Raw genomic sequence first — 72,089 nt, forward strand, 5'->3', positions numbered from 1 at the left:
AAAATAGGAACCTTGAAAAAAGATTGGACGAACTGCTGACGAGAATGGACAGCATAGAGAGGAGTATAAGTGAATTGATGGAGCTGAAAAACGCAACACGAGAACTTCGTGAAGCATGCAGAAGCTTCAACAGCCGAATTGACCAAGCAGAAGAAAGGATATCAGAGGTCGAAGATCAACTCAATGAAATAAAAAGAGAAGGCAAGAACAGAGAAAAAAGCGCAAAAAGGAATGAACAAAATCTTCAAGAAATGTGGGACTATGTGAAAAGACCTAATCTACGTCTGATAGGTGTACCTGAATGTGATGAAGAGAATGAATCCAAGCTGGAAAATACTCTTCAGGATATTATCCAGGAAAACTTCCCCAACCTAGCAAGACAGACCAATATTCAAATCCAGGAAATACAGAGAACACCACAAAGATATTCCTCAAGAAGAGCAACCCCAAGGCACATAATTGTCAGATTCACCAGGGTTGAAATGAAAGAGAAAATGCTAAGGGCAGCCAGAGAGAAAGGTCGGGTTACCCACAAAGGGAAGCCCATTAGACTCACAGCAGATCTCTCAGCAGAAACCCTACAAGCCAGAAGAGACTGGGGGCCAATATTCAGCATCCTTAAAGAAAAGAACTTTCAACCCAGAATCTCCTATCCAGCCAAACTAAGCTTCATAAGTGAAGGAAAAATAAAATCCTTTGTGAACAAGCAAGCACTCAGAGATTTCATCACCACCAAACCTGCTCTACAAGAACTCCTGAAAGAGGCTCTACACATATAAAGGAACAACCAGTACCAGCCACTCCAAAAACACACCAAATGGTAAAAGAGCATCAACACAATCAAGAATCTGCATCAACTAACCAACAAAACAGCCAGGTAGCATCAAAATGACAGTATCAAAATCACACATAACAATACTATCCCTAAATGTCAATGGACTAAATGCCCCAATCAAAAGACACAGACTGGCAAATTGGATAAAAAGCCAAAACCCATCAGTGTGCTGTATCCAGGAAACCCATCTTACATGCAAGGATACACAAAGGCTCAAAATAAAGGGATGGAGGAAGATCTACCAAGCAAATGGAGAGCAAAAAAAGGCAGGAGTTGCAATTCGCATCTCTGATAAAATAGACTTTAAAGCAACAAAGATCAAAAGAGACAAAGAAGGACATTACATAATGGTAAAAGGATCACTGCAACAAGAAGAGCTAACGATCCTAAATATATACGCACCCAATACAGGAGCACCCAGATACATAAGGCAAGTTCTTAATGACTTACAAAGAGACTTAGACTCCCACACAATAATAGTGGGAGACTTTAACACCCCATTGTCAATATTAGACAGATCATCCAGACAGAAAATCAACAAGGATATCCAGGACCTGAATACAGACCTGGAACAAGCAAACCTAATAGACATTTACAGAACTTTCCACCCCAAATCCACAGAATATACATTCTTCTCAGCACCACATCACACCTACTCTAAAATTGACCACATAATTGGCAATAAATCACTCCTCAGCAAATGCAAAAGAACAGAAATCATAACAAACAGTCTCTCAGACCACAGTGCAATCGAGTTAGAACTCAGAATGCAGAAACTAACTCAGAACCGCACAGCTTCATGGAAACTGAACAACTTGCTCTTGAATGTTGACTGGATAAACAATGAAATGAAGGCAGAAATAAAGATGTTCTTCGAAACCAATGAGAACGAAGACACAACATACCAGAATCTCTGGGACACATTTAAAGCAGTCTCTAGAGGAAAATATAGAGCAATGAGTGCCCACATGAGAAGAAAGGAGAGATCGAAAATTGACACCCTATCATCAAAATTGAAAGAGCTAGAGGAGCAAGATCAAAAAAACTCAAAACCTAGCAGAAGACAGGAAATAACTAAGATCAGAGCAGAACTGAAGGAAATAGAGACACAAAAAACTCTTCAAAAAAATCAATAAATCCAGGAGCTGGTTCTTTGAAAAGATCAACAAAATAGACAGACCACTAGCCAGATTAATAAAAAAGAAAAGAGAGAATAACCAAATTGATGCAATAAAAAACGATAAAGGGGATATCACCACAGATTCCACAGAAATCCAAACCATCATCAGAGATTATTACAAACAACTCTATGCACATAAACTAGTAAACCTGCAAGAAATGGATAAATTCCTGGACACCTGCATCCTCCCAAGCCTAAACCTGGAAGAACCCGAAACCCTGAATAGACCAATAACATGGTCTGAAGTCGAGGCAGCAATAAAGAGCCTACCACCCAAAAAAAGCCCAGGTCCAGATGGGTTCACAGCTGAATTCTACCAGACATACAAGGAGGAGCTGATACCATTCCTTCTGAAACTATTCCAGACAATCCAAAAAGAGGGAATCCTTCCCAAATCATTTTACGAGACCAACATCATCCTGATACCAAAACCCGGCAGAGACTCAACAAGAAAAGGAGATAGCATGGGGAGAGGTGACAGATACGGGTGAGGGGACGGAGGACAGCAAACCACACTGCCATGTATGTACCTATGCAACAATCTTGCATGTTCATCACATGTACCCCAAAACCTAAAATGCAATTAAAAAAAAATTAATTAATTTAAAAAAAAAAAAGAAAGCTGAGATTCGTGAAAATCTGTATCAACTTTATGATGAAAAATTTCTGGTCATCAGAAGACTGAAAACACTTGAAAAATAATGGACCAACACATGGGTTGTTTACTTTTGGAACTATTTTACTAGCATTACTCAAAAATTAAAAATGAAAACATTACAGATGACATGAGCAACAAGCATAACAATGCCAGTGCAAATTTCATAAAGATACTGCACCATTGCATTGGGATCAAAAGTTATGTTAGGAAACTGCTTAGGAGCCACTTCTCTTCCAACTGTTTACAAGTAATAAATGTGTTTGGTAAATAAAATACGTTATTAAATTTTCAAATAAATATTTGCTGCCAACATTATGCACTGGCTTCACGCAATATGTTCAACAGCATTTGAGGCAAAGTCCTACAGCAGGTGACTCTGGCAACTGTTTCACTCCATCTAAAATCATCCTGTAACAGAGAACCTTTCACTTTAGAAAGGAATGTACGACATATTATAAATTGTCATTTAAAAACAACGCATGCAGTATTTGAGAACATGTATACAAAACCCTATATGATACACCTCTTTATTTTATTTTATTTTTTCCACACTTCTAATAGACAAGTGATGCTACAGGGAAATGTCTATATTATTGGGCATTATGTTTACATAAATAGTAAGTGTCATGTACATGGTATTATAGTTTTTTCTGCAAAAAGCACTAAAAATTGGTATTTTACCAAATGTACATGTTACCAATTATTATTCTTTTCCTGTTATGTGGTATCCAGGTACCAAGAAGCATAACCAAATAGAAGCAAAGATTTACTATGTGAAAGACTGTTTTTACACTGAATCCAGATATGCCATCTAGTGAATTTTTGTAAAATTATTCACACTTTCTGGGTTGAAAGCTGGAGACAGAGAATAGGGATTATTATTACACCTAAGTGTAAATTATCCTAGAGTAAATCGCAAACAATTTGTTTACACTATAATTATACTATAATTACTAATGTGCACTCTTAAGCACTGACACGATTTGAGAAGTTTACTGGACAGCTCTCTTCCTCTGGGACTTACTGAAGTAAAAGACAATGAGATATTTTAGGGCTCCATTTCCACCCAAGGGCCAACAGTTTACACCATGAAACAAGAGCTACTGTGAGTGAGGGCTGATGTACTTGAGTACCTCCTGTTTATTCATTAATGATGATGATGTCATCAGTCAACAGAAAACCTGTTTTATGAAAAACTGGTTTTCTATTGATCAAAGAGGTTATAACCTTTGGGTGCTATTTTGACCTGCCAATGTATTCCAATGGCTTTATTTCTACATAAAGAAACAGGCTTTATAAATGTTAGTTTCATCCCCATAAATCTTTAAAGAGCCCCCATTCCACCTTACAACATACATTTCTTCTTTCCTTTTTTTTTTTTTTGTTCCTTTCATTATCATAGTTATTTTTTCTATTTTATTTTTCTCCTTTTGAGAAAATCATACTTCATCTCAACACTGCTTCTCTTAGAACTACAGATTTTCTCTTTCCACGCTACTTTTCATATGAATTGCTTCCATGTTTATTTGGTGCCCATATTTTAATTGATTTCAATTCCAACCCCCACTCTGCAGTTAGATGCAAGCATCTAAAGAAGCCTTTTTATTTTCTAACAAGTCAGCGTTTCTCTGGATGTGCCAATGACTGACAGGAAGAACTGCTGGGGGTGATACTGACTCAGCAGACTCACCATAGATGAATAAAAGATGGAAATGTCAGATGTGGAAGGAAGGGGAAGCTGTAAGAATGGGCTCAACTAAATAACAAAATAAATAAATAACTTACGGCAGTTAAGCTTCCCAATTTCTAGACAGCCATAGCCACAAGTTTCAATGAAAAAAAATTCTATTTTAAATCATTCATTTAAAATACTACTCTATCTTACGTTACAAGTAATTAGCCCAACCTTATATGCCACTCTCCATGTATCTTTATATTTTAAAAAATTTTTGCATGTGCAATTGTGTATTAATCTTATTTTGGCTTCATGATTATCTTAGATATGTTTGAGCAGAACCTTCAGAAGAAAAATAGAACATAATAAGTAGAAAAAAACTTCTTGAAATTTCTTTGTTCATTATGGGATTAAAATAAAATGTCATGAACTTCACTTTACTCATAACAAATTGAATAGGGCAGAGCACTTCTAGGGAATAAGTGGGAAGATTTTCCTATTTACATATTTCCCTATATCAGCCATAAGGTTATTTGGAAGGCTACTACATTTTCTTAAATCCACACAGAAAGTTCTTTTAAAGAAAGGTGATAGATGAAATATTAAAGAAATTTGATATATATTGCAATCTCCTGCCTCTACTGAAGACATCAGAGAAAACTCTAAAGACATCAGTCACTTTGTGTTTCATACCGAATCACGGAATTCACTGGAGAGAGCTTGTATTTGTTGAAAAAGTTATAACTTAGGCATAGTTTTAAGTATTTTAAATATATAATCAACATTCCATATCAGTTAAATTTTACCATCCTCATATTATAGATGAGGAAAACTGAGGCTCAGCAACATTAATTAAGGTACTTGAATAAAGTGAATAGTAAATAATGGATTATTAATATTAGATAAATTTCTAATGACACCTTCTGTTAACATCTATTATATTAAAAATATTTGTCTAGTTTTCCAGGCACAGTGGCTCATGCCTATAATCCCAGCACATTGTGAGGCTGAGGCAGGAGGATCCCTTGGGCCCAGGAGTTCAAGGTATCAGTGAGCCATGATCATGCCACTGTACACCAGCCTGCGTGATAGAGTAAGACCCTGTTTCTAATGTGTGTGTGTGTATGTGTGTCTAGTTTAATGCCAATTTAAATTTTCTTATACTGAAATTTAATCTTAGAATGTGTGCAGATTGGATTACCTCTAAACAATTGGTCCTGTCAGATTTGTGTTGCTAAATCTTGTACTGGGAAATGGATCATTGGTCCCGCCACCTAAGACATGTGGCACTTCTGGTCGTCATTAACCAGTCAGAACAAATACATTTCTCTGCAACAGTCAAATGGACTCAGGTTTGGCATTAATATTAATCAAATCAGGAAGTGTACCCCATGAAACAAATCTCTTTTTTTTTTTTTTTTTTTTTTGAGACGGAGTCTTGCTCTGTCACCCAGGCTGGAGTGCAATGGCACAATCTCAGCTCACTGCAACCTCTGCTTCCCAGGTTCAAGCAATTCTTTACCTCAGCCTCCTGAGTAGCTGGGATTACAGGTGTATGCCATGATGTCAAGCTAATTTTTGCATTTTTTTAGTAGAGACGGGGTTTCACCATCTTGGCCAGGCTGGTCTTGAACTCCTGACCTCGTGATCCGCCCACCTCGGCCTCCCAAAGTGCTGGGATTACAGGCGTGAGCCACTGCACTCAGCCGAAACAAGTCTTAAACATAAATTTTGTTTCTCTGTCATGTAAACTTTTGCTCATAAGCTGTTTATTGAGGAACTCATTTTAGATTCTAATCTTAGTTTGAAAGAAAATCCTGTCAGGCACACATTAAGTACTGCCCAAGTAGATCTTGCTATTTGAGAAGTGGATGTCCAAAAGAGACTTAGGTGACCAGGTTAGCAATAGTAAATTTTTTGAGAGATCCATGATCTGAAGAAAAAACCCTTGGGCCACATATTGCTTAAGTACATGATACTTAAATTCTACCTATAGTTTGACATTTGTCATAAAGCTAAGATGTTTTAGCATATAAAACTATCTTAGAAATAAAACAAAAAACATTGAAAAATAATGTCTTAACAGGCAAAAGATATGAGTTAATTCACAAAAGAAAAAATACAATACTTGATATATTAAGAAAAATATTGTTTTACGAAAGAATTGAAAATTTAAACAACGACTTACCATTTATACTTATCAGAAAACAAAAAGAGAATTCCCAATGTCTGTCATATATTTGAAACTCAAAAAGGCATATATATTATTTTAAACAACTGGACAGCTGTAACACTAATTTCTCTTGCTACTAAGCCTAAGAAATAATTGGACAAATATTTAAATGTAAATATATACAACTAGCATTGTTTATAAAAGAAAAAAATCTAAATGTCCAAGAGTTTGGCATTAGCTGAATACATTTAAGTGCATCTGTATACTTCTTTTTTTTTTTTTTTTTTGAGACGGAGTTTCGCTCTTGTTACCCAGGCTGGAGTGCAATGGCGCGATCTCGGCTCACCGCAACCTCCCCCTCCTGGGTTCAGGCAATTCTGCTGCCTCAGCCTCCTAAGTAGCTGGGATTACAGGCACGCACCACCATGCCCAGCTATTTTTTTGTATTTTTAGTAGAGACGGGGTTTCACCATGTTGACCAAGATGGTCTCGATCTCTTGACCTTGTGATCCACCCGCCTCGGCCTCCCAAAGTGCTGGGATTACAGGCTTGAGCCACCGCGCCCGGCTGCATCTGTATACTTCTGAAGCTACTAAACATAATCATGAAGAATGTATACATGAATACATATAGAAAGATGGTCTAATACACATGTCTATTAAATAACTATTTTACAGAAAGGAATCTGGAATACGGTATCAAAATGAATGAGTGATGAACTCCGAAGAGACTGATTACTCACAATATGGTCTTTCTTCTTTTTTATTACCTACATCATCTAAAGTTTCTACAGTAAATATCTATGAAGTTTGTAATGAAAAACCTTTTTAATGAACATGTTAAAATCAGATTACATTATGAAACTCTAGGTATACAAAGGGTTTAAGACTCAGCAGCTAAAACTAAAAAATAATTTTATAAAAGATTACATGTAAAATTTTTCTGAGCTAGAGTTTTTATGCTCTATTCCAATTTTTCAAATGAAGAAACTTTTCTTGTAAGCAGGAAATGTATAAACGAGGGTCTGAAACCAATTTTCCTCAATCACTGAAAGAAAAGGTAAAACATAAATAATCCATGTCTTCAGATGTAATCAGATTCACATGGTTCAGACACACAAATTAAACTAACTTTTGTGAATGCCTGCTCTTTGTTGCATACCTTGTGAACATATTCTTATTTAAAGCCTCTACCGCATAAGAGGTAGCATTATTTGCCTAATTTCTGAGTGAGAAAAATAATGGCCATGTCAAAATCACTGTGCATATACTATCACGAATCAGCATGCCTCCGTAGTTCATCAGATTAATCTGCAAGCATGTTTAAAACAACAGACTCCTAGGCCCTAATCCAGATTTACTCAATCTGAAGCTCCTAGGCTATTTGAATGTTTAAGTTGGGTTTAGAAATCACAAGACTGAATCGCTTTAGGTGTCATTTAAAGACTAAAACTTAAGGTAGATGGGGAGACGTAAGTCAAAGGGTAAAAACTTGCAATTATGTAAGATAAGAAAGTCTAGTGATCTAATGTAAAGCAGGAAGATTACAGATAATAATAGTGTCTTGTATATTGAAAATGTACTAAGAGATTGGATTTCAGGTTCTTTTATCACACACACAAGAGAGGAAAATGTGGAAGGTGGTGGCTATGTTAATTTGCTTAGCTATAGTAATTATTTCACTATATATATATGTATATCAAAACAACATGTTGTTTACCTTAAATATATAAAATAAAATATAAATTTTAAAAATAAAAGTAGACTTAAGATAGAAACCTTTGTCTAATCTGGGTCTCCCTCTCCTGAGATATTGATAACTTTAAGCAAGTATGGTCTTTAAACTGAGCAACAGAGGCCTCAGCTTTCTTAAAAAGCATTTGATGTCTTTCACACTCAGTTTCCAGTACTCAGTACCGGTAGAGTAAAATTTGTAATCCTTAAACATAGGCCGTAGACTCTTGCATAACAAGTACCATTTTCCAGTAGTGCCAAGAGTCCATTTTCTTCTTCATGTTCCTATTTACAGTCCCAGGGAGATGTGGGAATTAGAAGAGTATTCACAACCATGGAATCTGGTGGCTCAGGAACTTTTTGCAATATTATAAAGTTCATATTACTCTTCTATACTTGTGTGTGGATGTAATATGTAATAATTTTCAGTTTTGTTACTTTGAAGGTATTATCAAAGTAAAAGTTATAATCTTAAAATGCTAAATTGATTTTAACATTTAAATACCTGAACATGTAACATATAGGATTCCATATGTAGTCCTACCCTAGGATTTACCAGTGTTAGGGCTGGGTCTGTTGTCAGTTAATATACAATGTAACTCTGATTATGCTTTCAGCTTTTGGCAATTCAAACCTGATTTTATGATGCCTCATCTTAGCAAGAACAGAGGGGTAAGAACAACCTTTGTGTGTAGCGACTCTCTCTTTCTTGCCTATCTCAACTCTATGTTTTGCACTGATTCATCTGTCTATTGGTATCTAGACTAATAATCTATAATCTTATAGGACTTTATGTATTTCTCTAAGAAACTAAAAATTTTTTTTTCTTTTTAGAAATAAAATAGGCTAGAGAGAAAAAGAAGGGGAGGCAGGAAAGCGTAAGCAAATAAGGGAGATTCAAAGTAAGATATACCTGAGATCAAATGTCTATACAGTGAGAGAGCACAAATTTAAACATAGTTCTATCTTCAATTTTAATTAGCATTTCACTGTATCACACTTTCAATGTTTTTATAAATCAAGGTCATTACCACGCTTTCAATATTTTTGTAAATCAAGGTCATATGCCCTAATATATGAAAGTTACTTTTCCAAATACATTTAAAATTCAGTTTAAAAACATGTTAACAATATTATGAAAAAGTTTTTAAAAATCTAATAAACATTCACTTGCTTTAGGATTACCATCATTATGGGCACTAATTATTCCTGTGCATTTATATACAAATGGTCCTCTTTCAAATATTTGATTTTTATACAATTGCCAAATTTAAAGTTTCTTCATTCATTAATTGATTTCTTCAACAAAATATTTGTTGAGCATCTATAGTACTTAGAAATCGGCAATGAACAGTTTAAGTAAACAATTTCTGTTCCCGTTTTGCTTATTTCCTAAAGGGGCACAGACATTTAAAAAACACATTGAAAACAGAAATAAACATTGTACGTTATAGTTCATATTGGTGGTCAGTACAATGGAAAACAGAAAAAGTAGATGAAGGTAAGAAGGACTGAAAGTCTTGCTTAGCTGAGCGGGAATTATAAATTTAAATAAGGCTGTCACACAGAACTCACTGACAAGGTAAGAGCGCAAATGAAGACTTGCTTGGGAGATGCAGGTGTCTATCTGGGAGAGGAGTTTTCCAGGCAGAAGAAACAAAATGGCAAATGGCAAAGGGAGAGATGGGCTGCAGCCCAATGGCAGTAGAGTAAGTAATATTTCTAAACCACCCTTCTTGCATCACATTAGATCTTTTAAACAGCTGATAAATAACCTTTGTCTACAGCATGGTGTTGCTTGCTTTCTTTCTTTTTCTTTCTTTTTTTTTTTTTTTTAAGACGGAGTCTCACTCTGTTGCCCTGGCTGGAATGTAGTGGCGCAATCTCAGCTCATTGCAACCTCTGCCTCCTGGGTTTAAGCAATTCTCTGCCTCAGCCTCCCTCTCGAGTAGCTGAGATTACAGGCGTCCGCCACCACGTCGGGCTAATTTTTTTGTATTTTCAATAGAGATGGGGTGTCACCGTCTTGGCCAGGTTGGTCTTGAACTGCTGACCTCGTGATCCACCCGTCTGGCTTACATTTTTAAGGTAACCATAGAGAAGAGAGCTTGTAATGTGAATGCCCACATAATACAGCCATGGTCATGAGTGCCACCATTCTCTATGTTGGTGCAAAAGTAATTGTGGTTTTGCAATGACTTTTAATGGCAAACATCGCAATTACTTTTGCACCAAACTAATAGAAGCCAGTGGCTAGGTAGTCTCCACAAGCTTGCCTACCGGTATCAGCAGATACCACTCTGCTGGTCCAACCTCCATGAAGTTTTCATCCCCCTCAGTTTCTATTTAGGCAGAGCCAGACAAGATTGAGTGTATAGGCTGGAATGCAATGCAGTGATCTCAGCTCACTGCAACCTCAGCCTCCCGGGTTCAAGCAATTCTCCTGCCTCAGCCTCCCAAGTAGCTGGAATTATAAGTGCTTCCTAGCACACCTGGCTAATTTTTGTATTTTTAGAAGAGACGGGGTTTTTAAAATCTGTGCACCTATGTGCTCCAGGTAAGTAAGCGTCCTGGAGGAGAAATTTAAAAATTGGAGGCTGTCCTTCTATTTTTCCTTTTTTTTTTTTTTTTTGAGACAGAGTGTGGCTCTGTCACCCAGGCTGGAGTATAGCGGCGCAATCTCGGCTCACTGCAACCTCTACCTCCCGGGTTCAAGCGATTCTCCTGCCTCAGCCTCCTGAGTAGCTGGGACTACATACGCCCACCACCATGCCCAGCTAATGTATTTGTAGCAGAGACAGGGTTCACCATGTTGGTCAGGCTCGTCTCAAACTCATGACCTCGTGATCCACCCGCCTCGGCCTCCCAAAGTGCTGGGCTTACAGGCGTGAGCCACCCTACCCGGCCTGTCCTTCAATTTTTCAGACAAAATTTCTCTGGATCTTCTGAATCCCATGAGAATACTACTGGAAGACCAGAATCATGGGTTCCCAGAAATTTGTGAAGTTTTTATCTGTGTGTCTGGTTGTTTAAAACCAAACGGCACATTTTAATTGTAACTTTGTTCATTATGCTATAGCTGCTAAAGGACAGAACACTGCCTTACGGCGTCGAAGTCTATTTTGCAATTGTAAGTCATCAATATTCAACAAATTTTCGGAAATATGTTCATGAAGTTGAGAGGCTACCTGCAACTTTGAATCTTATGGCAATGTTTTCTTGTTTGTTCTCACGGTAGCACAATTTCTGCCACTTAAAATCTTCCTCTCTTTACCCTTTCCTTGCTTATGACATGGAAAAGAGTTTAGACTGCTTGTGAGTAAACCTACTTATGGTTTTGATTATGTCATAAATTTGCTTTCGAATCTCAGGCAAATCACTAATTTTCTCTAAACCCTAGTTGCTTCAAACCTGTAAGAAGGATGTTAATAATTATCTCACTAAATTGTTTCGAGTATTACATGAGAATTACAAGAAAATGCTTTCAGAATGGTTAAGTCTGCAAGGCAGAGTAGGTAGTTTACTATAAGACATGAGCTTTTTAAAAAATGTAATGTTATTTTGTACTGTTTAAGCTCCCTGGAAAACAACCGAATTTAAATAGTATTATTAATTTCTATTAGATTACTATTTTGCTCTTAGAAAATTTTAGGATGCTGGCACTTTTTTTTCTGGAGACCAAAGACAAAATGAAGACAGGAAGCCCAAATCTGGGCATCAGTGAACAAATAAAAAAACAGGAAAAGTTTAGCATCTTTGAGTTTGTTCTCGCTCCATTGTGACTACTGTGGGAAATCTTGCATCCTCTTTCTCTGGTCTGGGAGACAAAACTTTGTGATTACAAAGAGAATAGTTGAACTTTTAAAAAACGTTGTGTCTTCACATGTTTATAAAAAATGTTACTCTTTAGAAATTCTCTCTCTCTCTCCCTCTCTCTCTCTCTCTCTCTCTCGCTCTCTCCCCCCGCCCCCCATTCTTTTTTTGGCTTGTTACTACCTCTTTCAAAGGAAATCATATAATAATACAACCTTTTGTGAAGAATCTTTAGATTTTAATATCAGCATTGAAAACCAGAAAAAAATGTCATTAACCAATAGGCCTATCTTCCCTCATTTTGAATTTCCCTTTGATTTATTTAAAAATAATTCTTCTTTGGTTTGTATCTGTGACGAAGGCTTTTTTGGTGGGAGTTTACTTCATCTGTCTAGCAAGGCCTGCAAAGGCTCACCGGTATTTCACATCTCAAAGCTAGACATGTGCAAATATCTACTAATGATAAAAAGAAGGATATATCCACAAAGGTACTAGGCGCCATCTGGTGAAAACTACTGACTGTGAGAAAGATAATCTTTTGTCGAATTTACAGGACTTTTCGTTTTTATCTTTTTTTCTGTCTTTCTTTCAAATACAGCTCCTGTAGTAGAGATGGTGGGAAAAAAAACAAAGAATAGTCAGAGAAGGAAGTAGAAAAAGGGGAAGAAGGGTTAAGGGATATATCAAAGCCAGAAAAATAATCTTGCAATACATCTTATAAGAAATACTCCTTGAGTCACGCTGAACTGATAAAATTCTGAGCTTTCTGGGTTGAGGGAGGGGGGAAGACGCAGAAAGAAAGAAACATAGCTCTCTTGCTTTGGGAATTATAGAACCTGAGGCTCTCAGGTGAAAAACTAATGAGTGAATCAAGTGAAATGCATGATTACATCCTCTAAAGCTTTGATTTGAAGGCAGTTTTTATTAAATCGCAAACGAGATTATTGCCCATCCCCAAGCAAAGAGTAGGGAAGAGGAGTACTTTTCCCCCAAGGAATGCAAAACCAATACAGGAACTCTTTTTGTTGGGCCCTGACTTCCGTTGTATACATTCTAAAAATGATTATCTGTCATTTAGAAATCTCTAGTGTAAAGCGAACAATTTTTTATTTAAAAAAATTATATAACGGTTTAGACTTAGATGTAGCCACATGACCATTTGGGTAAAGGTGATTTATTTCTTTTGATTCAAGAGCCCTCTCATGCCTCTTTATACAGGGATGTGTTTGCTTTTGTTATGTACACATATGCATACAGACATTCAAATATGAATATGAAAAACCCTCTTGAAAGGATAAAGAAACAAATGATTATTTGTACCAGGCAAGCTCTAAAGCTGTATTTTAGATAGTATTATCTGGAGAAAGGCTACTTCAGAATTATCTGAGGATGTCTATTAAAATGCAAATTTTTAGGTGGCTGCAGACCCAGTGAATCAGAATTTCTGCCATGGGTCCTAGTCAGTAACTAGGTGGGGCCTGAGGGGCATTTTTATCAAGCTAACTGTAAATGTGCCTTGGTGTCTAATTGTGTGTGCAAATTGGGCACATTTGTTGAACACTGTATTAACTCTTACAGGTGACATTAGATATTTTGACATAGAATGTGGGAAGCATTAGGAAAGGAAGAATGTGTGCCTCTCAGAAAAGAATTCCTATGGCTTAGAGTAGACATTGCTGCTATTGAGTCTGTGTGTAATCCAGCCATTCCATTTTCAGTTATCACTGCACAGTGAACATGAAGGGATTGAACATAGATTCACTTACACTATGCTGGTCTGAGAATATCTGGGCAAACAAATCACATAAAATAATTTCCTGGAATCAGAATACCTGAGCTCTATTGCTGAATGCATTGCTATCCCTTGCACTTATTAAGTACTTCCTGCATCAAAGCCTACTCAGAGATTTTTTTATTATTATTATCCTAGTAGGCATATATCAAAATATTTTCTCAGGGTAAATTTATACCTAAATCTGATCCCAGCAATGGGAATGCAGAAGAAGTAAAAGAAAAGTTTGACCTTGGCTTGGCAGAAGAAAAATCTGGGACCACAAGAAACATAATTAGTGATTATCAACACGTTTTCTAAACTTCCCATTATATTGGCGACAAAAAAGAAACAATGAGAAATATATTTATTAATCGATGTGTAGATGAATGATTGTGTCTATTACTTCCAAACATGTTTAATAATAAGATATAAACACTGAAGTCAGCATGTCTGAAAAACACTTATCTAGGTGATAATTTGACAGTATGTTATGTATATTCACAAAATATATGTGAAAGATCAATGAAAGTCCAAAGGAAAAAGTCTAATTATATCTCACTTTTTATCTCAAGAATTTTACTCAATTTCTTTTAAAACAAAATTGCCTAACACCTGAAACTTCTGTTAATTAAAAGGAAGATGCTGGGAGCAGTGGCTCATGCCTATAATGGCAGCACTTTGGGAAGCCGAGGCGGGTGGATCACAAGGTCAGAAGTTGGAGACCAGCCTGGCCAATATGGTTGAAACCCTGTCCCTACTAAAAATAGAAAAATAAGGCAGACGTGGTGGTGTGGTGGTAGGCACCTGTAGCCCCAGCTACTTGGGAGGCTGGGTCAGGAGAATTGCTTGAACCTGGGAGGCAGAGGTTGCATTGAGCCAAGACGGTACCATGCACTCTAGCCTGCGCAACAGAATGAGACTCCATCTCAAAAAGAAAAGAAAAGAAAAGAAAACTGGTAATTTGGGAGGTCCAAACATGGTAAATGATGGCAGTACATAAAACTGGAAAGTAAGAGAGGCAGGAAACACATGAGCCGTAACTGGCTGGATGGTGCTGAATCACTGCATTGTGCAGTGTTGAATTATGCTCTTTCTTAATTATTCCTGTTATTATGTATATTGTTCTCCTACCTCCCAGAAGAGCAGAAATTAATAGCGGATTAATAATGAATTTTGTCTCCTCAATCCTTATTTCCATGTATATCATTAGTAAAGTAAATGTCTGATAAGGCAGTTACTGTGGGCACACAGAACAGAGAAGAGAGACTCGCTAAGGAGACTTTCTTCTGAAAAAGCACTTGAGACAACTGTCCCTTGCTTTTTCACCTGCCATCATTCCATGAGTTCAGGTCTCCACACAAAAGCGGACTTGGAGAAGCAGAGAAACAAGCATAATTGCTAGGTTTAAATTCATCAAGCTGGCTGATCCAAAAAATGAAAAGGAAATTTCCATTTCGTTTGTCAACCATTCAATGCTGCAGAGGAAGAGGAATGTGAAAGCTTCCATCAGCTCAGCCTACCTCTAGGAAGGTCTAGAGGTAAGAATTTTTTAAAAGTGCACAGAACTCAGTTTCCCTTTAACCAGTGCCTGTTGAACACGAACACCAGACTATGAGAGGGTAATGATATGATCACATGAGCATTCCGAAGGAAGATGCCATATTTCAAACTTCCCTGTATAGACCTTCAAATGTATCATAGCGGTGGTGAGAACCCTAAGTCTTAGAGGTTTATGTTAAACTACATTCCACTGGGATCAGATCTTAACTGAATCCTCCATAGACATGTGTTTTTTTAAGGTTAGACTATTAAGAAATGAGACAGTCGGAGCCATCTTATGGAATAATATAGTAGGTCCCTGTTTTGTTCCCAGGATGCCCGTTCATTTCAAAGTAAATCTGAAAGGAGTAGACTCAAAATTCAACATATACGAAAAGAGACAGTGGAGCCAGAGTATGTTGTGTTTCAAGGAAGCTTCAGTTTATCTTGAATATTATTTGTCATTCCCTGTGAAATCTAAAGTTTAAGAACCCTGAGTTGATTTAAGAGCCAACAATTTTTGTGTATAACAATTGGGAAAATTGTGTATGTGCACACACATACACTCACACGCACATACTATATAAGCACATATACAGACAAAAGTGTTTAGATGCCAAATTAAATTAAATGTGGTAATTGAGATCCTTAACTTATTCCTATTTGACTCATCCGTTTTTCACATACTAATATTTCTATTCTTATTTATTATTATTATTTGTACCTCTTCAATACTTTATTTTCCATATAATCATTCATCTTGCTTTAGCTTTTATGGTAATTTCACCCAGAAGCTTTGATCAATTAGCCCTAATAACCCCTCTGACCTAGAGCATTCCAGAAAATTAGAGTCAAGAGTAAAGTATTCAAATATGCAGTTAGCTGTAACTTGTTGGGGAAGATCATATCTGTAGAATTCACACCCAGGTTCTAGTAGATTTACCCCTAAACTTCTGGTGTTGATTAATAATAACCTCTAGACAGAGATGTATTAACAGTTCTATATTCCTATTAAAATTTCCAGCTTTGGGGTATTTTCAGAGATTATGCTGCTTTAGACACCTTTTGGTTCCATTGGTCAAAAACTGCTCAGGCTGACCAGATAGGACAGTGAAATCCAGATCTTTCTCTATAATCCCTAAATACTTCAAAGCTGTAAAACCAAGATTTTAAAAATGTCCAAATTCTATTTTTGTTTATCTCGCTTAGTATGAATAATCATATGTTTTTCCACGGAGGTATCAGTGCATTTGCTAATGGGTACTACCTCTGATGGAGATATTAAATAACATACACAATATTATATAATATAGTCTGAGGAAATAAAAAATTTAATTCCTAGATGCTTCTGGTTCCATGCATTTCAAATAAGAGGCTATGAACTTATACTCGCTTTAACAAGTTTTCATACAAAGAAAACAGACAGCTTTCTATAAGGTACAATACTTTCCTCAATGAGTATGTTATAAATAACACACAATGAAAGACAAAACAATCATAAAAGAGCCAGTGATTAATCCACTCCTCTTAGGCTATCTCTCTCAGCTGGCGTGTATTAAATTTCTCCCATTTCTAAGCTTAGAGAGTCAGCCATGAGATAAGGGGAGGGAGAATTCTGCCCTCTTTTAGCAGTACACAGTCCTTTTCCTTCATGCTTGAAAAGAGTGCTAGAGAAATTTTCTGAGGATTTAAGTAAGGGGGACGGTGCAAGATGCAATTAAGATGACACAAATTCTAAATGTGCCCCCCACCCCACACCGCCACTGGAAGAGGGAGAACTCAAGAGCTAGACTAATAGCCTAGCTATTTTGACAATGTTTTAATAAGGCTATTCTGAGTTTCTGCTGTGGATCCGCGTCTATTTCTGCTTCTCTGCCATGTTGTGATACAGCACAAGGCCTTCACTGGAAGCCTAGCAGGTGCCAGTACAAACTTCTTGGGCTTTCCAGCCACCAGAATAGGAGCCAAATAAACCCCTTTTGTTTATAAATTATTCATCTTCAGGTATTCCGTTGTACGAACTCTAAATGGACTAAGACAAGCAACCAACCCCTACTTGCCTCTCTAGCCTCATGTTTTGTCTTATTCCCCAAAGCAGTCCTCCAGACACCCTGAACTCCAGACTCTATAAGCTACTTGTCATTCTCGTGCTGTCTCACTGCAGGTGTGTTTGTGTGTCCTGGGCTTTCTTCTTTCTGTAATGTCCTGTCTCTACTTCTCCACTTGGTGAATCCCTATACCCTTCAAGACTCAGCTCCCATACCTCCATAGCTTTCGTACAAGACTCCGACTCAGTGAATGAGCCACTCTTTTATCCTCCTACAACACCGTGTTAATAGGATAACTTATTCTGTAATATTGTACTTGGCATGTCAGTCTTCCATAGCCTCTGAACTCCTTGAGGATAAGACAGGAATCTTACCTCATTTATCTTTGCATTTTTAGTGCCTCATACAGTATTTAGTTCAGAGTGTGTGATCATTAAATGCCTTTTAAAAAAGAATTCATTTATAAATATCACAATCGAGAAAAAAATAACAAGCTCTTCTACCAAGACTCATCTAATAGCCACTAAGTACACCTATAAAAGGCACATATTTACCTAGAAGACTGAGAACTGTCCATCTGCATTTTGGCCTTAAGCACTATGTTACTAATTCACAATTGCCAAATGCTAAATATGTCCCATCACAATTTAATAGAAGATATCTTGTGTGTAGCCTGGTTGACATATGAACTAAGGACATTATTAATTACACTTTTTTCTTCTTCCTATATCCCCAACATCTTTTTTCAAACCTCAGCAAAGTAAGTTTGTTCTTAGAAATGACAATGATTTTGAGGCTAACCTGAAGAGATCCTCATTTTAGAATACGTATCACCATAAACCAGAAGTATCTTAATAATGCCTTCCCATTTCTGATCCACCTTCTTTCCTTTCATTGCTTTCTGATTATTCAAATTCCACTGCATTTTATTTTAAGTGGAAATACTCATATATATGCATATATATTATATGTATTATACTAGAATGACTGAGACTGCCTATACAATTGAGCTAAGGCTTTTCCTTGGGGAAATCCAGTAAAATTATCTTTCATTACATTTCTAAAATACTACTCATTAAAAGCAGAAATAAACTTTTATACTCATGGCTAACAATGCAGAAAAAGAGTCTCCACCCTGCAGCTTATCTCAATTTCAGAAAAGAGGAGGGATTTTCCAGATGAGTTGCTATTTGATTTGATTTTCACCCAATTACTATCAAGATCTTTCCCCCAGCAGCTTTTTTTTTTTTTTCCTTGACGGTTTTAAGCTTTGTTCCTCTATCCTATTTTCTGAATCAATGTGTTTTCTAAAAACACTGCCCAATTACTGGCTATTTGAAGTTTGGAACTATCTGCAATGTCATTTCTGATGAACTTTGGCTATTTTTAGTCATGGATGCCAAAAAATAGGAAAGAAAAAAAAAATTCCACTTTTCCCTGGTGCTCTGTCCTTCTTTCCTGCTGCTGAATTCATTGTTTTGATTCCTTCATGTGCTGGCAAACTTTCAAGCATGCCATATGAGAATTTAAAAAATGAAGCTCTCATTTAGGAGTCACACAGTGGTGATATACACACAGAGCTTCAATTTAAACCATTATTGCATACCATCTTTTTCCTTTTATAATAATCCATTAAATGCTTTCAAGTATGGAGAAGGAATAGCAACCTGTAGATCCAAATGGAACCCAGATGACCTATAAAATACATGCTGCCTCCCTGCCTGAGTTGTTAGAGCTCTCATCTCTAATGGATGGCATTGTTATTTTACCATCCAGACAACCACGCACATCAATTATACATTCTCCCGTGTCATGAATCACTTTTTGAAGGCAACCTGTCTTTTGGTTGTTATATATGTCACTTTATCTTAACCTCTCAACAAAATTAGGGGTGTGTGTGTGTGTGTGTGAGAGAGAGAGATAAATGATGTCCTTGTTTTAAATATATTAATTGACAATTAGAAAATACTTTGAGAGAACATTTAATGTTTATTCTTCCAAGCATAGATTGTACAAATATTTGTTCAGTAATTTTCTGACAGCAGCAGCACTCAAGAGTATAATGTATGGCAAGTTTTTTTTTTTTTTTTTAATAAAAATACTATTTACATTGTTTTGAATTTGTGAGTTAAAGCTTAATTTCTTATTTACACACATATGCACACACATACATATCTATCTGCTTCTTCAAATACATTTTACACTAAGATTGATAATCAAAATATGTAGTGTTTTATAAACAGCGCACAATTAAAGACAAAAAAATTATGGAAGAGCCAACGCTTATTTTAAAACCATCTCCCCAAACAATCTTGGGTGGCATTGATAGATGCAGGAGGCAGATAAGAGGGGTCCCCAGTGAGTCTCTAATCTACCCCACACGTGTTTACATTAGATACTACCCAGCAGATGAGGGAACCTGCCCAGGGTCTTGTCTGCGCATGCCCGCAACAGACTGGGGAGGACCCGCCTGCACGCTGGGAGCGTGGGTGGAGCCTCGGGGAGTTCACATCTTGTGCAGGGGGGACGAGTCTGGCCTTTGCAGCTCCTGCGTGGTGGCCTGGTATTCAATCTGTAAGTGGAAACTTGTTGGCAGGACTCCCTTTTGCTTTACTGGGCTTTTTTTCCCTTTTCACCTAATAAATTCTGCTTCCTTCACCCTTCAATATGTCCGCGTGCCTAATTTCTCCTTGTGATACAAGAACCCAGATTTAGCTGAACTAAGGAGCAGAAATTCTGCATCAGTATTTTTTGTAGCAGAACATTTGAGCTTCATTTGCAGTATGATCACCCAAACATCCCACATTGTTTTGTTACTCTAAGTCAATAGGTTTTTATAATATCCAGAAAAAATTAAATTTCTAAAAAGCACAGGGCTATTTGAGTCCCCCAGAAAGATTAGTTCATAACAAACAGTTGGTTATCAATGCTATCCCTGAAAAATACTTAGAAAGGAAATCGTGCAGTAGCTCTTGTTAATGATTTGTATTATTTTCAACGAAGATTTCTCACTGATTTAAAGCATATTGTTTTGTTTTGTTTGGAATGTTTTTCCTATTTGCCTTAAGAACATCCTAGTAAGTTCAAGACATTTTCTTATCTTTCCAGGTTCATAGGGAATCAAGGACATTTGTTTAGTATCTTACAATACATAAGAGTTGAACTCTTGCTATGCTGCAGGCAATATGTTAATTTTTTTACAACCATTATCTCATTTAATCTTACTAAAAATCCTAGGTATTAGCACTTCATAGGACAGATGAAAACCCAGGCTCACAGGCTCAGTACCTTTACAACTTCAGAACAACTGAACCAAAGCCTTTTTAACTTTTCCCACTAGGCTATATCAAATAACAGCTTTAATGTGGATCAGCTAACAATCAGTTAAAATAAATGACTGAAAACTTAACATGCATATACTTTGTGAGCAGTCATAAAAAACACTTGTTTTATGTTACAGGAAGCTTTGAAATTAGGAAAAAATCAAGAATGGTAAACATTGTTTAAATGTTGGTAAAGCAGTTATGAACAGCTTTTAAGATCTTTCATCTTGTCTCTATTCTTGCTTCTGGGACCCTCATCTATTTTCTTTGCAAGGAGTAGTGTTTCTCCAAAATTCGAGTGTCACATTTCCAATGATTTGTTAGATCTCTACATTTTGATGTTCTATCCACTCTTCTAGGCCTCCAGAAGCCCAGTTTCTCCAGACTTCCTTGTTCCCATAAATGAAGTCATCATTCATCCAGTACACCTGTCTCACAGCCCTTCTCTGCCTTTGTTTCCCCTAGGCATGACAATCTACATCCAGTTGGTTTCCAAACCCACCTGGAAATGTTTTTCATAGGTAACCTGGCTCCTCCCTGTCACCCTCACAACCACAAGCCTTGTATGGCATCTCCTTTCCTTCTCACTTAGAACTCTCTTATTAACTCCTACTTGGTCTTCCAGCTTCTATCATGTTCTACCTATATATTTCTTCTAATTTTAATATATCGTACATTCTAGGGCCAAAATAATTTTCTTAAAACATACTCTCTTCACATCACTTCTAGACAACCTGTGGTTTTTTTATTGTCTACCAAAATATATACTGACTTCTTACCACAGTTTTCAAGGTTGTGAAATGTGGCATTTTCCTGATCTTATCTCCACCACTTCTTCATTTAAAAACTATGCCCCGGTGGGGCGCGGTGGCTCATGCCTGTAATCCCAGCCCTTTAAGAGGCCGAGGTGGGCAGATCACAAGACACCGAGACCATCCTGGCCAACATGGTGAAACCCTGTCTCTACTAAAAATACAAAAATTAGCTGGGCCTGGTGGCACACCCCTGTAATCCTAACTGCTCGGGAGGCTGAGGCAGGGGAATTGCTTAAACCCTGGAGGCAGAGGTTGCAGTGAGCCAAGATCATGCCACTGCACTCTAGCCTGGCAACAGAGTGAGACTCTATCTCAAACAAAACAAAACAAAAAACAAACACCTATGCCCCACTTACATAGTTTACCATACTTGGAATGTCCACCCGTTGTCTTTGCCTATCAAAATTGCCCATTCTTCAAAGCCTATAAAAGTCTTCTCTATAAACCCTTTTAAGATTCTTTTAAAGCAGTTTGAAAAGAATCTTCATCTTCTGAATTCCCTTTTTTTTTTGAGACGGAGTTTCACTCTTGTTACCCAGGCTGGAGTGCAGTGGCGCAATCTCGGCTCACCGCAACCTCCGCCTCCTGGGATCAGGCAATTCTCCTGCCTCAGCCTCCCGAGTAGCTGGGACTACAGGCACGCGCCACCACGCCCAGCTAATTTTTGTATTTTTAGTAGAGACGGGGTTTCACCATGTTGACCAGGATGGTCTCGATCTCTTAACCTTGTGATCCACCCGCCTCGGCCTCCCAAAGTGCTGGGATTACAGGCTTGAGCCACCGCGCCCGGCCACTCTGAATTCCCTTTTAAATACTGTGTTTTTCTTAACAGATTCACCTTTACTTGCAGCATAACCAGTCATGCACTTGTTTAAGTCATCCTGCTGTATTATCAGTGCTTTATGGAAAGGAAATGTATTTTAATCACCCTCATATCCCCTGCAGCACTTAGCACATGTCTGTTATCAAAAGAGAGCTCAAGAATGTTTATAAAATTGGATCGTAAAAATTGTTAAACCTGAAGAGGGACTTGGAGAAAAACATATTATCTGTAAGAGAAAAAAAAATCAACAAAGCAAAATATGTCCTGTCATTTAAGAATTAAGATCCACGTGAAATGAATACTTTTATTTGCACAAAAGCCTGGAGAGTGGGTAAAGAACCAAATTTTGGAATTGTTAGCCTTGTTTTGGAAGTCATTAAGACTGGGAGAATTTCTTATTCTCTTAATTATGGCAAGAAGGAGAGAAACAGATATGAATATGCTTTGGAGAGGGCCATGGAAGTGCCACGGACTGGAGTTCCTTTGGCCTGGAATGACGCTTCTCTTTTTCTTTATTTAACTTTTACTCATTTCTCCTAATTGTCTAGATGTTATTTCCTACAGGTACCTTTCCCTAACCTCCTCTCTTCCCAAGGTCTAGATTAAGCATCTATCTTCTGTGAACACATGAGCATATTACATTGTTTTGAATATTTCCCTGAAAGAGTTGAATTACGTAAGGGTAGAAGTCATTTTCTTATTCTTTACATATTTATCGACCTAGTGCCTGGTACAGACTAGATGCTTATTAGTAAATACCTATAGATTGAGTTAATTGATCAGTTATACCGTTTCAACTATTTGCTAGCTTGTGACTCTGGGTCAGTCACTTACCTTTTAACCTCACTTTTCACATCTGCAAAATAAAGATCAAGATTGCAATGAGGCTAAAGTTGTAATGAGGCTTAGCCAGGATAATGCACATAAAATTTATGGTATTATTACCATGTGTACATTTTAAACTATTATTAACAGAATATTAATATAAATAGTTAATTTTAAAATAATGATGGTGCTCTAATTTTATTCCTTCCCAGAATGCTATTGGAATAGTTTCTGCAAGTCATTCAAGATGCAGCATTATAATCAGAAAGTAAATGTAACGCTTTTGCATATTTCTTGGTATACGCTTATTTTATAGAAATAATAGAAATAGTCTAACTCATTTCCTCATCCCAATATCACAGTTAACTAGAAGCTGATGCATGGACTTACACTTCTGCCCTAAAAGAGTAACTGTCAGAGAAATTCTGTCCTCACCATAAACAGCAACTTTGATCATCAGAAAGCATAAGACTGTGATCTTGAGAAAAGGTAAATAAAGTCAGCCCCACAGTTATACCAGTTTACTGCCTGAAGACAGTTTCCAGGCCACACTACAAGGTGAGGGGACCCGAGCACAACCCAGCAGTCTCAGTAAGTTTAGAATAGAGAGATTGGAGTTTATGGAAGCAGAGTCATTTAAACTGGCAGCTCCAATCATGAACGCGGCAGGAGCTGCACACAGAGATTGCTCTGGAGAGACCTGGGGAAGTCAACTACTGCATAAGGATCTGTGCACATAGGAGGAAACACCCACAAAATTGAGAAGAGAGCCAGTGGAAAGCAGGATGCCAAAACACATCTAGAGTTCACACAGGGCTGGAACAGGTTATAATTCTATCAGCCAAAAGAGAGTGAGCTCAACACATGAGGGCACCAGGTCACCAGGTCGAGTCTTCAGCAGTGTATCAGTCTAAAAGTACTGTTTGAAAGTATCAAAATAATCCCAAGGAACTTCACTAGGTATTTTACCAAAGAGAATGAAATACATACATCCACACAAAGACATACACACAAAATGTCACAGCAGCTTTCCCAAATTCTGGAAACAACCACCCCAATGGCCATCAGCAGGAGAATAGATACAATAATCATGTTATGTTCATAAAATGAAATACCATTCAGCAATTAAAAGAGAAATAAACTACAAATACACACAACATATGCAAATCTCAAATGCATTATGCTAATGGTAAGGAGTTAGACCAAACACAACATTCTACGTGATTTCATTTATATGAATTTTAGAAAACATCTACAGTAAGGAGAGCAGATCGATGTTTAACAGTAGGGAGGGGTGAAGAAAGAAGTTTGTCTTCAGAGGGCATAAGGAAATTTGGGGAGGATGATTTAAATTTTCTACATCGGTGTTGTGGTAGTAGCCACATAACTGCGCATTTTTCAAAACTAATCAAATTGTGTGCCTACATTAATAAAATTTATTGCACATTATTCACATCCCAATAAAGCTTTGTTTTGAAAAAAGCTGACCCTTTGTTTAAAAACGTATTTTTTTTAGGCTCCTGTTAATATATCTTTAGTTATACACAAAACTATTTTTAAGCCTTACAGTTATGTCTTACTGTCCAATATGTGTTCTGGTACTATCATTATTTTCAAAAAAAAAAAGTTAGTAAAGTAAATAGAAAAAGGGGAATTTTTTTTTTTCCCACTCTCTGTGATGGAAAAGGGCAAAGATGAAGAGACCTGTGGATGACTACTGAGTTATTCAACCAAAAGGGTCTGTTGTGGCCTCCCACTAAATTTTAAATATAAACCAGAATACTTGTTGATAGTATAATAAGGTATCACGTTTGCTCAACACAACCTGTGACTCAAAGTAATTAAAGGATGCTTTTTCTAGTTAACTATTTTCCAGTTAACTAGAAAATGTAAGAAACTAGTTTGTGTTAGCCTAACTGACTCCATCTCAGCAGTAAGTTCCAGCTTAGCTTCCCCCTCTCTGCCTCGGCCTCACAGGTGCATGACAGGGTCACTGCTGCACTCAAGGCTTTGAACCACTAAGAGGGTTCACACTGTCACCTGTAACCACTGTAACCGCATCCTGATGGGCAAGTCTGCCTGCTATTGTGAATACCCTCCTTGGTGATGGATTGTATGGAAGGATCTCCCTCCTACCTCCCTTGATGACTGTATGTAAACACCCTTAGCAACCAACAATCCTGGGAGCCTCCTGCCCCCTGGTTACCAGCTTCCTCATCTAACTTCCTAGTTCTGCTTCTGTAAAATTCCACTTCAGCTAGGCTCCCCCTCCCCTACCTAAATCAAGGTATAAAGGGAAATCAAGCCCCTTTCTCCGGGCTGAGAGAATTTTGAGCATTAGTCATCTCTGCGGCTCTGGCAATAAAGGACTCTTAATTTGAAACTCAGAGTGTGGCGTTTCTTCTATAACTTGCTTGGATACAACAAAAAATCTTCTGTTTCAAGTTTTCACAAAATCTTCCTTAGATACCTAAGAATCTTTCCCTTCCTTATGAAATACATTATAGGCAATGCATTTTAAGTACATTTTTACAACTAGTGAATTTTTCATTGCTCAGATTAATCACTTTGAGCATAAAGTTTAGTTTGCAAAAGCAGGTAGAAGTGGATGCAGTGACATTTCAGTGATATGCTGGTCCTGCAAAATCCCTTTCCCTGAAACCCTCCAAATAAGTGCTCTATAATTACTTACATTTGGGTAGTGTTGCTAGTACAGCCACCTCTTATAATGTCATAAAGCATATTATTAAATTTTTTGAAATGTCCTACCAAAAAGAAAAACCACAGAGTACTCCAGAATACGCATTAATTTTGTTCAAACTAATTTATCTGAGTAGGTAAGTTATTTTTCTTGTAATTTACATCAGGTTCTTCTGAACTCAAGTTCTAATGAGGCATGCTGCTACTGCTGTGAAAAACGTTAAGTTGGAGCTGGGTTTGAACCCACACTTGGTAACTTACCAATGACATAAATAAGTTTTAACCTTTTGAATCAGCATTGCACTATAAAAGTCTTCCTGTGAGAATTATGGCTAATGTCTATAAAGCATCTGATATAGCCTCATGGTGGGTAGAGTTCCCAGAATTCTAATTTAGCATCAATTGATATTATCAAGTGGCTTTCTTTCCAGGTTCTCTAGAACTTGGATTTATTTGTTTATTCACTTAATTTTTTTGAAACTCTTGCTTTTTATTTTTATTTTAAAAAGTATACCTTTATTTTTGCTTTAAAAGTTACTGTTGGTAAAGTCAACTTACCAGAGGTTTCAATTTTAGTTGTTTTCTAGTTAATCAAAGTATAGTTGTACTTTGGACAACAGCATCACGTTGCTCTATCAGTAGGGTTACTGGAGTCTAACCAAGCCACCGAAGGTGTCTTAGGCTGACATCCAATTCATAACTTGCACTTACTTGTTTTTTATTCTTGTGTGGATAAGAAAATTTTCAGATATTATTCTCACATCTATCATACACACCTGTACTGATTTCAGGATGGCTGGGATAATGGGAGGACCTTAATAATGTATGATGGCTCAGCTGATTCACTATACTTTTGAAAATCCCATTATGTCCACAATTGTGGATCTTCCTTCACATTTTCAGCAGTAAGAATAATAATAATAATTGATGATAGCAAAAGTAATAAAAGTAGTCTTAATATTTTATACTGTTAAACACTAGTTGTTTAAGGTTGTCAAGGCATTTTCTAAATAAATGCTTTTATAAAGCAGTATACAAGCTCTCTAAACCATTATGTAATGCCAGAAAGAAGGTCATATAACTTTCCCATAAAACTCCTTTTTTTGCATCAGGGTAAAATGTGTTGCAATAATTGTATTGGCTGTCCATCACAGCACCTTAGGGAAGCATGCTGTTAACAGGGTCATTTCTCCTTCACAGCTGAGAATACTGAAGTATAGACACATTAGTGGTAACTTGTCCAAATGAACGCCGTGAACTAGTGAACCAAATCACTGCGTGACAATGACACCACTCAAAGGCAGGCACCACACAGGAAATGGCATCATGAAGGTTAATTTTAGATTAAACTGGGGCAGCATGAACGTTGGGTCATCTTGGGAAGATGTGCTAAAATGCACAGAGACAAGGTTAGTCATGGTTCATAAACCTTACCTGTAAGTGTTCTCTGTTGTATGTTTAGGCATTCAACTTTATTTTCACAAAATAGTTGTAGCGGGAAGACTTCCTTTTATCGTCAAAGTAGAGATAGAAAGCAATGCTTTTTCTTTTTCCCGATAAGCACTAACAGCTTCATCTGTTTTGGGCTGACAGAGTTAAGTCTACTCTGTTCATAAGGAATGAGTTGCAAAATTTTTTGATGAAAATCATATGAAATAAAAAAGAACTATTTGCTGGTGCACACCCAAAACTGTTTCCAGTAGCAGAGGTTTGAAGCAGCTGAACAGAGCCGAATAAGTTAATTGCCAAGAGCAATCAGAGCTTCTTTTAGTAGACACATCCAAAAAATACCAAGATGGTAGCATGCCCTCCTAAGATACTGCCACATAAACTCCTTCCTCATTCACACACAAAATCTGATATACTATACTAACAAAATTTAGTATAATATTTCAGAACGATCACAGACTTTATTTTGCCCTGCATAGACTACCCAAATTAATATCTCTCTCTCTCCCTGCAACACTCTCTTTAATATCATTTCTAGTTTCAAAAAGGAAAACTAGAGTTCAAGAAGAATAAATTATTTCATGATTGCAGGATATTTTTATCACTTAGATTTTCACATCGCCAGACTTCTTGCAAGATCTAAGAAATTAAGTGCAACAAATACTCGATTATGGTAGGGTTTTTCGGGCTCTATATTAATTCCAAATACACTTACAGTTCCGCATCTTAAAACAGCTGGTATTCATCTTAGCAAGCTAATATCAATGATATTTTATTGAGGTAATGGAAAAATACACACTGGGTTATCAAAAGAAGGTAATGATGAATGCTAATGAAATCATTTCACTGTAAGATGAATACTAATTTTGTAGGGCATGCTTCTAATTTATAGCATGTAATAATGTTTTTTCCTCTACTAGCATAATGTTAACATTACACATTGTTTAAAACTTTCAGTTATTTCTGTCTCAAATTGTTTTTAATTTAAAATGTATAGTTTTAACTGACAACACCAAGTGTTGATGAGGATGTGAAGCAATCAGAACTCTCCTCTAATGTTGTTGAGATTATAAAACAGTAAACTCACTTTGAGAAATCGTTTGGCAGCTTCTTATAAAGTTAAATGTATTCTACTCTTAGGTATTTATCCCAGAGAAGTTTAAAAAAAATATGTCCACATGAAGATTTGTCTATGAATGTTCATACAGTATTATTCATAATATAAAGAATGGAAACAATTCAATAATTAATCAACTGAAGAAACAGTAAACAGATTGAACTCTCTATATATGCATACACACACACACACACACACACATATATATACACACAATAGAAAACTTTCTTAGAATACAAAAGGATGAATTATTGATACTTGCTACAGCAAGGATGAATCTCAAAAACAGTATGAGTGAAAGAAGTGGGACATGAGAGTATATAATGCGCGTCTCTATTGATATCAAGTTCAAAAACAAAAGTAATCTATGATGATAGAATGTATAGCACTGGTTGCCTGTGGTAGGAGGTAATTTTATTTGGAAAGAGGTACAGAGAGCTTCTTAGGGTGATAAAAATGTGGATCTTGTCAGAGGTATGAATTCGGTGAATATATATTTGTCAACATATATTGAATTATAATTTTAAGACTTGAATTTCACTATGTATAAGTTACACTCCCCTTTCCCCAAAATGTATCTTCAGCTCTGCTGCTGCATTTTCTTATCATTGGCATTTCCTCGATAGCCTTTCTCACCTCCTCATGACCTCTGGGACTCTTCCCAGGATTTCCACAAGCTCAACCTCATGGAAACTCATTCTATAGCTGTTTACTGCCAAGTACCCATTTCCCATCTTACTACATCTAGCTACATTATAACTTACATGTTCCCCTTTCTAGGACTCTGATTATTTTATCATCATAAATAAATAAATCAATAATATAACTTTTTTCTTCTTCTTAACTTGGGCTTATGTCTCTGACATCTGTGACAAATCTACCTCCAGGAAGAGTTAATCTCAAGTTGGTAGTTAACACCTCACTAATTCCCTAACAAACTTTAAATAGAAAAGATCATTATATAGTACAGATAAATGATATTATTATGAAAGTAACACTAAGATGCGTGGGTGTCAATTACCTATACCCCTTTTATACAAAAGAACGTGGCATTCAGTAGCCCAGGACACTTTCCAGGGCACAAGGTGGGACAACAGCCCAGATGCCACACTTCTCTGTTTCAACACTGAAGACCTCGCCTATAGCTGACTTTGGAACTTTCTAGGTGACCAGAGTAAGCGTGGGGAGTTCTCACAGTGAAGGCCACACTTCATTGGTCTATGTTGATCTCTCAACTGGTATTACTTGGTTTAAGAACCAAGTGATAATTTTTCTAGGATCTTGAGTTTGTCAAAATGAAAATAATGTAAATAAAAGAAACATTGCCAGGTGCTTTACAAATGCTAGACTTTATGGTGCTTTATAGTATTGTCTGGCAATTACTATACAGTTCCCAGACATGCCATGGTTTCTAACATCGAGCCTTGATCGCCATAGAACAATTTCCCTGAGTCTAGAGTTGTGGAGTAGCAAACTCCATCCCACACTTCATAAATTTGGGGCTACTATCACTTTAGTGTGGCTTCTTTATATTCTACTTTATTATGACTATATCTATATAAATGCAAACACTGTTTCTGTGGATATAATTTCATAAAGCAAAACTATCTTCTATCTTTAGCAGTGAAATTCAAGTGGCAAATATGACAAGCAAAGAAAAATGAATGCAGTTAACTTCAACCATCCCTGCTCATCTGAAAGCTTATGTCAGTTTCTAAATAAGCTTTTCATTTTTCTATTCAGTCTGCTGATCTTTGTTGATTTACAGCATGAATGAGCATGGCACATTGCAACTTGTATAGTGTATTTTTCCTAAATAATAAAACATTTATTGCAGACACATCAAGCTAGCTAGTGGCTCTAAATTATTGCGGCAATGAAGTGCCATGTTAACAACTCATTTACATCCTTCCAGTGACTCTCCATTACCAAGGTAAGTAATTTAATTCCATCTAGAAAGAATGACTTTGCAAAGTGTATTTACTATAATTTGGGAAAACTATATTTAAATCATATTAGAATTATGAGAATCAATTTGAAATAAATACAAAAAATATTTAGTTGGTATTTGTTGAATTATCTCATATAATTTTTAGTAAAGATGTGCTAAAATACCTTAAGAAACCATTGTAATATGTACCCATCTATGCTCAATGTATGCTAGTTATACATGTCTAAGCTTTATAAATTCAATCTGACATTCTCTCTTTCATCTTTGATTTCTATTCCCACATTGGGCAAGTTAGAAAACGTTGTTAGTCATATTCCTCATGATCAGAGCTACCACAAGTTATAAATTTAGGGGGTTCATTCACCTTATTTCCTATTCAGGGCATTTGCATATATGAGCACAGTTGTTTTGTTGCTGCAAGGCCCTGCCCTTGTTTTACTCTCTTCTCACTTCACCCTACATGGTGATTCCCATTTAACTCCTGTACTCCACCAAATACCTACTATAATGCATTTAGATATATCCTTAAACATTCACATTTCCTTTTAAAATGGGAAGTGTTTTTGTGTATGTGTTTTGAATTTACATAAACAGTATTGCTCTGTTTCTTATTTTTTTTTCCCCAGTGAATTTTTTAAATTATCCATGATACTATTAAAGTGAAGTATTGTATTGGATTCTGAGGTGTGGATCTATCACATTTCCTTTTTTTTTTTTTTTTTTTTTTTTTTTGAGATGGAGTTTCGCTCTTGTTACCCAGGCTGGAGTGCAATGGCGCGATCTTGGCTCACCGCAACCTCAGCCTCCTGGGTTCAAGCAATTCTCCTGCCTCAGCCTCCCAAGAAGCTGGGATTACAGGCACGCGCCACCATGCCCAGCTAATTTTTGTATTTTTAGTAGAGACAGGGTTTCATCATGTTGACCAGGATGGCCTCGATCTCTTGACCTTGTGATCCACCCATCTTGGCCTCTCAAAGTGCTGGGATTATAGGCGTGAGCCACTGCGCCTGGCCGGATCTACCACATTTTCTAATCTATTCTCTCATTAGATTGTCTTCTACTCCTTGCCACCTCGCATGATGATATAATGACCTCATGCAAGTCTGCTTATGAACCTATGAGAGAATTTCTCTAGAACATATTACAGGAGTGGACTTCCTGAGTCACACTCAAAAGTATGCACATATAATGCAGCAAGAATGAACACATGACATAAGCATGAATATACACTAATAAACACATATACATGCACAGTAAGGAAACAGAGAGATACATATATCCATGAAGGATGAAAACATATACAGTAAATGTGGGAAATATATTCAGAGTGGTCAGTGAAGGACAAATACCCCATAATCAAGATGTCCATATACACAGTAAGTATGAATATACACTTAGTACAGATATACTCATAATTAAGTTTATAGATGTACTTAATTTCATAAACACTGAAAATCATTTTTTTTGAACAGCTACAATCTCTCCAGACGTGCCTGAGTGCTCCTATCTCTCCATAATTGCTACAAATTTGGTTTTAGTAATAATTTCTCATCAGGCATAGTGTCTCATGCCTGTAATCCCGGTGCTTTGAGAGGTTCAGGTGGGAGGATTACTGGAAGGCAGGAGATTGAGACCAGCCTGGGCAACACAGTGAACCACCGTCTCCACACACCAAAAATGAAGAAATAAATTATCAGGGAATGTTGGTTTGCACCATTGGTCCTAGCTACTCAGCAGACTGGGACAGAAAGAGAGCCTGAGCTCAGGAGTTTGAGACTGCAGTGAGCTATGATGGTGCTGCTGCCCTCCAGCCAGTGTGACAGAGCAAGACTCTGTCTCTTAAAAACAGTACTAATTTCTTTGTTTATCTCACAGATGTCAATTATTATTTTATTTATATTTGATTCATCCAATTACTGATGAGTTTGAATATCTCAAGATATTTATGGTTCGTTTGGGACTTACCTTTGTGTGTATTATAAATATAAAGCCTTCTCACATATCAAATTCGGTTTCTGTTCTCTGTTGTGATTTTTAGGAATTCCGTGTATATACTATGTACTATATACATAGTTAATTTCATTTAGTCAAACTCATTCTTGTATTTGTATCTTGATTTGTGCTTTGGGGATTTTAAGACTTTCTCCACCTATGCCCCAAATTACAAGATAACTTTCATCCATTTCTTCCAGTAGTATTGTAATCTACCTTGTCAATGTCTACTACATCAGAACTCCACTTTTGTATTCAATGTTAATTAGTCATCCAGGTATATTTGTTTTCCAAATAGTAAGCAGTTTCCAAACACTCTTTACTAAATGTCACATTTATCCACTTGCGGTGCTAAATTTACTAACATTAATTATTTTTTCATATATAAATGGGCCTTCTTCTGAGTTCTGCTCACTTGGTCTATTTATTTCTCCTAGAACACCGTATTTTTTGTACTAAATAATTTTGAGGTTTGTACTCAAAATTCAGATATTTAAATATCTGAAAAGTAGGAAACCTCTTTTCCCTTTTCTTTTTTATTGTTCTCTAATCTCTCATTTAAAGCTTAAAAGGTGTTTGCCAAGCTCTTAAAAAAAAATTCAGCTGTAATTCTGATTGGGATTGCCTCGAGTTTATAGGTGATTTTAAAGAAGAATTGTATTTTATAATAATAAGTTGCCTTATCTGTAGATATGCAATATCATACCATTTAATTAGATGTTTTAAATTCTTAACAAAGATATTAATTATCTCTATGAACGTGTGGCTCATTCTCTGTTAGGTTAATTTATAGATATATAACATAAAATGTAATTTTTGTTACTTTTGTAAATTGTATCTTATCTTTTATTATATTTTCTAATTGATTACTTAAAACATCAATTCTAATTGATGTTATAGAACCAGGGTTGGTAAAATTTTTCTGTAAAGGAACAGATAGTGAATAATTTGGGGCTGTTCGAGCCAGCCCATCTCTATTGTAACTATTCTCTTATGCCGTATTAGCAATAAAGCAACCCTAGACAATACGTAAACAAGTGAACATGGCTATATTCCAATAAAAGTTTATTTATAAAAAAAGATGACAGCTAGATTTGGCTAGTAGGCATTAGTTTCTTGACCCCTGCCATAGAGATATAGTACTAATTTCTTTAAGCTATTTTATGCAGCACATTTGCTGAACTCTCTAATTAGATAGAATAATTGGATTGTTCATTGTCTCTAAATTTTTTAAATTATTGATGAACATATTATATGTAAATAATGACAGTTTATCCCTTCCTTTTCAATTATTTAACTTTTCTTTTCTTTTTTCCTAATTACAAAATTGGCCGGGATCTTCATTATTGCATGAAAAATAGCAGTGATGGTAAGCATCGTTGTCTTGATCTTAGCCTTGGAAAAATCTCGAGAGTTTCTTGATTAAATATGGTATTTCATACAGGTTTAGGTCAGGGGTGTCCAATCTTTGGGCTTCTCTGGGCCACAATGGAAGAAGAAGAATTGTCTTGGGTCACACATAAAATACACTAACACTAATGATAGCTGACGAGCTAAAAAAAAAAAAAAAAAAAAAAAAAAGGTCTCTGCATAAATCTCATAATGTTTTAAGGAAGTTTACAAATTTGTGCTGGGCTGCATCATACAAAGCCATTCTGGGCTGCATACAGCCTGCGGGCTGTGGGTTGGATAAGCTTGGTTTAGGTTTAAGTCACCTTTATCACTTGATAAAGTTAAGGACATTCCCTTCTATTTCTGGTTAAAGACATGTTTCATCAGAAATTGATATACTATCTAATATTAACCATTTCATTTTATAATAAACTTTACTGCAGCATAATATATTTTTCTCTTTAAATCAGTTTTTGAGATGAAAGTTATATACAGTGAAGTGCATCAATTTTAAGCACAGGTAAAGTAAGTTCTGACACATGTATACACCCACGTAACCACTATCTAAGTTAGGACCCAATCATTTCTATCTCCAAAAAGATTGCATGTATCTCTTTGCAGTCATTTTATCCCTACTTCTAAACCAGGATACAAAAAATCTGCCCTGTACTATACATTAATTTTGCCTGTTTCAGAATTTTATATAAATTGAATCAGATAGTATGTTCACTTTTATGGGAGTCTTCATTTACTGGAAATGCTTTTTTTGCTGAGTAGTATATCCATTTTATGGATGTAGCAAAATTTCAATTTTCAATTTTGATGAAGTCTAATTTAATATTTTTCTTTTATGGCTAGTAATTTCCAAGAAATCTTTATCAATCGCAAAGTCATGAAGATTTTCTGCTACGTTCTAATGGTATTCTACTTTAAGTTGATTCAATTTTACTTAATTTTGTAAAATATGGAATAAGAATTGAGATTCACTTTTATACAAATATACAGTGATGACTTTTTAAAATTTTTTAATATTAAAATATTTTGGCATTTTAGTAAAAAATTATATATATATATGGGTAATTACTGAACTCTCTATTCTGTTCCATTTATCTATATGTTTATCCTTGTACCCATACCACGATGCCTTGAATTTGTAGTTTTACAGTAAGTTTTGAGTCAGCACCAGGTACTACAACTCCTCCAACTTTCTTTTTTAAAAAATTGCTCTGTATATTATGTCATTTTCATTTCTCTGTAAATCTTAGGATTGTATTATCAATCCACACACAAAAAAGTCTATTGGAATTTTGTATGGCAATGCATTGAATCTATACGTTAATTTAGGAAGAACTGACAACAATACTGAGTGTTGTAATTGATCGTCATGGCATAACTCTTGATTTTTTTAAGTCTTCTATAGTTTCTCCTTATAATGTTTTATAGGTTTCAGTGAAGAAGTCTTCAATATATTTGCTTTAACTTGGAACTATTGTAAAGATTTTTAAATTTTATGTTCTATTTTTTTGAAATTATATAAAATATAACATATAATGAAATAAAATTTATTTTTGTATATTGACCTTGTAGTGTACAACTTTGCTAAATTCAGTGTGTATGCATGTGTATATATAGAGATATTAGCAGGATATGAATATGTTATATGTACATATATCACATACACATACATGAGTTTTTATTCAATTACTAAATAATAAAATTCAATTATATTTGTGTGTATATAATATACATACATGTAAAATATATTTTACTAATTATATTTTTATATGTTAAATTCTACACCTTAGAATTTAATATAAGCTTGATCATGGCACCTACACAAAAAGAGAAATTTACTGCTTCATTTCCAATTTGAGTGGCTTTTATTTTTTTCTTGTCATTTGACTTCTTTTTAAAAATTTAAATGCACTGGATATTATATCCAGAACAATGTTAAATAGAGGTGATGAATGAGTTTAGACAGCATTACTTTGTTCCCAATCTTGGTAGCAAAAGCCTTTGATCTTTCACCTTTAAACATGATTTTAGCTGTAGTTGTTCCATTGATGACCCTTTTGGATTGTATAACTGTACTGCAGAGATGTTTTTTGCTATGAATTTATTGAAAGCTTTATTTTAAAATAATTGTATGTTATTTTATTTAAAACATATTTATTTAAATATATTTATTTAAATATAAATATTTAAAATATATTTATTTAAAATAATTGTATGTTATAAAAGTTTTGTCTATCTTGGCAGTGACATAACATTGTCTTGGTTATGGTAGCTTTTCAAATGTCTTGAAGTCAACAGATGTAATTTTATGGTTTAGGGTTTTCTTTTTGGGAAAGCTTTAATTAAAAACTTATTTTGTTTAATAAATATAGACTGCCAGGTTTTTAGTTGTGGGTCTGTTTTCGTAATTGGAATCTTACGAGCAATTCATTTATTTTATCTAAATTGTGAAAATACAAATGTTCATAGTATTCCCTTATTTTCCCTTGGTACCTATAGAATCTATAGTGATACCTACTCTGTAATTCTTGATATTAGCAATTCACATTTTCTTCCTCGTCTTGATTTGTCTGCATAGTAAATTGTCAATTTATTGCTCTTTCTAATAAACTAGCTTTTGGTTTTAGTAATTTTCCTCTCTGTTTACTCATATTCTATTTAATCAAATTTATTAGTTATCATTATTAAATTATAATTCTTCTACTTTGGGTTTAATTTGGACATTTTTTTCTAAGATTTTTAAGGCAAAAGCTTAGATAATTGAGTTTTGATCTTATTTGCTAATATAGTATTTAAAGCTACACATTTCCATCTAGCAATTGTTTTAGGTATATCCTACAAATTTGATGTATTTGTATAATCATCTGATTAAAAATAGTTTTCAATTGTCCTTTTTATGTTCTTTTTATCAGACAAGGTAGTTAGAAGTGATTATTTTATAAATAATGAAGAATTTGGGGGATAATTTGTTGTTATTGGGTCCTAATTTGCTTCTTTTTTTGTCAAAGAATATATTATCTCTAATCTCAATTATTTTAAATATATTAAGAATTGTATTACCCAGTATATGCTCTATCTTGGTGTAAGCACCATGTTCACATGGAAGAGAAATGTTTTTTTCTGCTATTATTTATTACATTGCTGAAAGTTGTGTTTAGGTTGTGTTCTATAAATGCCAGATTAGTCAAATCATTAAGTTTTGTCTATCTTTGCAGTGATATAACATTGTCTTGGTTATGGTAGCTTTTCAAATGTCTTGAAGTCAACAGATGTAATTCTTCAACTTTGATCTTTTTAAAAACTGTATTACCTATTCTAGGTGCTTTACATTTCCATCTAAATTTTGAAAAAGCTTGCCTCTTAACAAAAAATTAAAACTTTTCCTCAATTTGATTGGGGTTGCAGTGAATCTGTGAATCAATTGGCAGAAAAATGGTATCTTGACAATCAATATTGCATCTTTCAATCATGAACATGATATAGCAATCCCTGGATTTAGGTCTTTCTTAACTTCTCAGCAATATTTTTTGGTTTTCAGTGTTCAGTCCTTGTACATAATTTATAAAATTTTTCCCTCTGTGCTGTTTAGTATATTAGTATACTAATTAGTATATTAGTATCTCTTTAGTATATTTTAATGCTATTTATGCAAATAACACAAATATTAATTGTCATTATAAAGAACTGTAATTGATTTCCTAGGTGTCTAATTTATTCTCTTGTCATTATTTCCTTTCTTCTTAGTCAAAGGTAAATGTGCTAAATTTTTGGTTTCTTAACATGAGAACTTACAGCATTTAAACCTTTTTTCTTTTCAAGTATCAGCATTTAATGGTATAATTTTTCTCTAAGCAGTACCTTTGCTCAATGATCCTCAATTGGGGTAATTTTGCCTTTTAAGGGACGTTTGGTAATGTCTAGAGAGATTTTGGATGTCACAACAGGAGAAGAGAGTGCTACTGGCATCTAGTGGATAAGGATGAGGGATGCTACAAAATATCCTACAATGCACAGAATAGCTTGAACAATCAATCTTGAGTTAGTTGCTTTCTGTATATTTTAATATATTTTGTTTGTGTTTTCAGTCAATTTCATATATTTCTATTGTGATATATTTTTAAGTCCATGAGTTATTTAAAAGTTTCTTATTTGCTTTTCCCATGTTGGGTTGTTTTCTAGATATCTTTCTATTGCTGATTTCCATTTAAAATCTGTTGCCCTTAGAGAATAAATGTTTTATGATTTCAATCATTTGAAATTTATTCAGATATTTTTATGGTAAATATCTATCTTGATGAGTGATCCATGTGTACTTAAAAGACATATTTTGCTGTTGTTTTGTGGAGTAGTCTATATATGTCAATTAAGTATATTTATGGTGCTTTTTCAAGTCTTTATACTTACTACTTTTCTATATAAATTTTTAATTGATAACTGAGAGAAGTTTTTCTGTTAATCATAGTCGTAGATTTGTCTATTTCACTCTTATGTTCTATCAGTTTTAACTTCAGGTAATTTTTAGTTCTATCATCAAATGCATACATATTTTTTATTATGTCCTTCTGATGAATCAATTCCTTTAACAAGCTAAAATATCTCTCTGTATTCCTGATAATGTTGTTTGTTCTAAAGTCTATTTCGTGTAATACTAATATATCCATTTCAGCTTTCTTTTGATTGGGGTTCATGGTAGAGACTTATTCCACCCTTTTCATTTTAATCTATTTGCATATTTATATTTAAAGTCAATGTGTTATAGATAGCCAATAGTTGTCTTACTTTTTAATCCAGTCTTGCAATCTTTGCCTTTCAGTGAAAATGTTTAGACCATTTATATTTAATACAGTTATCCATATGGTTGGGTTTAAGTCTAAGCTCTTGCTATTTTTCCCCTCCAATTAATCTGTTTTTATTTATCTTTTTCTCTTTTATTGGCTTTTTTCTTTTTTGAGACAGAGTCTCACTCTGTTGCCCAGGCTAGAGTGCAGTGGTGCAATCATCACTCACTGTAACCTCTGGCTCTCAAGTTCAAGCAAGCAATTCTCCTGCCTCAGCCTCCTAAATAGCTGGGACTATAGGCGTGCACCACCGCACCTAGCTCATTTTTGTATTTTTAGTAGAGACTGGGTTTTGCCATGTTGCCCAGGCTAGTCTTGAACTCCTGACCTCAGGTGATCCACCCACCTTGGCCTTTCAAAGTGCTGGCATTATAGTTCCTGCCTGGCTAATCTTAAATTGACTACATTTTTATGACTCTCTTCTATCTTGACTATTGGTTTATTACCCATATTTCTTTGTTTTACATTTAGTGATTACTCTTAAGTTATACAATATATATCTTTAGGTTATCAAAGTCTCCTTGACATATTATAGTACTTCATGTTTAGTGTATAAACTTTATAACAATATACTTCTATTTTCTCTCTCCTATTCTTTGTTCTATTATCATCATACATTTTACTTCTACATATTTTATAAACCCCATTTAATGTTATGATTTTTAATTTAAATTGTCAGTTATCTTTTTACAAAATTAAAAATAGTAACATATCCACATATTTAAATTTACATGTACATAACATTTTTGAAGATATTTATTCTTTTATGAAGATTCAAGTTTTTATCTGAAATTTTTTTGTTTTATCTGGTAAGATTCCTTTCTACATCTTGTAATACAGGTTTGCTGCTAATGAATTATTTCACCTTTTGACTAAAAGTGTTTTTATTGCATCTCATTTTTTGAAAGATATTTTATCTATTACATTCTAGATTAATAGGCTTTCGCCCTCTACACTTTTTTGTTTTTTTAATACTTTCTTTTTTACCTTTGTCTTCTGGCTTACATAGAGTCTGACTAAAAATCAAATGTGATTGTTACCTCTGTTCTTCTGTAAGTAATGTTCCTGTTTTCCTCTGGCTTCTTTAAAAAAACTTTCACTACCAGTGTTTATTGCAAATTATTTTAATGTACCATAGTGTGATTTCCTTTGTTTTCTATTATTTATTTATTTATTTATATTACACTTTAAGTTCTGAGATACATGTGCAGAATGTGCAGGTTTGTTACATAGGTATATATGTGCCTTGGTGGTTTGCTGCATCCATCAATCCATCATCTACATTACTTGGTGAATCTATAATTTTACACTTTTCTTGAAATTTGGAAAATGTTAACCATAATTTCTTCAGATAACCTTTGGCAGAACCTTATCTTTCCCGTATCTCCTTCTCTTCTGGGAATCTAATGACATTTATGTTAGATTGCTTGATATTGTTCTACTAATCACCAGAGCTCCTTTTTCCAGGATATTTTTCATATGTGCTTAATTTGTGTAAGGTTTTTTTTGCTATACCTTTAAGTTCACTCTCTGTTCTCTATCGTCTAATTTGTTATTATCCTGTTGAGTATATATTTTTATGTTGCATTTTTTATCTAGCATTTCCATTAGATCTTTTTGTATACTCTATTTCTCTCCTCATTATGTTCCACTTTTACATCATTCTTAAGCACAAGAAACTTAATAAGTTGCCTGCTGATTTAATTCTTTTCCTTATTCCTGTATCTGTTTCTATTGATTGGTATTTCTCCTGTTTATGGGTCATGGTTTTGCACTTCTTTGCATGCCTGATATTATTTGGATAATGAATATAGTTGATTTTATATATACCTGCTGGAATTCTTTTTTTTTTTTTTTTTTTTGAGACAGAGTCTCACTCTGTCACCAGGTGCAAGGCTGGAGTGCAGCAGCACAGCACGATCTCGGCTGACTGCAACCTCCACCTCCTGGGTTCAAGCAATTCTCCTGCCTCAGCCTCCCAAGTAGCTGGGACTGCAGATGTGTGCCACCACGCTCAGCTAATTATTATATTTTAGTAGACATGGAGTTTCACTATGTTGGCTAGGATGGTCTCGATCTCTTGACCTTGTGATCTGCCCACCTCGGCCTCCCAAAGTGCTGGGATTACAGACATGAGCTATTGCACCCAGCCTGAAATTCTCTTTATGAATGTTCAATATTGTTCTGACTGCATTTAATTTAGTAGAAATTAGTTTAATATTTGGGGTGCTTGCTTTTATGTTTGGATCAGTCTCAAGAAATAAATAGTACTAGTTTAGCCCCATTACCAAAGGAACATACTCAAATCTCCATGTATTTTGAAGACCACATTGACTAACGGGAATGCAAAGTTTCTCAGCATCGTGTGAACTCTGATGGTTGTTTGCTTTCCAGTGATTCTTTCTCCACTCTTGCAGAGCCACACTCCGTACATACACCCATCAAAATCTGTCCAAGACTTAAAGAAACCACTATGCAGATCTCATGACCTCTTTCTCTGTGAAGCTGCCTTCTCTCAGGTATTATAGCCATGTGCTACCCGTTGTCCAGTGTCCAAATCAGTTGTTTTTATTTTATCCAGTCTTTTTATTGTTTAAGACGGTAATGTAAATCCAACTCTTGTCCTTCCATCATTAGGAGAAGCAGAAGTCTCTGATATATACTCTTCCTAATCATTTTAGCCTCTTTAAACTCTTGATGTCTTTCTCCTTAAGTCAAAGAAACATTTGTGTTCTGCTTGGGTTTACTCTCTTTGCACCATAGTATGGAAAGTGTCTCCAGATTTTAAAAAAGGTAAGATAGAAGGGCTTATTTGTTTACCTTCTCTCAGAGATCATAATGCTGTCCTATCTTTTGCTAAACGTCTGAAAAAAGAGGTGTTTCATATTGTTTTCTTAGGTCTGGTAACATTATAATTCTAGTACTATTAGTTTTTATTATGGCTTAATAAATGTCTGATATCTTCTCCTTAGGTGATGCATTATTGTATTTGACTAGCTAATGTTTTATTTAGGATTTTTACATCATATATAATATGTATCAAAACATCACTATGCACTCCATAAATATGTATAAATTTTATTTCAATTAAAAAAATAAAAATATTTTTCAGATTCTAGGAATTAAAACACATGAGAGAATGCAAGAAACTTGGAACAATTAACTCTACTTAGAACAATTAATTCTCTACTTTTGTGATGTTAACAAGCATGCTAATTTTATACATCTCAAAATCCTACAGGTTATTATTTTTATTGTTTTATGTAATCAATATTCACTTGGATTACCAACATATGCCCTCTTCAAATCACCTTTATTTTTCTTGCAGCATCCTCAGAATCATTTGAACCTGGGAGGCAGAGATTGTAGCCAAGATCATGGTCACTACACTCCAGCCTGGCAACAAGGGAGAGTCCATCTCTGAAAAAAATCATTCTATTCCTGTACTTACCTTCACCAGTCTAAATTTTATCTGGCTTCAATTTTCAAATTCTTCATGAAGTATTCTTTGATCTTTCATTCAAAGATAATCTCACATTCCTCTGAGCCTCAGAGCACTTGTTTGTGCTAAAAATATCAATCCAGGCCGGGCGCGGTGGCTCAAGCCTGTAATCCCAGCACTTTGGGAGGCCGAGGCGGGTGGATCACGAGGTCGAGAGATCGAGACCATCCTGGTCAACATGGTGAAACCCTGTCTCTACTAAAAATGCAAAAAATTAGCTGGGCATGGTGGCACGTGCCTGTAATCCCAGCTACTCAGGAGGCTGAGGCAGGAGAATTGCCTGAACCCAGGAGGCGGAGGTTGCGGTGAGCCGAGATCGTGCCATTGCACTCCAGCCTGGGTAACAAGAGCGAAACTCCATCTCAAAAAAAAAAAAAAAAAAATCAATCCATTCTACATTTCATGGAAGAATACATGTGGTTGACTAAAACTACGATTAAATCCTAAACTCCTTGATAACAAAACTTTCTTTTTTTTTTTTTTTTTAACAAATCTTTAAATCCCTATAGCAACATACTCTGACATCACATATTAGGGGAACAAATAATATCAGTTACATTGAGTAGGATTCTTATTAAGTATGAAATGAATAAACTAATGATATTTTACTGCATGTGACAGATTTTCTACCTCACAGGATATGAGCAACAGGCTCAATAGAGAGCATTACATAAGTTCCAAGCTTATGAACATCATTTATAATAATTGATTGCACCTACGATTTGAAGAATTCATTGAAGCTTGGGTATTTATCATAAGCGTATTTAGCATAAATTGCAACTGCTTCATAATATGCAGAGAGCTTCATATCAAGGTTCCCCATGGTCCCTTGCTAATAAAATTAAATACAGGTTTAGATTTTTCTAAAAAACAGTGTACTATCCTAAATTTAATTCTACTGCTTAACAGAGACTACTTCATCTGATTCTTTGAGGCAGTATAAAGAGGGGAGACAGGCAATGTAGGGACATCATTTCCTCAAATTTACAGCCATTCACCCTGAAAACACAATTAGGTGGACTGAGCTACAGAAAAACAGTGCTTTCTTATTAAAATTTAGATGATAAAATGCATCCTACAGAAGTCCTGAATCTTGTCTCTATTTTGAGCCTCTAGGACAGATTCTGAATAAGAGATAAGAGACAGAACTTCAGAATGATCTATCTCACCAGCTAAATTAAAATGAGAAGGAGCAGTTTTTCTTTAGTTCAGCGCAGCTAATTTTTTTTTCTTTTTTAGGGTGAATGGCTGAAAAAATAGGACAATGGTTTATAAGCTTTTTAGATTTGAGGCCCCTTCTCTTTGAGAAAATGACTAAGCACACAGAAGGCGTGCACAAACCAAGTTTTTTGTCTTCAGAAGAAGTCCAAGTCTACCCTATTGGGCTTGCTTACCTTTGAAGAGGACAGACAGTGTGGATCGGTCATTGCCAGGACACTAGTAGTTGGTTCACACTTGTACAAACTAAAACTTTTGTGTGGCAAGAGAGGTTCAAGAACTTCTTAAACTCACCAGAAGCTGTGTGTCTAAAGTGAGCTCATCCAACCCATGGCCCATAGGCTGTGTGCAGCCCAGGACAGCTTTGAAAGTGGGCCAACACAAAGTCTTAAACTTTCTTAAAATATTATGAGTTGTGTTTTTTTTTTTCATTAGTTATTGTTAATATTATTGTATTTTATGTGTAGCCCAAGACAATTCTTTCAATGTGGCCCAGGGAACCAAAAAGACTGAACACACCTGGTTTAGACAGTGACTTTTGAGTCTGCTCTATGGCTGTCTCATGGACCACATGGTTTTCTAGTCTGTTTCTATGAAAACCCCTGGAGGCTGTACCTACAAGGAACCAGGAGTTGCTCCTATTTTTGAGGCATTCTTTGTTTTAGGAAACGTAATGGGCCAAAGTGGAGTCCAAGAAAGAGAAATATCACCTTTCTCTGAAACTGCCTTCAATCTATCCAATCTAGACAGAATTTCCAAGAAATCACATTGTTGTTGGATTTATAACTTATTAAGAATAGCAATTTTGCCTTGCATGATTCACTACTTTTATGCTGTTCACAGAGTAACAAGTTACTTAATAGTATGACCTAACACACATTCAAGGCATTACTCAACACAGGAACACCAAAAGAGTGGGCATTTATGTTCTACAAGAATAAGATTTTTTTTAAAGAAACAAATAGTCATCATGGAAAAAATAAGATTAAAACAAGTTCTTAGATTAATTTTTAAGCTATTATTTAGAAATAATGATCACATAAAGAAATGGGTACAATGATCTCTGCAGTGCTTAGGTGCCCTAAAGATCTCAATCTGGGCCCTGATCTCAGAGGTCTTATGGCAGGGCTTGGACATCATCATCTGACTCTATTCCACAGTTGTACAGCAGTTATCGAAAATCCTTATTCAATTAAGCCAAATTTGCCTTAGAAGCTGACATATTTTCTCATTCATCGCCAAACTGAAGGATTTACACTACCCCTTCCTGTCTCCCATAGAAATACTCTGGGTAGTTCAAATGATGTCTGATAAGTTTATTTTTTCTGAATGTTAATTTCACATATTCTGTTTATGATCATTATAACTAAAATTGTTTCTGAAGTAAAGTTGTTCTTTCGGCTCCATCTTTTGCCATGTGTCATTGGGTCATAACACAAATAGAAATAATACTATGGTCACTTCACTGGACTTTTGAGGGAATTAAATGAGAATTCACTGAGATTAGGATCCAATACATAATAAAACCTTCATAAATATTAGCCAGTATTTATTCTTCAGTGTCTTGTTGTATTTTCCTAAGTAGAGGATAATTAAACTGCTTGCTAGAAAGAAAGATTCAAAAGGCACAAATCACAGAGGTAGTGTTCTTAGAAATAATAAAGGTCCAGGGCCAGGAGGAAGTCAAATTCAGGAGACATCTGGAAGAGATCAAGAAGGATAGTTACCATATTGAGGAACTGTTCCACTTCTGAAAGTGGCAAGAAGTGAGACCCAAAAAGGAGGGCAAAAGACAATTGGAATATAAAGAAAATGTGGCAAGACCAGAAAAGCTGAGGCTAAAGGAAGATGACAGGTACAAGAGCTGAAGGTTTCTGGTTATTTTGCAGGAAAAATGTTAGAACTTCACATACGCAAGATGGAAAAATCTTAGCAAAATATCTCAGAAATGAGAAGAGGTTTTGGGCATCATGGGTCAGGGCAGAGCATATTTCTAATAGCTGGGTTTAGAAAAAGTAAGAAAAACGGTAATAATTGAAACTGAAGTGACCTGAACATCAGATAGCATTAGAATAAAAAATCCCCACAAGCCAATAGGAAAGCTGGCAAATGTGGGGTAAAAATTTTAAAAATGGAGGGATTGAAGAGAATTTGTTATGCGAAATAACAAGAATATAAACAATAATTTTTTAAAGTAACATATCTATCATGAATTTCACATTCATAGAGAACCAGTCTTGCCACCTAAACCTAATATCTCTTAGGAACTTCAAAAATAAGTATCACTTCATAAGGCAAAGGAAAACACAGAGAGAGCAGCTATTTTCTCCCAATCTTAATAAGAATATCAAAATACAAGTAAGAACACAACGGCATTACAATAGTCTTTATTATAAAGTGTCAGTTCTGGGAGCTGCCATGTAACAGAACAAACTAAAATTAAAAAAATATATATTCCCTGTACTGCCCTGGGTGAATTATGCACCAAAGAAATTAACAAAGGCAAATGAAATAAATGAAAGCAACTGACAATTTAAGGCTTGCTTACCTGTTGCCTTAAGGTGGTGAGTAATGTAATGATGTCAATTAAGGAAGAGTTCTTTACTCTCATTCAAGACTCTTGCCCATAAAGTGATTAGACTTTTCCTCAATGCTATCTTTTCAATGATTACCTGAAGTCATCATGGCATGACAGTTGCCATTAGTCATTATTTTAAATTCTCCCTGCCACTCACCATCCCAGAAACAAAGCAAAACAAAACAAAACAAAACAACAGGGTCCTTTTACCCTTTAAATATTGCAGCATAATCAGATCTTTGATGACAGAGGGATTTTCCGTCTTTTTAATCTTTCCTCACTTTACTCTTCCCTACTGGTAGGCCACATTAGCCTTTTCTAGTTGACCCCCACCTTTTCATGACGAAGTGCCACCGAAATATGTATACTGGCCAAGATTACCAATATTTCAGTAAAACAGAGGTCAATTACAATCTTAGCTATTTTTTTCACTTACTGTCATGTGTCTCACAGTATTCCTTGCTTATACCCCTTTGAAGTTTAATTGAAAGAAAAGTTGGCAAACAAAGTACATGCTCTGTAACTCACTGGGATGAACGTAATATTCTAGAACCTGAGACATATTGACTGGCAAGCATGATCTCTCAATCGAATGGTGGGGAGTAATGAAAGAGAATAAGAATAAGAATTTAAGAATGGCTCTCAGAATTCTGGAATGGATAATTGGAAGAATGATAGTGCCATTTGTCCAAAAATAAAATTTAAAAGTGTATTTGTTCATTATAAAATATTTATTGAGAAACTATTTCTTGCTAATCCATAGGCTAGAAACTAAGCATATGGCAATAGGTCAAAAATTTCTCTGCCTTCATGAAGTTTACATTTTAGTTGGGGAAATCATCACATAAGTAAATAAATGATTAATGCTTTTAAATACTATAAAGAAATATAATTTTAAAAACAGCCAATAAACTGAGTAGAGGAAGCACCTTCACTCAGGGTGGTCAACAAAGGACTCTTTCAGGAAGTATTTTCTGAGCTGAGGTTTGATGTGTGACAATGAGCTACTTAAGCGGTAGCTGTAGTATTCTCTAGGAAGAAGGAATAGGAATGACAAAAAAGGCCCCACAGCAGGACAGAGCTTGGTGTTTGCTTCTGGGGTTGATTCCTTGGAAAAAAAAAACAAAAAAAAAACCAAGTTTAAGAGCGTGGGGGGAATATATGTTTGGCTGTGGAAGTCTTTAATTTAAGACTCCCATCAGTTATCCAGGGGGATATATACCCAGTTTACAACACCAGGCAAGAGCCTGAAGTCTCTAAGAGCAGGACTGGTGATAAAGACCTTGACTCATCACATCATAGGTGGAAGTTTTAAAGGTAACAGTAATTGAAATTGCCCTGGGTAATTTAAAAAGTAAAAATTCTCAGGGTCAAAAATATTTTTAGGATGTGTGGAGGGAAGTAACTCCAAAAAAGGATACTAAGAAGAAGGAAAATTAAGAACTAAGAAGTAAGAGAGATAACTGACAAAGCCAGGAATATTTATTGGAGTTGTTTTGCTGTTTATTCACTCAAAATCTTAACCACAAAGCAAATTTAGTTTTATGCTCAGGAGTCCTCAGATTGGCTGCACATCAGCTGATCTAGGTGGTCTGCACGTGCTATACCAGAATGAACCCAGCCCTCTTGCTGGTTTCAGGTCTGCTCCTCATGTCCTTATTCTGGGCCCCAGGATGTAGGGTCAGCAGTTACCTCTAAAATGTTTTTTCCATTGTTGATCACAGGAACTCAAGGGTGTAAACAGCAGCACATATTGCTTTGTTAAGCCCTTAGCTTGAAACTGGCACATATCCATTGTCAACATTTCCATGGGCAAAGCAAGTTAGATGACCCAGCCCAGGGTCATTTTTATCCATTCTAGAGTGAACTGTAATGTCACACTGTCAAAGGTATTTGAACCAGAGTCGACTCTATCTTGAATGGGGACTGGGTAAAATAAGGCTGCGATGGACTGAACCGAATTCCCAGGAGGTTAGGCATTCTAAGTCACAGGATAAGATAGGAGGTTGGCACAGACACAGATCACAATGAACTTGCTGTGGTAAAGAAGCCAACCAAATCCCACCAAAACCAAGATGGCAATGAAAGTACCTCTGTTCATCCTCACTGCTCATTTTATGCTAATTAAAATGCACTGCCAAAAGACACGCCCACAAGCACCATCACAGTTTACAGATGCCATGGCAATGTCAAGAAGTTACCCTACATGGTCTAAAAAGGGAAGGAACCCTCAGTTCTGGGAATTGCCCAACTTGTTCCTAGAAAACTCATGAATAAACCACCCCTTGTTTAGCACACAATCAAGAAATAACTATAAGCATCCTTAGTCAAGCAGCCCATGCTGCTGCTCTGCCTATGCAGTAGCCATTCTTTATTACTGTAATTTCTTTTTTTTTTTTTTGAGACGGAGTTTCGCTCTTGTTACCCAGGCTGGAGTGCAATGGCGCGATCTCGGCTCACCGCAACCTCCGCCTCCTGGGTTCAGGCAATTCTCCTGCCTCAGCCTCCTGAGTAGCTGGGATTACAGGCACACGCCACCACGCCCAGCTAGTTTTCTGTATTTTTAGTAGAGACGGGGTTTCACTATGTTGACCAGGATGGTCTCGATCTCTCGACCTCGTGATCCACCCGCCTCGGCCTCCCAAAGTGCTGGGATTACAGGCTTGAGCCACCGTGCCCGGCGATTACTGTAATTTCTTAATAAACTTGCATTAACTTTACTCTATGGAGTAACCACGAATTCTTTCTTGTGGGAAATCCAAGAACCATCTCTTGGAGTCTGGTTGGAGATCCCCTTCTGGTAACAACTTCCTGGCTAACAATGAAAGGATGATACTGAAGAGATCCCTGGTCCCAAGGAAATAGACCACAGCACTGACTGGCTGATTTGGGGTAAGTGGTGGTGTTCCTGGATAAAGGATGGGATTAGGTTAGAAGCCCAATTGACAGGAGTTAGAGTCTCTCCTAAGACAGAGAGGGTTAAAGGCCCATCTTAATAAAAGGCAAGGACGCATGACCGAACTTGGGTTTGAGGCACAACTTATGGAGGTTAGAAACCTTCCTAGGATTTCAGGTGTTAGAGGCCTAAGATTTAGAGGGTCATGGAAAGACAAAAGACAGTAAAACTCCTCTTGGCTAAGTACGGGTTTGGCACTATGGGATATTAACTGCCCTTCTCTTTGGATCAATCAGCCTTGCACTGTACTAATGACTGTGGGTGACAGGATTAGGCATATACAGGATCACGAAACATGGAGAGTTTTTCTCCCCGAAAGGGGAAACTGGAGAGCTGATGGGACTGCTAGAAAAGATTTCTTTGCTACCAAAAAGCAGCTGCCTGAACTTATGATTAAGTGTCACTGCAATGGGCGGGTCTTCCTCTGGCCTCCCTGAGCTGCTTACCTTCCCCGACCTGCTGCAGGCAATGCTTTTCTCACGTTCTCTCCTTTCTCTTTTCTATCTTTTCTGTTACTCAGGGCAACTGTCTGCTCTTTCATCTTGCCCAGAGACCACATGTTGAAAAATATTCTAGAGAGCTTGACCTCGTAACCATATGGCACTACTTTCTTTTGGTCTCCACCTTCCAAGGAATAGGAATTTTGAGGCTCATGTCAGTAAGCCTTAAAAATTATCTCAAGCAGTTAAAAGCCTTTGCAAGCTCAAAATTAGCTGCCCTAGGTGCCTCCTGGAAAGAGCAATGGAAAATGCCTAATGCTATAGCTTAGTACAGGCATCCCCAAACTACGGCCCGGCCCGCGGGCCTCATGTGGCCCCCTGAGGCCATTTATCCGGCCCCCCCGCCACACTTCAGGAAGGGGCACCTCTTTCATTGGTGGTCAGCGAGAGGAGCACAGCATGCGGAAGCCCTCCAACGGTCTGAGGGACAGTGAACTGGCCCCCTGTGTAAAAAGTTTGGGGACGCCTGGCTTAGTAGCTAAGGCTTACTGGTTTCACCTGAGACACTACTTTTGGCAAAGCTCTTATTTATTTATTTATTTAATTAATTAATTTTGAGATAGAGTTTCACTCTTGTCGTCCAGGCTGGAGTGCAATGGCACAATCTTGGCTCACTGCAACCTCCGCCTCCCAGGTTCAAGCAATTCTGCCTCAGCCTCCTGAGTAGCTGGGATTACAAGCACCTGCCACCACAACCAGCTAATTTTTCATATTTTTAGTAGAGACAAGGTTTGACCATGTTTGCCAGGCTAGTCTCGAACTCCTGACCTCAAGTGATCCACCTGCCTCAGCCTCCTGAAGTGCTGGGATTACAGGCATTAGCCACTGTGCCTGGCTATGGCAAAGTTTAAAACCAGAAATACTGACCATTTGGCCTGGCTAAAATCAGGTAGTAGAAATGTAGAAGGACTTAAAAAATTTATTAGAGAGCACTACGGTTAGAAGTCAGCTTAATTAAAAGCCAATATTCAAGCTCTAATAGCCTGGGACTCCTTGGGAAAAACAGAAGAGATGCCACAGACCTCTGTTTTCCTCATGGAACTCCAGGAATTAAAAGTGGATAAATCTCTCTCAAAATCTAAGGCTCTGTTCTGTTTTGCATTGTGCTTTCTTGCATTTTCTACTTTTGGGAGTATCAGAAATTATTTTGCATTATGAGAGAACTTTGGTGTATTATAACTAACTAGGTAGGAAATATACTTTTAGCAATGGCCATTGGCAGTTTTAGGGGGTACTTGGCTCTGCACATTTGGCTTCGAGAAGCATGCTCTTTGCCACCTGGAAGATATCGCCACCTCCCATTGAGAGATAAGACTCCCATCATAAATGGACTAATCACAGAATCCTGCTGTGATTGGATCTGGGTTGCTTTGCAGTGAAATGCACTGTAAAATCATTGTACTGTCTTGTTCCATCAAAGCCAAGTATAAAAACCTATGCGGTGCCTGGCACAGTGACTCACACCTGTAATCCCAGCACTTTGGGAAGCTGAGGCAGGTGGATCACCTGAGGTCAGGAATAAGACTAGCCTGGCCAACATGGTGAAACTCGTTCTCTACTAAAGATACAAAAAATTAGCCGGGCATGGTGGCAGGTGCCTGTAATTCAGCTACTTGGGAGGCTGAGGCAGGAGAATCACTTGAACCTGGGAGACAGAGGTTGCAGTGAGCCCAGATCATGTCATTGCACTCCAGCCTGGGCAACAAGAGAGAAACTGCATCTCTAAGTAAACAAATATGCCTATGTGAAAAATAATATTCTTACTGCACTTTATACAAATAATCAGGCCAAGTATCATAAAGCAAATTGGTCCTTCCATGATTTGTCTTTACTAAAAATGAAAGAGCAGCAAGAGAAAAGAAAACTATGTTTCAAAAATTATGGTATACCTGTTATTAGATTCTAATCTCCAAAGTTGTTTTTAGGATTTTTTTCTGAAATTTAGACTAACCCTGCTTATTTCTGTGAACCAACCAGTGATCTCTGGCTGCTGCTCATTAAAAAAAAAAAAAAAAAAAAAAAAAAAAAAGAGGGATGGATACTGCAAAAATCTGGATCAATAGTCTAATTCTGTGCACATATTGGAATCAGCTAGCAACCCCATATCAATCCAATTCAAGGAAGGTGGAAAGAATTAGCAGCAATGTAATCTAGCACATCAAGGAAATAGTTTCAAGGAGGGAAAGATCATCAGGTCTAGTTATTTCAGTAGTGTCTCCAATCACATAAAGTCTGAACAGACTTCATCTTACTGGTCTAAAAAATGTATTGTGGGAGAAGGAAATAAAAATATTTTAACCCAAAATATACTTCTTTGACATTTGAGATGGCTACCACAGAGCTGGTGAAACAGAAGTGTCCTTGCAAAGCTGTCCTTTGTGGAGAAAATTTGCGTCTGTAGAGAATCTCCATTACTGCAACCATGCCTTCCCTCTCTGTGCTCTTCTGGGCTCAGAAGAGATTGAGAGTCTGACACCTTTAAAAGTCTAAAAAGAAGCATTTACCTTCTATTCTTTCAAAGGAAGTCTTCATCTACATTACAAGGTCACCTTTGCTAGCAAAGCCTCTTCCTTTCTTCCTCCTACTGTCTTGCCACTAAAACCTGGTTTTTGGACACATCTGAGTCCACATTTTTTCTGTAATTTCAAGATGGTAAATTAGCTTCTGTTATGTATTGGGAAGTTGGGTCTTCACTGAAGGCTCTTGTGAATACATGTTAAATAAATGCTTTTGTCTTTTCTCCTGTTAATCAATCTGCTTCATATCGGTGATGTGTGTGTGTGTGTGTGTGTGTGTGTGTGAAACTTCAGGAGGTCAAGAGTGTCTCCACAGTGTTATTACTGGTGGGAACATACCTTGGAGAATGGCAGGGACAGCAACTAAGGAATAAATAACAGGTGGAAAATGGTAATAAAATACCCTTGTAAGCCTGTATATTAAAAGGAGAGAAAACAAAAATAAAAGGATTTTGCTAGATTGTGTGTAAGTTGTTTTTGAGAATGTGAGAAATTACAGCATGTTTTTCATCATCATTCTGATGAAACTTTGAGGGTTTACTGTATGATATACACAGTTTTAAGAGCTTTAAAGAAATTCTTTTATTTAATCCTACAATAAACCAATGAGATATTACTATCTTACCCATTTCACAGAGGAGGTAATTGTAGAGCAGACACACCTGACAGCAATAACTCACGTATACCCTGAGAAACACACTATGATCTAAGAAGAAAGTGTATTCAGAGTTTTCAGCTAAGAAATCCAGGAGTGGCCAGCTCAGAGATTCATTCTTTATCTATGAAGGACATCTGACCTGGCCCATTCCTTGGAACACAGGCTGTACATGAGATCAAAGTCCTTTCTTTTGGGCTAAAGGGAGGTTGCTAGGTGGAGGCTGCTAAGTAAAAACGAGATATAAGCTGCATGCTTTTTACAAATGGCAATGGTTTTCCTGTCCAGCCCGCTGCTCCTAAACCACGCTGTATGTAAGTCTCTGATAAACCCTATGAAATAGGAATTTGGCAGGACATATTTCACAAGATACAGGTCACGAAGACCCCACTGGTAAAGAAGCTGGCCAAAACTCACCAAAACCAAGATGGCAAGAAAAAGCAACCTCTGGTTATCCTCACTGCTCCTTAGCTAAAGACACTCCTACGAGTGCCATGAGAGTTTACAAATGCCATGACAATGTCCAGAAGTTACCTTGTATAGTCTGAAAGGCAAAGGAACCCTCAGTTCCGGGAGCCTATTTCCAAGAAAATTCATCAATAATCTGCCCTTTCCTTAGCATATAATAAAGAACGATCTGTAAGTATAGTCAGTCAAGCAACCCATGCTGTTACTGAGGGACTCTTCCCGCATCTGTGAGGGGTGCGGTTTCAAAGGCAGGAATTTCCGGGCTCCTAGCCTCCATGCAGAATTTAAAGTTCTTTGTCTGGGTTTCTGCACAAGGGCTAGGTAGAGAAATCCAGGTGGGCTCCTTTGTCCAGAAAGTCTGCTGGTGAAAGCTCTGGGGGGTGGGGGGCGGGGGCGAGCTGTTGTGGACCAATCAGCCAATCAGGTATCAGAGTCTAAGATCAGTCACTACAGAGGAAGTTTGAAAGAACTCCTCTCATTGGACGAGCACATGAATGGGGAGGGGATAACTCAAGGGTTACAATTCAGCGGCTCCTTGCCTACAGAGATTCTGTCTGCCGATCCCACCGCAGCATGGAAACTATCTTTCTCTTTCTTTCTCTAATAAATTGCTTTTCCGCAAAACTTTTCGAGTCCACGATATTTATTTGAATGACAAACTCCCCATGCCTCTGGGGACTCTTTCTCCATTCTTCAGGGTTAGTGAGGCCAAGAACCTCTTTGGATGGGGAACTGGGGATGCCCTCCACTCCCCCAGTTACACTACTCTGCCTTTGGGGTAGCCATCCTTTATTCCTTTACTTAATAAACTTGGTTTCATTTTACTGTGTCAGCTCACACTTGAATTCTTTTCTGTGCAAAGCCAAGAACCTTTCGGAGTTCACCCTGCAGCACCTGTATCTTGTTCACAGGCTCCTAGTCTCTTCTTTGGCATGGCGCCATTCTTGAACAGAGAACAAGTACAACAGCAACTGGGACTCAGACATTAAGTATATGGCCCAAGATCAGAAAGCTGATAAACGGCTCTAAAGCCTTGCTACTCAAACTAGCAGCCTTGGTGTCTCTTGGAAGTTTGTTGGAAAGTCAGAATCTCAGTTCCTACCTCAAACCTACTGAAACAGGATTAACATGTACACCCAGGTAATATTTATGCATTCATTTTCCTTGTAATTTTTATTTTCTAAAATTTGAGAAACACTCCTTTAGAAGATATTTGTTGCTTTTGTTTATCTAAAATCTAGTCCCACACTTTTCTTTAAACTTTAACTTTTCTTTAATTCTCTTCTTCATAACAATCCCTCCATAATACATTTAAAAAATAACCAAATACAAGCAATCCTCATTGTGGATTCCAGTATTGGCAAATTTTCCTACTCACTAAAATTTACTTGTAACTCCAAAATCAATGCTCATTACACTTTTATGGATATTTGTGGACATGTGTGGAGTTACAAAAAATTTGAGTTTCTTCATATATACATTCCCAGAAAACTCAAACAAGGCAAAGGTCCATCTTGTTTCAGCTTTCCCACTATTAATGCATCCTCTTTATAGTATAGTTAGTGCCATATTTTTACATATTTGCCCTTTTAGTTAGTGATTTTGCTTTTAAAATGGCCTCCAAGGCCAGGAGCGGTGGCTCATGCCTGTAATCCCAGCACTTTGGGAGGCCAAGGCGGGTGGATCACCTCAAGTCGGGAGTTCAAGACCAGCATGGCCAACATGGCAAAATCCCTTTTCTGCTAAAAATACAAAAAATTAGCCAGGCATGGTGGCAGATGCCTATAATCCCAGTTACTTGGGAGGCTAAGGCAGGAGAATTGCTGGAACCCCAGAGGCGGAGGTTGCAGTGAGCTGAGATTGTGCCATTGCACTTCAGCCCAGGATGACAACAGCAAGACTCTGTTGAAAAAAAAATAAAAAGCTCTGCAAATGTAGTGATAAAATGCTGCACGGTGTTCCTGAACAAAGAGAGGCTGTGATTTAACTTACAGAGAAAATATGTGTCTCAGATAAGCTTAATTCAGGCTTGAGTTATAGTGCTCTTGTTAATTAATCAACAATACAGTATATCCAGAAAGAGAAAGAGGATATCTGCCAATCTCCATGTAAGGCTCCTTCAGGAATTACTAAAGTAACATCTATCAGAAACACAGCTATAGAAAAACAGCTAAATTTGTGTATTTGTGAGATGGCCACCAATTTAACAAAAGAGTAGTGGACAGCATTGCTGTGAGGCTAGAAGCCAAAGAAATTTATGACCATATCATTTGGAGTCAGGAAAATGTTAAATCCTTCTTGACCAGTCTTTAGTTATAAAGAAATACTACATATAACTAATTATTTGTAAGAAAATTATCTTTAATATGGTATCTTCACAGAAATGTACATTAGACAAAGTCAAGACAAGACAAGGTTATGTACTGATTGTGACTAGAGGCTCGCAGGAGCCTAAATTTGTATTTCCTTTAGGAGCGATGTTTCAATATTTGCTAATTCAGTGTTTGCAGCAATTTTATAGAACACAACTTCTGCACAAAGTTGAATTGACTTTACTTCCTATGAGCCAGCATTGTTCCTTGTGCTAGAAATACAAAATAAATAAAACAAATAATCCCTTCCTCTTTCAGGTCTTATTGTTTAGTTAGGGAGGTATATATTTATATATAAAAGACAGATTAATCAATAAATAAGCACTGTACAAAAAGGTAAATTATGGTGAGAGGACAGACAGTGGCTGGGGCTACTACATATGATGAAAGGGCTCGCTAAGGCTTCTCTTAGGATGGGGCATATGAGAAGAGAACTAAACAAAGTGAGGGGCAACTCATGTGAACATCTAGCATTTCAGAAGCTGAGAAAAAGTACAAATGCCTTGAGGCAAAACATGAATGAATCTTATTCATCTTTGGGTTGTCCAAATACATGGTATGAGACTTGGTATCCAGTAGACATTTAATCAATATCTTGACTGACTTTCTTATTCTTTTTGAGTACTGTAGTATAGCTATCAACAGGAATCCTAAGGAAAGGGAATGGGAGAGGGGATAATTTTGTTCTACTAAGGAATGTCATAAAACCATACACCTAAAAGTATGCAAGATTCAAGAAATCATCTAGTAGATCAGGTGAATACGATATCACTTCAGCAATTCTGGAGATAACCCCAAAAATATTTGCCTAAGGTCAAAAGTCAATCATTAAAAGAAATGAGACTCTTAGCATAGAATATGTTTGTAATTTAGACAAGTGTTTAATTTAGAAAGAGATCCTATTAGGGCATATATATCTTGTAGAATAGGTTCTGTGTTATACCTCAATAATCTTACTCTAAAAGACTGTCAATTTTTTGCTTATTTTTTCCTCCCTAGCATAAGCAAGATATTCTTGCTCTAAAAGAATATGTTACTCAATCAGGCATAATTATCATTATTTACTTTTCTTTTATTGGTTCATTTGTATATTCATTGAGTTAATACGAAGTTACTGTGTCCCTACTGTGGACCGTGCAGTGTGTTAGTAATTAGGCTACAGAGACACTAAGTCTGGTCAAACTGAATGAAAGGCTAAGCCCTGGAGCTACTCAGGAACTAGAAGCAAAATGCTATTTTATTTGTACTTAAAATTTTGCTTTATCTTACAAGGGCTGGGGTCAGGAACACAATGATGAGGAATAGAAGCATCAAGATAATTGGAATCAGACAGACCTGGATCACAACACAACTTCTCAATAGCCTGCCAACTGGGGAAAAAGAATTCTGAGATTCAGTTTAATCCTATCAAAATATAATTTCATAAAAGTTAAAAACATAACCTATGTACAAATAAAAGGAAACATGTTTTAAGCTTTACATCAATAATGAGGAAAACTCCAGGTGATAAAACGGATTCAAATGAGAATTAAAGAAACAGAGAATTCTATATCCTATCAGGCAAAGCATGCTGAAGTAAATCTGCTAAACTGGAGACAAAACAATTTGATACCATACAGGGCAACAAAACCTTATACTTTTGAGTTATTTAGTTATTGACAGAAATACTTTTCATTTCTACTAAACAATAATCTACAAGTTAACATGTATTTTAACAATTTTTGCTCCCTAATCAATAATGTATAGTAAACCTATCAAAGGAATATTTCCTAAACACCAAATAATCCTTGGTCTTACTGGACAATGATACAGTATGATTTTGAAAGTATATGTAGTCATTCACTGTCTTATTTTTGAGTTTTAGATGATTTTTCTAACACTCCTCTATAGAACGACATTACACCAAAATCCAAGAAATATTGTGCAAATTAGAGGCAACCCAATGCTGGCGTATAACAGATGCTCAACAAATGATAGTTAAGTGTCTGTTAGGTTTTCTCCATCTTCGCCTATATAACTTATTCATACTGTAACGAAGCCCCACAAGGAAAGTATGAAAACAGCAGCAGTGGAAGTAAGTCAGGATGATCCACAAAATGGCCTGTAGGCATACTGCTCCACATCTCAATGGTTGACAAGAAGCAGCATGGGACACCAGCATGACACCCTGAACAGTAAGAGGCTACTCTGCCATGTGGTTCGAGACAAGTTGCTTCTAATAGAAAATAGCATCGAAAACTAACCAAGCAGTATTGATTTAGTGATGCCTGTTAATGTCATTCTATTTGTTGGCCATATTCCTGCATTTCCAATTACTCTCCAGGTACTGCATAAGCAGCTCCGTTGGAAAGCTCCATAAGTACACCACAGAACCTTCAATTGGTTTTAATATGTAAACGTGGCGCTACTTAAATATTTCTTCTGCACAGATACTTTTTTTCTCCTTATTACAAATAAATTACTTAGCTCACAAAATTATCTTAACAGTAAGGTACAAATAAGGAAACATTATTGTTTGCTGGTTGAGGAGATAAGCAGTCAAACATCTAGAGGTGAAGTGGAGGACAATTAACATCCCAGCCCACTCAATTATCATACAATGCCCACTTCTCAGGGAATTAAAGCTATTACAATCTGCTCCTATGAATAAATGAGTATTTTAGCTCTCAGAGGGTAATGTAATAGTCTTGAAAATAATCTTTTTATGAGATTGTAGCTTTGTCAGTTATAGTTTAGAGTCAGAATAAACACTATGTATCGAATTATAATGACTGCTGGAGGGTGCTTGCATTTGACTTTCCAATATTATTCATTTTGCAGTTCTACTCTTCTTGTCTAATATGCTTTGTGAAGTAAGTCCTGGCAAAGAGACTCCAGCTCAATTTTAATGCTTTCTTCCTTAGTGAATCTTAGCAGCAAATAAATTAAGTTGTAAAAACTGCCCAAAAGAAAATGTTTTCTCAAGGACTTGTGGCACGAAGCTTTTCAATGTAAATGGATGCCTAGGACAGCACGGTCTCTCTGACACTTAACCGTGCTGAAAACACTTAAGGACAGCTTAGGCAGAGCTTCAAAGAGAAAGAAAAACAAAAGAGAACACTTTGTGTGTGTGCTCTCAGTATCATGAAATGTAGAGAAGCATTTTGTTTGTTTGTAGTGTTTAACGAAAATCTTCTTCCTGGGACATTTTGACCTAGTTCTTTGAATCATTATCAACTGAGTTGTTGATTTCCTCTGCAGCTGCCAAGGTTCAGAGAGTTTTTTTTCTTCATTTGACCAGCAGACAAAAGCAAAACCAAATACATGATGGCTTTAGAGAAAGCTAACTACAAAAGAACGCCTTAGAGGGCCCCAAATCGTGGACCATATGTGAAATCAAATGGGCCAGCCATTAGCATCAGCTGTGAACATATTGCACCAACTGGGAATGAAAATAAAACATTCAACTACCAACTGTTATAATCTGTAAATAGTCAAACTAATTCCTGTAGGCTCCCAAAATACATGCAAAGGGTGCGCATCAGGACCCCATTGTCCTGTTCACAGGTAAAGTGGTTTATTTGTTTCTTGAAAAACATGTAGAATAGAAAAACTGAATAAAAAAAAAAAATTCCTTGCGGTTTAAAAGACTCCAGGGATTTAGGAAACTGTATCCAAAGATTACAAACTGAGGATAATGAAAGGGTAGTGAATTTTGATGCAACTTTTCAACACAAATATCCCAAGCCTAAAATTCCCTACAGTCAAAAACTGGCAATGAACCCTAGAAAATTTATAGAACATACCAAAGCTCCTGAGAATTTAATTTGCAGCTGGCAAGGGTTTACCCAACTTCTAGTTGCCTCTCATTTAATAATGTATGTAAGGAACAGATGGATAGAGTGTTCCTAGGTGGACTAGGCTCTCTCTAGTATCAGTAGCAATGAAAACCTGGACTTTGAATATTTAATTGGAGAAGAAAATAAAGTCCCGAGAAAAAAATTAGATATCATATCATACATGCAGTATATAGCATTGCTTTAATGCAAGTATTTAATCCTAAAGCAAGTGTTTCATCCAACAAAATCTAGCAAGACTAATCAAATATTTAAAAAGCATATATACATACCTATGTTTTTACTTAAAGCAAACACACTATATTTAGATTTATTAAAATTGCATGTATATAGTAGAGATTAGTACTGATCACACTAATAGTTATCTTTCAATGGTAAAGTTGCTCAGAAGACAAGAAAAATCCTTTGTATCAACTAAGCACCAGCTACTTTAGTATTGAATACAAAACACAAAGAGTTGGCTTTGTCACATTTTTGCTGCATGACCTTGGGCAAGTCTCTAAGTGGCTCAGAGTCTCATTTTTTTCATCTATAAATAAAGATGATAACACCCACCCTGCACACTCAGAGGGTTTCTGTGGGAAAGACAACAGATGTCATTTAAAGTGTTAAGTGCAATGCAATGTGCACTCACTATGCTAGGCATCACCCCCGGCAGTACGGACATAGCTCTCTTCTTAAGGACTTCTCAGACTAGTTGAAAAAGTAATACATAAATTTACAATTGCAATACCTTGTTGTAAATGAAGGGATAAATATACTCACAGTGTTCAACAGGAGAAAAGCCTAGGAAAATGGAGTCTTAAAGGAAATTTTCTTGAAGAAAATGATACTTGAGTTGGATCTTAATGATAAAGCATATTATACACATTAGGGATGTGCTACTAAAATAAATTTTATAATTGCTGTGGGAAATACTATGTAAATAGATATAAAATAATGAATATAGATGTAATATTGGGATATAAATATGTTTATACAATAAATATAATAAAATAATTTTAGTATTAAGTTAATATGAATACATGAAAACAATATAAAGTCAACTTCAGAAGAAATTTTGTTAGAGTATATATTATAGTTTACCACACTTAGGTATAAATATGACTCATACTTGAGAAATAATAGGGTTTATTGTCTGTTGTAGTTGATTAAGCTATCAGATCTGACACTTTCCAACTCAGATAAGAACTTTAAGTTCTAGACAAAATACAAAATAAAACAATAATCTGAAGGTGCCGGGAACTCAACAAGAATAACCAGCACCTGGAGGGCAGTCAAAATATGAGGAAGGGAACAGTACAAGATGAGTTATACATTTTTGTGACTTTTAACCTGAGGACAGGCTGAAGACAGTACTACATGGGAGGTTAACACCCCAATAGAAAATTCTGTTTTTCTGACCTACAACATCAGATATTAGAGATAATCAGACTGCTAGAAAGTAAGTGGTAAATACTGCAAAAGAGGAGCTGAAAAAGGAGGGCCCTATATTAGATACACACATGCATGTGCACACACACACACACATACACACACACACTAGCCTAGTCTGTTGCTGACCTCTGTGGATAAAAGGCATGCGTGAATTATATGAAAAACAGTCCAGTTAAAGATAAAAATCAAAACAGAGTTTTGAGCTGAAACCTAAAATACAAAAGTTTTCAAGTTGAATTCAAATGCTAATTTTCTGATAAAACAAAGACATTAATACTCTACAGAAAAAGATTAATAGAATCTGAGGTCTTCACAGGAAAAAAAAAAAAAAAAAAAAACCATGTCAGAACACTATCCAAAATTACTCAACCTATGAATAATTATAAAAGTATTCCCCATTCTCCAGAAAAAGACAATCAACCAAAACCAACTTCAAGATTTCCTTAGTGCTAGAGTTAACAAATAAGCTGTATGCAGCAGCTATGGTGCAAAAGAAATTGCGATTTTTGCCATTAGAAGTAATGGGAAAACCCACAATTACTTTTGCACTGACCTAATATTATAACTATGGTATTTAAATAAACAAAAATATTATTTCAATACTAAAAAAAAGTACTCTCAACCAAGAATGGATAATTTATTAAAAAACAAAATGTAACTTCTAAACTGAAAATTATAATATCTGAGATTAAAAATCTTTAGTTGGCCATGCTTAATTAATAATAAAGAACTAGAGGAAAGACTTGCAGACTGAAGATATAGCAATAGTAATAATTCGAGATGAAGAAGAGAGAAAAAAATGCAGAACCCCAAAGACCTGTGTGTAAGTTAAGTACCAAAGGAGGAGAGACAGATGATATAGGAACATATTGCTGAAAGATGTAACTTTACAGATTTGAGGAACTCAGTGAACATCAAAAAGGATAAATATGTATAAATCCACAGCCACAGAACATTTAAACTGCTGAAAACCTAAGAAGCAGAAAATTACTGAGCAGCAAATGTAAAAATGACCTATTATGTATAATGAGCTACGATTTGAATTCCACTGACTTCTTACAAGAAACTATGGGAGACAGAAGATGGTGGTGTAATATTTTTAAATTGCTGAAAATGAAACAAAACAAACTAACCACTTAGGATTCTATTCTCAGTGAACATATTCTTCAATAATGAATATAATGGAAATTCATTATTGAATATAATATAATGTAAATATAAAATTTAAAATTTTATATTTAAAATATAAAATAAAATTCAGGAGAATCTGTTTTCAACAGACGTGAACTTAAAGAAATGGTAAAGGAAGTTCCTGAGACTAAAGGGAAATGGTAGCCAAAAAAAATAGAAGCCATCAGGAAGAAAGAGAAAAAGAACATCAGAAGAAATATCTGAGTAAATAAAATGGATGTTTTTCTCATTTTCTATAAAATATACATGATAATTTCTAACACATATTATTGCATTGTATTGTATTGTGAAGGATTATAATTTATCTAGATATAACATATATGGAAAATATGGCAAAAAGGATGCAAGGGCAATAAATGGATCTGTAGGATGCAAGTTTGCTATATTTTACATGATGTGGTATAATATTAACTCTAAATAGACCGTGAGACCTTAAGGGTATGTATAATGCAAAGAGATGGAGATTTAAAAAAATCAAATAGATATACTAAGTTAGAAGTCTAAAACAATATTCAAACAATGCATAAGAAGGCAGAAAGGAAAAATAGAGGAACCCAAACCAGAAGGAACAAAAGGTAAATACATAAAAATATAGTAGAACAGCATACAATCGTATCAGTAATTACAAACATATTAATAAAATACATATTTCAATTAAAATGCAGAGATTGTCAAAATAAATAAAAATATAAAACCCAACTACACACTGCCTGAAAAAGATGCACTTAAGATATAAAGGCACAGATTTGTAGAAAGGAAATGGTAAAAACAATTATATACCATGTAAATAGTAACTGTAAAACAACTGGGATAGCTAGACATTAGTATCAGATAATATCAGATAAAATATACTTAAAGATGAAAAATATTAACAGAGATCATAATCACTTCAAAATGATGAAAGGGTCAATTCATCAGGAAGATATGCATCATAAATCAAAACATGTGAATAAAAAATTGACAAAATAGAAGAGAAAAATAGGTGATGTCAACTGCAGTTTTAATACCATTCTCTTGACAACTGAACTAGACAAATATTTAATGAACACATAAATGATCTGAGAAACACCACTGATCACAAAGGCTTATTATATCTATAGAATATCATAATCTACAACTAAAGAATACAAATTGTTTTGAATTATATATGGTGTGTGTAATTACGTAATGTTGATTATGGTGTTTTTGGAGAAAATACATATATTAGGTAAACTTCAGTCAGCCATAAATGAGACAGTGTTGTTGGCTTGAGTTCAAAATTAATGAATCATATATATTAAATATTATGTCTTTAACCACAAAACACACACATAAAACAACACATAATCAAGATTAGATCTGGATTGGTTGATAAAAATTTTGGGACCAGAGGCTCACAGAAAGCTAACCCTTTATTTCCAGGAGCAACAGCCAGTATCCTCAAATTCAGTATTTTCCATGACTTTATAGACCATGACTACCATAAATAAAAAGAATCAACTATATATGCATAAACAACCAGCTCATAAAATCTGTTCAACAGCACTGGTCATCAAAAAAAACACAAATTAAAACTATAATGAGAAACCACTAGAGACCCAACCAAAATTGCTAGAAATGAAAAGACTGACAACAAAAAAAAAATGCTGAAGTTGTAGAGCAAGTTGAATTTATACATTATTAGTGAGAATATAAAATTTACAAACAAATCTGGGAGTTGTCATAAAAGTCATGATACACCTAAACAATGACCCAGGTATTTATCAAAGAAATACAAAATTTTTCTTAGCAGCTTTATTCATAATAGCCCAAATCTGGAAATAGTTCACATGCCTATCAACAGGAGAATAGATAATGAACCTGATATATTTATAGAATGAAATGATACTCAATTTAAATGAAACAAAATCACTGTATACACAATTCACAACATGAATATTGTATATTCTCAAAAGTATTACGTTAATTGAAAAATATTTATTACGTTAAATATTACGTTATATTTAATACATAAATATATTTTTATTTTTAATATGTATTAAAATATATAATAAATACATAATAAAAATAAATATTACATTAATCTCAAAAATATTACATTAATTAAAAAATATTTATACAGAAAATGCAACTATATGGTTTAATTTACATGACTTTTTTTTTAATTGAGATGGAATCTCACTCTGTTGCCCGGGCTGGAGTGCAGTAGCATGATCTCAGCTCACTACAACCTCCGCCTCCCAGGTTCAAGCATTCTCCTGCCTCAGCCTCCCAAGTAGCTGGGACTATCAGCACATGCCATAACATGAAATTCTAAAACAAGTAAAACTAATCTATGGTGGTGGGACTGGGTTTGAATTTGCAACCACAAAAGGACATTAGGGATTTTTCTGGGGTTATGGTAATATTCTTGAGAGATATTTGGCTTATACAAGTATATTTATTTGTCAAAACTCATGATTTTACATTGGTAGAAACACACTATTATGTACTTCATTGTATGTAGATTTCATACCAAACGAAAAAATGGCAAATACTGAATTCTAATTAATCATATGCAACTTAAATTATTTAGGAAAACATGTACTGAGTCTGCAATTTACTGTGATGGGTCAAAAATAAAATTGATTTATGGATGGATAGATGTATATTTAAGTGAATAGATATGTGATAAGCAAGTGTAATAAATATTAATTACAGAATCTAGGTGGTAGTATACAGATACACACTGTAACATTTTTTTCAAGTTTTTTGTATGCCTGGATTTTTAATAATAAAATGTTGAAAATATGTAGGAAGAATGACTTATTAACATGCAAAAATTCATACCTACAGAGAAGTATTTAGTTCTGAAAAAATGATTGAGACTCTATGCACTTAATCCAATTTTGTGTCATTTGCTTAAAAGAGAAAAAAATTGTCTGTGACTCCTTTTTTAGTGTTGTCTTCAGGAAATAGTATGTAAATCACAGAAGAAAATCAGTGTTCTTATGCTTTAGTCACATCTAGTATTCTAATTCCATATGCTGTTATTGAAAAGAACTATCCTACTTTTTTCTACAGACTTGGCTGCAGCTAACTTCTGAGTATTACCAAAAGCAAATCTACTCTCAAAAGATAAAGTAGTTTTGCCACTGAGAATTCTTCTAAAATATTTAAGTTGTGAAGGTAGACTCCAAAAGAAAGTTCCAAAAATTTTCTCAACAATGCAGCATCATTAAAATTACTGTATAATACTACAGTTCCTTAAAGAGGATGACCCTAATTCTTTTCTTTTCTCTCTCTTTCTTGAATCAATAAATATTTGAGCACCAGTTCAGGTGCCCAAATGAGAAAAATTAAATATTATTCTAGGCACTGAATAAATCAATTGAATGGAAGAATCGAGCACTTGGAAAAAGACAAATTACAGCCCAATATATTGTGAGCAAAACGTTTTATTTGCATATGTAAATTCTGGTGTTTACTTAAAACCTATCCTGATACTTTGCATTCATATCTGGTAAATACATGGCGTCCTCTCACTTTTCATTTCTTTAACTGTCTTTATAATTTGGTCCTAATTCTCCATTATTTTTTAAGCCATTACCTTCCTGTCATAATTACATAGATAGTTAAGACATGACTTAATCCTCTCCTCATTCTCTTCCCTCCAAATTCACGGAAATTTCTTTTCAGTTGCTTCATTACAGTCATGCAATCCCTGCAACGTCATGCCACAGGTTGCATAAAATATATATATATGTATATATATATATATATATAATATATATATATATTTTAACTTCTCTCTTCTTTACATCTCATATTTAATTAGTGAATAAGTCTGATTATTTCTTGACAATGTAACTTATAATTTTCATTATAAAGTCTCCAAAAAATATACTACCAATTGATACCCATAGAGAGTCAATAACAAATCAGTCACAAAAATAACCAAACCTCCATGCATTTAATAATTTAAAAATTCCCTGCTAAACAACAATATGTCAATGAGATTTTTAAAGAAAATTATAAAAGGAAGCAATGTTAAGAGTAAAACTATGGCAGCCAGAACTCTACCAATGGCAAGAGGTAGTTAAGTGAGTAAGGGTATTTGAAACTATTTCTGTATTAAAAGAAAAGAAGAATATATGCAATTATGGCTAAATTTCAGCAGTCATTAATTTTGGATGGTGAAGACATGGGTTATTGTTATTTTCTTTTTTGGGTTGTTTTGTATTCTCTAAATATCAAAAAGTGAAAGACCAAGAGACAAAAGAATGAAGAAAGAAAGGGAAGAAAGGAGAAAGAAGAAGAAAAGAGAAAGGAAGAAAACAGGAGGAAGGAAAGGATCACCCTTATGATACTTTGAAAAACATCTGAGAAAAGGTAAGATAATTGAAACAAGACAGAAGGTTAGTACAACAATTAAGGTGAGAATAGAGTAAGAAAGAGGGAGGGAAGAAAGGAGAGGAAGAGTTCATAAGGGAGAAAAAAGAAGGGAAAGATGAGAAAGAAAGATCTAAAAACCTGTGTTAACACAGTGGAAATGAGGATGGGGAGAAGTTATCAAATGGGTAGACTTCAAAGAATTCGATGACTGTCTGATGGGAGTGTAAAGAGAATATAGACTTTTTAACTTAGCTATTGGTCCATATGTAGTTGTCATTAATTAGGCATCTCAGGAAGACTAAAAGAGTTGTCATTTATGAAGAGGATAAAATAACAGCAAGGTCAGTGTTCAACTGGAGGAGTAGGAAGTACCTGTGAGATGGCCAGGTAGAGTTACCTAGGAAGCCTTTGGAGGTAAAGATCTGAAGGTAATGAACAACCACTAAATTGTCATTATGAATGTGGAAATTATCAAAGGAGGTAGTAGCTGAAGCCCTAACTCTGAATAAGATTTTCCAGAAGGTTTGTTTAGAGAAGTGGCTTCTAAATTTAATATGACAGGTACCTTTGGAAGAATATTAATATGGTTTGGCTCTGCACCCCCACACAAATGTCATCTTGAATTGAAATCCTTACATTTGGAGGGAGGGACTCAGTGGAAGGTGACTGGATCATTGGGGCAGTTTTCCCCATACTGTTCTCATGATAGTGAGGGAGTTCTCACAAGATCTGATGCATTTAAAAGTGGCAGTTTCCTCTGCATGCTCCCTCTCTCTCCTGCTGTGTTAAAAAGAGCTGCCTTGCTTCCCCTTTGCCATCTACCATGATTATAAGTTTCCTGAGTTCTCCCCAGCCATGTAGAATTGTGAGTTAATTAAACCTCCTTTCTTTACGAATTACCCGGTCTCAGGTAGTATCTTTACAGCAATGTGAAAACAGACTAATACAGAGAATTGGTATCAGGAAGGAGTACTGCTATAAAGATAGCCTAAAGTTGAGGAAGTAACTTTGGACCTGGGTAACTGGCAGACGTTGGAGCAGTTTGGGGCGCTCAGAAGACGGCAGATTTTGGAAAGTCTGGAACTTCCTAGAGACTTGCTGAATGGTTGACCAAAATGTTGGCTCATAGACAATGAAATCCACCCTGAAGTGATATCAGATGGAGATGAGAAACTTACTGATAACTAGAGTAAAGGTCACTCTTGCTATGATTTTGCAAAGAGACTGGTGGCATTTTGCTCCTGCTCTAGAAATCTGTGGAACTTTGAGATGATTTAGGGCAGGCGTCCCCAAACTATGGCCCGCGGGCCGCATGCGGACCCCTGAGACCATTTATCCGGCCCCCTGCCGCACTTCAGGAAGGGGCACCTCTTTCACTGGTGGTCAGTGAGAGGAGCACAGTATGTGGCGGCCCTCCAACGGTCTGAGGGACAGTGAACTGGCCCCCTCTGTAAAAAGTTTGGGGATGCCTGATTTAGGGTTTCTGGCAGAAGAAATTTCTAAGCAGTGAAGCATTGAAGATGTGACCTGGGTTCTCTTAAAAGCATTCAGTTTGGGTTGGGCATGGTGGTTCACACCTATAATCCAAGTGCTTTGCCCACATGAGAAGAAAGGAGAGATCTAAAATTGACACCCTATCATCAAAATTGAAAGAGCTAGAGGAGCAAGATCAAAAAAACCCTCAAAACCTAGCAGAAGACAGGAAATAACTAAGATCAGAGCAGAACTGAAGGAAATAGAGACACAAAAAACTCTTCAAAAGATCAGTAAATCCAGGAGCTGGTTTTTTGAAAAGATTAACAAAATAGACAGACCACTAGCCAGATTAATAAAAAAGAAAAGAGAGAATAACCAAACTGATGCAATAAAAAACGATAAAGGGGATATCACCACAGATTCCACAGAAATCCAAACCATCATCAGAGATTATTACAAACAACTCTATGCACATAAACTAGTAAACCTGGAAGAAATGGATAAATTCCTGGACACCTGCATCCTCCCAAGCCTAAACCTGGAAGAAGTCAAAACCCTGAATAGACCAATAACAAGGTCTGACGTTGAGGCAACAATAAAGAGCTTACCACCCAAAAAAAGCCCAGGTCCAGATGGGTTCACAGCTGAATTCTACCAGACATACAAAGAGGAGCTGGTACCATTTCTTCTGAAACTATTCCAGACAATCCAAAAAGAGGGAATCCTTCCCAAATCATTTTATGAGACAAACATCATCCTGATACCAAAACCCGGCAGAGACTCAACAAGAAAAGAAAACTTCAGGCCAATATCCATGATGAACATAGATGCAAAAATCTTCAATCAAATACTGGCAAGCCAATTGCAACAGCATATCAAAAAGCTTATCCACCATAATCAAGCAGGATTCATCCCAGGGATGCAAGGCTGGTTCAACATACGCAAGTCCATAAACGTAATTCACCACATAAACAGAACCAAAGACAAAAACCACATGATTATCTCAATTGATGCAGAGAATGCCTTTAACAAAATTCAACAGCCCTTTATGCTAAAAACCCTCAATAAACTAGGTATTGACGGAACGTATCTCAAAATAATAAAAGTTATTTACAACCAACCAATAGCCAATATCATACTGAATGGGCAAAAACTGGATGCATTCCCTTTGAAATCTGGCACTAGACAAGGATGCCCTCTCTCACCACTCCTATTCAATATAGTACTGGAAGTTCTAGCCAGAGCAATCAGGCAAAAAAAAGAAATAAAGGGTATTCAAATAGGAAAGGAGGAAATCAAATTGTCTCTATTTGCAGATGACATGATTGTATATCTAGAAGACCCCATCGTCTCAGCCCAATATCTCCTGAAACTGATAAACAACTTCAGCGAAGTCTCAGGATATAAAATCAACGTGCAAAAATAACAAGCATTCCTATACACCAGTAACAGACTTAAAGAGAGCCAAATCAAGAACGAACTGCCATTCACAATTGCTACAAAGAGAATAAAATACCTAGGAATACAACTAACAAGGAACGTAAAGGACCTCTTCAAGGAGAACTACAAGCCACTGCTCAATGAAATAAGAGAGGACACAAACAGATGGAGAAACATTCCATGTTCATGGTTAGGAAGAATCAACATTGTGAAAATGGCCATACTGCCCAAAGTAATTTACAACTTCAATGCTATTTCCATCAAGCTACCAATGACCTTCTTCACAGAACTGGAAAAAAACACCTTAAACTTCATATGGAACCAAAAGAGAGCCCACATAGCCAAGTCAATTCTAAGAAAAAGAACAAAGCAGGAGGCATCACACTACCGGACTTCAAACTATACTACAAGGCTACAGTAATCAAAACAGCATGGTACTGGTACCAAAACAGAGATATAGACCAATGGAACAGAACAGAGGCCTCAGAGGAAATACAACATACCCACAACCATCTGATCTTCGACAAACCTGACAAAAACAAGCAATGGGGAAAGGATTCCCTGTTTAATAAATGGTGTTGGGAAAACTGGCTAGCCATGTGCAGAAAGCAGAAACAGGACCCCTTCCTGACACCTTACACCAAAATTAACTCCAGATGGATTAAAGACTTAAACATCAGACCTAACACCATAAAAACCCTAGAAGAAAATCTAGGCAAAACCATTCAGGACATAGGTGTAGGCAAGGACTCCATGACCAAAATGCCAAAAGCATTGGCAACAAAAGTCAAAATAGACAAATGGTACCTAATCAAACTCCACAGCTTCTGCACGGCAAAAGAAACAGTCAGTAGAGTGAATCGGCAACCAACAGAATAGGAAAAAATTTTTGCAGTCTACCCATCTGACAAGGGGCTGATACCCAGAATTTACAAAGAACTAAAACAGATCTGCAAGAAAAAAACAAACAAGCCCATTCAAAAGTGGGAAAAGGATATGAACAGACACTTTACAAAAGAAGACATACAGGAGCCCAACAAACATATGAAAAAATGCTCATCATCACCGGTCATTAGAGAAATGCAAATCAAAACCACATTGAGATACCATCTCACACCAGTTAGAATGACGATCATTAAAAATCTGGAGACGACAGATGCTGGAGAGGTGGAGAAATAGGAACACTTTTACGCTGTTGGTGGGAGTGTAAATTAGTTCAACCATTGTGGAAGACAGTGTGGCGATTCCTCAATGACCTAAAAATAGAAATCCTATTTGACCCAGCAATCCCATTACTGGGTATATATCCAAAGGATTATAAATCATTCTACTATAAGGACACATGCACACGAATGTTCATTGCAGCACTGTTTACAATAGCAAAGACCTGGAACCAACCCAAATGCCCATCGATGATAGACTGGATAGGGACAATGTGGTACATATACACTATGGAATATTACGCAGCCATCAAAAACGATGAGTTCGTGTCCTTTGTAGGGACATGGATGAACCTGGAAACCATCATTCTCAGCAAACTGACACAAGAGCAGAAAATCAAACACTGCATGTTCTCACTCATAGGCGGGTGTTGAACAATGAGAACACATGGACACGGGGAGGGGAGCACTACACGCTGGGTTCCGTTGGGGGGAAATGGGGGAGGGACGGAGGGGTGGGGAGGTGGGAAGAGATAGCATGGGGAGAAATGACAGATACAGGTGAGGGGAAGGAAGGCAGCAAACCACACTGCCATGTGTGTACCTATGCAGCAATCTTGCATGTTCTTCACATGTACCCCAAAACCTAAAACACAATAAAAAAAAATAAATGGGAGTTAAACATTGGGTACATGTAGATGCAAAGACAGGAACGACAGAAACTGGGAACTAGAAGAGGAAGACAGGAAGGAAAAAATGGCTGAAAAAATACCTATTGGTGTGCTCAGTACCCAGTAACAGAATCAAATGTACCCCAAAGCTCTGGACCATGCAATATATCATGTAACAAGCCCATACATGTACCCCCAAATATTAAATAAAATTTGAAATTTAAAAAAATGAATTACTCAGTCTTAGGTAGGATGTTTATAGCACTGTGAAAACAGACTAATACAGAGTATGAAAGCAACTACAATAATGGAAAACACAATGATACAGTGTAATACAATATGACTTTGGGGTCCATCTTGGAATCCAGGTAAAATGCTCTCGATGGGAGTAAGAAGAAAACACTGGCAAGGGCAGAATCCCTAAGGAAGACCAATAGTAACGAATAGACTGAAAAATTAGAATGATCCTCCTAGATTATAAATTCCATCCATTTATTCCATATGCATTCTGTAATACAGAGTTCACCAACACTTAAGATGTCAAGTTAATGCTGCACCCTAGTTTTAAGGACCATCAGTTTGGCTAAGTCTCTTCTTGTTCATCCCAGCCTCCTGTCATATTTATCTTTCCTGTTTCTCTACTTTTTAGAAGTCGGTTTGCCAAAACCCTCACATTTGATTTTGAGAGTTTCTACTGCCTGTATTGCCATTCGAGAGTCCAACGTTTTTTGCTCTTCTACGTCTAAAGCAGTCTTCATAATCTGCCTGTTCCACGAAGCATTTCCTGATTAACCCTCACCTTTCAGTGATCATGCATTAAATCTTTGCAAATTGATGGACAGATCTGTCACCACTTTCTTTCATGCTCCCTATTAGTACCTAGTAAAGAGCAATTCTCAGTGCACATCAGACACTTAACATGTCTATTTAAATAGACAATTAACATGTGTCTACTTAAATATGGTTTAAAATATATTTAACAAACAAAGGGTCATAGAAGAAAAGGAAACACTTTGATAAAATTCTATCCTGGGTCTTTCTAATAGGAGGAGATAAAAATAAGTCAACATACAAAGGTTTTTTTTTTTTCCT

Source organism: Saimiri boliviensis, chromosome 11 (assembly GCF_048565385.1).
Source record: "Saimiri boliviensis isolate mSaiBol1 chromosome 11, mSaiBol1.pri, whole genome shotgun sequence".
Taxonomy (NCBI): domain Eukaryota; kingdom Metazoa; phylum Chordata; class Mammalia; order Primates; family Cebidae; genus Saimiri; species Saimiri boliviensis.